Genomic DNA, 72089 nt, shown 5'->3' with positions numbered 1-72089 from the left:
GCCGGCCCGGGGCCCCTGACCTGCGGGGCCCGGTCGCAATGGCGACCGCTGCGACCGCGGTCGTTACGCCCCTGGAAATAGCCCTGGTAGAGTGGGCCGTAACACCAGGTGGAGGGACCTGTCCCGAAGAGGAATAGGAAAGTGATATAGCCATACGGAGCCAACGTGCAATAGTCGATTTTGTGGCCTTTTTTCCCCTGTTTGCCCCCTGAAAGGAGACAAAAAGGGCTGAAGACTGTCGCCATGGTTTTGTCACTTCTATATATTGAAGAAGGCAACGTCTGACGTCCAAGCAATGGAAGGTTTCTTCTCCCTGGGATTTTGGATTGGCACAGAATGAAGGCAAGATTATCTCCTGGTCCCTGTGAAATTTCGAGTTGACCTTAGGTAAAAAGGCCGGATCAGATTTTATAATTACCCTATCCTCCAGAATTTCCGTATACGGAGGGTCAATAGATATAGCCTGAAGCTCACTAATGCGTCTGGCTGAGGTAAGGGCAATCAGGAGAACTGTTTTTAGAGTTAGCGCTTTTTCCAATATGGAGGAAAGAGGCTCAAAGGGAGAGGAGGTCAAGGCGTTTAAAACTAAATTTAAATCCCAGGGAGCGACCTTTGGACGAGGTTTGAATGGCCTGGCTGTAAAGGAGGCCCGAATGAACCTACACACCCAGGGGTGATCAGCCAATTTTTGGTCAAACAAGGCGCCAAGCGCCGAGACTTGCACTTTTAGAGTGCTGGTAGATAATCCCCTCTCCAGACCCTTTTGGAGAAACTCTAGGATTTCAGATATAGGGACCTTCTGAACGGTATCAGTTATCCCTCGGCCTGAGAATTCTAAAAATTTTCCCCATACCTTTTGGTATTTATCAGTTGTGACTTTTTTTCTACTGGACAGTAGAGTAGTAATTAACGGATCCGAGAATCCCTTTGCTAGCAGAAGTCCCCTCTCAAGTTCCAAGCAGTGAGGTGTAGGCTGTGAACCTGAGGATGTGTCACCGGACCCTGGTGCAGAAGGTCTGGGACCTCTGGAAGTATCCACGGGTCCGAGATGGACATACGTCTGAGCCAAGTGAACCAAGCTCTCTTTGGCCAGAAGGGTGCGATTAAGATTATGCGTGATTTCTCTTCTCGGATCTTCTTCAGGACTGTAGGGATCAATGGGATCGGGGGAAACGCATAGGCTAGTTGGAATTTCCATTGGTGTAGTAACGCATCTACACCTTCCGGGTTCTCTTTGGGGTTTAGAGAGTAGAACCTTTTTACTTTCCGATTTTGCCTTGTGGAAAAAAGATCCACTTGAGGAAGCCCCCAGACTGCACAGATTTCTCCAAATATTCTTTGATTTAGCGACCACTCGCCCTGATGCAGGACTCAGAAAATCTGCGACAAAGTTTTCCGACCCCTTTAAGTGTGTACTTGTGAGGGATAAAAGGTGGTTTTCGGCCCAAAGAAATAGTCTTCCTGCTTCTTCCATTAGGGAACTTGATCTGGTTCCTCCCTGTCGATTTATATACGACACCGTTGTGCTGTTGTCGGACAATACTACTAAATGTTTTCCTTTGAGATCTTCTTCTGATTGAAGAATTGCTTGCCTTACTGCTGTCAATTCCCTCAGGTTTGAGGAGGCTGATTGCATCTGTGGATTCCATAGACCCTGTAGGATCCGATCTGACAGGTGTGCTCCCCAACCTAATGGGCTCGCATCTGTGGTCAGTATCACCGGATTCTGGATTGACCATGGGACCCCTTTTTTTAGATTCCCGGAATCTAGCCACCAGCTTAGAGAGTCCCGGACATGTTGTGACAATACGATTTTTCGGTTTAGATTGTAGGGTATTCTTGTTTGTTCTGACAGGATCTCCCACTGTAGGTCCCTTGAATGAAGTTGTGCCCATTGGACCGCCGGAATTGTTGCAGTAAGCATGCCTAGGAGGGACATGGCTTCCCTCACCGAGACGTATTGGGCTACCTGTATTTGTGTTATTCTTTGTTTTATGACCTCGATTTTCCTGTCTGGAAGGATACAGATCTGTTTGATTGAATTTAATTGGATCCCCAGGAACTCCTGTATCTGGGCCGGAATCAATCTTGATTTTTTTAAGTTTATTATCCACCCTAGTTTGGTTAGTAGCTCTCGTACTGTTATAACTGCTTTTATGCAATCTTCTTGATTGTCTGCTATCAGGAGGAAATCGTCTAAATAGGGCACTAGCAGAATGTTTTCTCTCCTTACGAAGGATGCTACTTCCGAAATTATTTTTGTAAAAATACGAGGAGCTACCGATACCCCAAAGGGGAGACATTGGTATTGTAGATGGGTGTAGACCTGTCCCAGCTGCACAACCAACCTCAGGAATTGTTGATGCTCTCTGCTGATTGGCACATGATAATAGGCATCGGTAAGGTCTATCACTGCCATATAACATCCTGGATACAGCAGTTTTACCGCCGTTCTCAGAGTTTCCATTTTGAATTTTTCTACTCGGATGAATTTGTTTAATTCTTTTAGATTGAAAATAGTTCTTAAAGATCCATCCGGTTTTGGAGTGAGGAAAAGGGTGCTGTAAAATCCCCTTCCAATTTCCTGTGAAGGTACTCTTACCAGGACTTTTTTGTCTAAAAGAAGACGAACTTCTTTTTCGAGAACCAACTGGTTCTTTTTGGCCACACGAGTAACTTTTATTCGGTGGGGAGGAAGGGAGATGAAATTTAACCGCAGACCGTCTGATAACAAGTTGATTATCCATTGGGACGGCTGTAAGGTTACCCACTGATGGACAAAAAACCGTAACCTTCCTCCCACCTGGAATATGGCGTCATTGTTTAGGATCTGGTTTTGGGGGTTTATTGAAAAGAAACCCTCTTTCTCTTTTCTCACCCCAGGGTTTCCCCCGTGTGGTTTTATCCGTTGGGCGGCCTCGGCCCCTACCTGATCCTCGAAAGGACCGACGATTGTCGTACCAACGTCGTCTAAAGAAGGGAGGTGGAGGGAAGTGTTTTTTCTTGTCCGCCGCGTTTTCTAAAATCTCATCTAAAGCGCTGCCGAATAAATATTGGCCCTCACAGGGGACTGCACAGAGCTTTACTTTGGATTGGAAATCAGCATTCCAGTTCTTTAACCATAGCGCCCTTCTTCCTGAATTTGAAAGGGCACTAGCCCGGGCAGCAAACCGCACAGAATCAATGGCCGCGTCCGCCAGGAATCCCGCTGCATTTTGAAGTGGAGGGATGACTTCTAGAAGTCTGTCTCTTGGACATTTGTTTTTTATTTGGTCGCTAAGTTCCTCCAGCCATTTAACCATGGCACGGGCAGTACAAGTAGCCGCTACCCCAGGTTTAAACGCCCAAGTTGAGGCCTCCCAGGTTGATTTTAGAAAGGCATCTGCCTTTTTATCTAGGGGGTCTTTTAGGGCCCCCATGTCCTCGAAGGGAAGTGCTATGCCCCTGGAGGTACTTGCGATCGCCGCGTCCAACCTAGGCGCCTTTTCCCATTTCTCGCAAACTTCCTCACTAAAGGGATATTTACGTTTTAAGGCCTGGGGAACTGAAATCTTTTTATTCGGTTTTTTCCATTCTTTTTTGATGAGATTTAGAATGTTATCATGAAACGGGAAAACTTTTCGTTTCTTATCCTCCAAATTACTGAACATAGAGTCCTGAACCGTTTGCTTCTCTTTTGGCGTCTCAACCCCCAGGGTGGACCTGACCAGTTTTAGCAACTTCCCCACATCTTCTGATAACACATAAGGCCGGCCACACTCTTCATCTGAAGAGTCCAGGTCCGAACCCTCGTCGGGCGGAAGCTCACCCAGTTCACCCTCGGATTCTACATCAGATGCCTGGGCAGACATAGAGGGCGGGTTTACGGAGCTCTGCAACCCATGTTGTTTTAACTGCTCCTTTACAGTGCTTTGTACTTCGCTTCTAACAATATCTTTTATATTCTGAAGCAAAGATGATGACTCTTCAGACACAGTTTTTTCTATGCATGAGCGGCACATACGCTTTTCATACGTTTTGGGGAGGCTTCTATCACAGAGTGCACATACTTTATGCTTTTGTTTAGAGGTGACTTTTCTTCCCTGCATATACACAAAAACACAGTGTCACTGATATGTTTTTTGCCTTACAAAGGCACTCACCCACCGGACCCTTAGTACCACGACAGGCTGTGGGATTTCAGCTGGGATCGTCGATTCCTTCGGATCTGCCATCCTGCAGGAGACTGTTTCCCAGCGCCAGCTTGCCGCCTTGCCGTTTTAAATATGGCGGCCCCGGAAGCGGTGTGTGCGTCTCTGAACTTTCTCCCCCCCGGGGAGTGTCAGCACACCGCTTCCTCAGCGTGTAGCGTCACTTCCAGTTCAATCCCGGAAGTTCCCCCATTCTGTCGGCGCCAGCGTCGTGATGGGTACGCTCACTTTTTCTCCCTCGGCCCAGCCTCCGGCCAGGAGCGGACGCCGGGGAGTCCCCAGTGGGAAAGACGCATCTGCAGCTTTTTCCAGGTATGGAGGCGACGCGCACACGCCGCCACCGCTGCTCCCACCGTGGACCTCGGTCAGAGACCGGCAAAGCAAGGGAGACCTCTCCCCATGCAGCACCGCAGGTTCCCCGCAAGAACAGGAAACCAAACTGAGGAGAGAGGTGCCGCCCCCATCTTTTATCTCCTATGCAGGTTTCCTGTTCTTGGGGGCGGGACCATCTCTCATGTACCGGTGCTGTCATGGGGAAGGGAAAAATGAAGGGAAATGAAGATCATCTTAACATACTGTAGTTGCACCACAACAATTAACATACCAAGTGCAAAAACAACATAAAATAAAGTATAGTTTAAAAGTATTCTGGCAAAGTAATAAGACATCAAATAAAGAGGCTTTTCTTGCTTGGAGAAAAAAAATAGGTTCCAAGAGGACATTTGGAATTATATTTAGGTGGAGAGTTATTCCTTAAAGCTAAGGACATTTCAAAGGATTCATGAGAGAACATAATATCAATTATGTCAGAAATAGAGGGAGTATCCATCGATTTCCACTTTGATGCAATACAAGTTTTCATGACAGAAAAAATATGTAAAGAAACTTGTCTAATTTTTTGAGGGAGGTCATCAGCTTCCAGAGGAAGGAGAGCCAATTGGGGAGTAATTTTGACGGGAGACTCATTTATTTTATTCAATAGTAAAGACACATCTTTCCTAAGTATAAAAAGTTTGGGACATTCCCAGAATATGTGAAGAAGATTACCCCTTTGACCACAATTCCTCCAGCATAAATCGGATTGATCGGGAAATGTGTTTCTAAGTCTAGCGGGAGTGTAGAACCACCTAGATAAAATTTTAAAGTGATTTTCATGTAAGTTTGTGCTAATAGAAGATTTTCCTTTTCAAGACAATTGCTGAAGTCAGTATCTAGTAGAGATAACAGCCCATAGTCTGCTTTTCTGCACCAAAAGCGTGTTTCTTGGCAGAAAAAATGCTTGGCAGGAGGGAAATTTATATTCTACATTATGTCAATTCAGTTTTGTCTGTTGATGATAAAGTGCCGTTTACAGCAATTTTTATTTTAAAAATGTGACATACCAAATCAGCCAATACCCCGAAGTGCATAAAAATATTTCACACACGCCGGGTAGGCCTGTGTGATCTCAAATGCCAAGACTGATTATCAGTTCCAGTCTAGCCTTGGTAATATGTGGTCTGGTCATAACGTAGTGGTATTTGTTCCTTGTATGTGTTATTATTCGGTCACTATGTGGTGGTAATATGTGGTCTGGTCATGGTGTTGTGGTATTTGTTCCTTGCATGTGGTATTATTCAGTCATTATGTGGTGGTAATATGTGGTCTGGCTGAGGGTATTTGTTCCTTGTATGTTGTATTAATGGTCATTTTAAAAAATGTATGTGACACATTCCCTTAAAGAAAAATAAAAAATATATATCTAAAAGCAGTATTGGATATTTTAAGAAATTTTATAAAAGATTAGAGTAGAATTTATGGCACTGCTGAAAGAGTCTACCTTGTTTTGGTGGCGGCTTAAAAAATCTTTTGGCCAAAACAAAAGCTGATGGCTATTTGTGTGATTTAGTGTTCAATGGGAGCTGTTAATGTGTGAGTGGTGAGGATGTGGTACAGAAGTAGAGTTTTTCCAAGAGTGGGCAGTGAGACTGTGGAAGGTTCGAGGGGTGGAGGCGGAACTGGGGTGGAACCTGGGTGGACTCTCAAGGGGGCCCAAAAATTTTACCAGTATTGGGCCTTGAAATTCCTTGTGGCAGCCCTGTCTCCTTGTGCTCATGTTACATTGTTACATCACACGAGCCCTGCACCCAATTATTGTCAATGTACTGTCCTCTCCTTCAGACATATTAAACATCAACAAGAAGTCAGGGCTGCGGCTGCTCTCCGACTTCCTCTTGATGCTCGTTTTGTCCGAAGGTGGGGACAGTGACACCAGTGCTGATTGTGCACAGGGTTCCTGTGACATAACCTCACCGTGAGCACTGGGAACATGAGTGCTGACAACCACTTTAATTGCCAATTTATCATTTCTGCAGGAAAGCACAACATTTTAAATTATACAGCAATACAGACTATATTTTCTCATAGAAGCAATACAGATCCATAATATATGTAGACATAAATTTTAAGGATTGAGATTCATCCTTTGGCCCAAAATATACCTATAACTATGAAATGAAACTTTCTTATGAATACATGACCTGTAAATGCCCAATACCAGATGTCTGCACCACTACATGCTGACAGGGAGCAGCTGGCTGGGCATTGCAGCTTTGTTCTGGCCACCCCTAAACGAGTCCTCTGCAATATTGTAAAGCTTTTCAGGAAGAGCAGAGATATAAAAGTCCTAATTTATAGCTCTGCAGAGAACAGTTTTACACTGCGCTGCAATCTTTAGCACTGTTATTAATACTTCTCTTGTGTTTTCTAAAAAATGATCTACACAGAACGTACTTTTGCAGATAAAGCAGGTTTTACAGAACTAAAGGGCATTGGGCCATAGGTTTTACCCATATTATTGTATTGCAGTAAATGCCTGTTTTACGACTGGGCTTATGTGACCAAATGAGAGCTCTTCATCTATCTAGGATCTATTACAATACAGTACATTGCCGTGCAAAAGAATTGAGCAGGTGTGGAACAAATGATCCAAAGTGAGAATACATAAAAAAATAGAACTGATAATTTATTGTTATGACTTCACAAAATGCAAAGTGAAAAAAAAAGAGAAATCTGGGCAGGGAGGTTGTTCCAAACATCTTGGAGAACTAACCACAGAATCAATGATTTTGAGAACCAGGAGACTCCTTGTTCTTTCATCTCACAAGTCCAAGGTTGTGCTGACTCACTGGGAAACTGGAGAGTCCTCTGTGGGCCCCTGAGCAACTTAAGGTGCCCGCAGGGAACAGTGCTGGTTGCAGCTGAATGTGTGTCTTCAGAAATGTATTGCGATGGAGGACATTATTTAATGAAGGGGCCAGAGTGTGGGACATTATTAAATAAAAGAGCTAGGATGGGTGGGCATTATTAAATAATGGTCTCAAGATGGAGGACATGTATGGGGAACATTATTCGAGAAAGGGGCCTAGGATGGGGTACCTTATTCTAGAAAGGTTCCCATGAATGGGGATATTATTATAGTAAGGGGCCCAGGACAGATAACTTTATTACAGGATTGTTCACATAGTTACTGTATGTGGGCCAGAATGAGGAACATAAATCTTTAGATTATGGTGGCAAGTAGGAGAAACAATTATTATAGGAGACCGATTATTATAATATGCATGGATAAAGAAAATGTTTAAGGGGGAGGGAGAAAAAAGGCACATGGATTGAATCAGACAGTTGTTGGAGTGACTTCGATGTGAGAAGATCTTAGCTGGGATGGATGGGCTATGGAGTTTTGGAGATGGATTATTGGCTGGAGAGGTATCCATGAGCTTCGGTCGTGATATCCATCATCTGGAGGAACATAGGCTGTGACTGCACACTATACCGGCTGGAGATACCAAAAGCTGTGGGCCAACCAGAAGTTGGGAGACAGTGGGTATCGCCTGGTACAGAGCCAGTGGAACTACTGATCTCAGATTGGGAACATGTGGACTGAGGACAATGTATTTTGGCCATCTACCTGGATTTGTTGTACAACCATGGATGTATGGAATAAAAAATAGTTGCATTGTTAAAAAAAAAAGAAAAGAATCAAAAAACAACAATTGCAATGAGGTCATAAGAATTTCCATTATAAATGTACTTCGTGGTATTGTTAGCATTTATATATTTTACAACCAATATGTACTACAGACAAAACCGCAATCAATAGAAAAAAATGCCCAAAATGTTTTTTCTTTTTTTCCCCTTTTCTTCCTCCTTTACTTTTTAAAATTAAAAATATATGCACTAATCTACAAATGGCACCCATAACGTTGGTTCCTATGAAAAACATTAGGATACATTACAAAATTTAAATAAAAACAAAAAACACATCAGTACTTACAAGCACCACGCTAACAGTTTGAGATTTTAGATCCAAAATAGGTGCAAAACTGATGAAATTCAAGCAGAGAGAAATTCATCCACCAATATTCAATCCAATGAGCTTACAAAAAAGGACGTGACTAATTGATCTGCAAAAAATAATTCATAATTAAATACATATGGAGTGGATAACATATACTGCAGTAATAGATCTTGCCTTTTATTTAGACCAACTGGATCTCTGGTATTCATCTTTAATATCCAGTATGATTCTCTGTTATAGGCTATGTGCACACGTTGCAGATTTTGATGCGTTTCCGCGGTGTTTTTGGCCTCACGGATTACCGTCAAATCGTGGCTTTTTTTCCGCAGCATGTCAATTCTTTTGGCAGATCTGCAACGTTCCTGCACCCATTGTCAGATGTAAAAAAGATCTGCGGTTTACCTGCGGATGAACCGCTGCAGATCGGGAGGAGTGAGTGTGTGGGTGCGGGGGTCTGCGTGTATGTGTCTGTGTGTGTCCCTGTGTGTGTGCAGGTCTGTGTAAGCAGCCATTGTCTGATAGGATTACTGCTCCCATCAGGCAATGAATGCTCACAATGACAGCACTGCCGATGATGGGAAAGTAGTCCCATCAGACAATGGCTGTGCGTTTAGTAGTAAAAAAAACCAAACATACAGAACATACAACATAACATACAGTACATACCCATAACATACATACAACACATAACATAGAGTACATACTTACCAAACACCTAGTCCCCGAAGTCCTCGATTCTCCTGTAATAAAAATAACATAATAAACCAATCTATACTTACCTTTCTGCCATAGTCCAGTTAATAACGAGTGTCCCACGACGATCTCTCGTATAGAACAGTGACATCGGGCGATGTCAGTGCTCTACAGGGCCTCTGCGATGAACTGACAGCGGGGGTAATCCTCCATGATGTATCCCTCCGCCGCTGCCTGGAGATAGATCACTTAAGTTCATTTTCTCGCCGGCAATGCTGTGTGAGAAAATTCCCACCCAGCATTGCCATAAAGTGAGAGAATGAACTCAGGTAACCTCTTCAGCGATGCACTGCAGGAACCATTATCTCCTGTCAGTGTGTCACTGGAGGCCCTATAGAGCAGTGACTTCACCTGATGTCACTGTTCTATAGGGGAGATCGTCATGGGACACTCATTATTGGACTACGTCGGACAGGGAGTATACGGTTGGTTTATTATTTTTTATTTTTTGCAGGTGATCAATGGCTTCGGGGAATTAGGCGTGGCTGTAAGTATGGTGAAATTAAAAATATTAAAATACTTTTTTCTGGCTGTGTCTTTTTTTTAACTCTATCACTACTATAGGATTAGTAATGGATAGGTGTCTTATTGACGCCTCTCCATTACTAACCGGGCTTAATGTCACCTTACAATCAAAGGTGACATTAACCCCTTATTCCCCATATGCTATGCTACATGGCAGTGGGAAGAGAGAGTCTAAGTGCCAGAACTGGCGCATCTTAGATTTCTGGGGTGGCTGGGAGCTGATATTTGTAGCCAGGGAAGGGCAATTTCCATGGCCCCTTCCTAGGCTATGAATAACAGCCTGCAGCTGTCTGCATAGCCTTTTTGGCTATAATCTCTTCAGGGGCCGCCAGTAGGGTCAGATCAGGGTTCGTTCAGCCCCGGTGTCCTTGAGGCCTGTAGCGACATGGCCCCCCATGGTGACGTGCTGCACATTGTCACACCCTCCCAAATGCCCCACCCACCAAAAGAACTGCTGCATTAGGCCCTGGGGCCTTGGCTGGGGTGTTCTTCTGCTTCTCTGGACAGTGGGCGCATAAATGCTACTTATTATTATGCATAGTAACACAGAGAAAAGGGAGTATAACGGGTATAAATTATTTATTATTTTATCAAAGAAAAGAAGATCATGCATAGTAACAAAGAATAACATTACACATATAGATACCAATAAGGTGCACAAGGATGGTAAAAGGGAAACAGGTAACCACCGGTGTGTAGTATGTCCCTAATAAAATAGCCAGTCTGACATAGTCAGAATACTGGTAATCACAAAACGGCAAGTCACCGCCATAATAAGAGATGAAAAATATCTGCATATATTGTTTGCGCAGGACTTACCACAAATTGCAGGGCAATAAAACACACCGAGCTGGAACCAAACTGGAATAAAACGCCCCCGACGCGCGTTTCGCTTGGAAATGTGCTGCTTTCTCAAGGGGAACAATGCAATTGTGCCAAAAAGGACCTTAAATGGAAGCATGTGACCCATCACATGCTGCGTAGCAGCCAATAGAAAGCAGCAGTAACGGCGCATGCGCCGGTCGAGCCGCAGGTCCTGCACCAGAGACAGGCGTCAGGCATCCCAACACGTGGGCGGGGAAAAAACCCGGGTCACGTGTGGGAGGCCAGAAGACGCTGCTCCGGAGGAAGAGACCGCAGACCCGACCAACGGATGCGCACAGCCACAGATGCAAGGACAATTAACCCCATGTAGAAAAAAACAGAATAAGTGAGGGTATACACACGGGGAGACCACCAATGCACGAAGAGCCAAATACAAAAACAGGGACACAAATACCCCGAATGAACATGACATAAAAATCAAACAATAGGCACAGATCAACATAATGCCACAATATGGTCCATCTTTTCAGCCAATATGGCGAATTTTCGTTGGATTATGAGATGCGTCTTCCAAATCCTTTTCACTAGGCTCATGTGCAGTTTTGTTGGTGGGTAGATGTGAAGATATACGTCCTCCCAAACACACAAAGAAATTAAAAAAAACTAAAAAGAGGCAAAAGATTAGAGACAAAGATTATGTTAGAAAAATTTAAAGCAATATAAAAATGGGACCAGCATGTGGTACCTATTCCTACAGGAGGGGGGCTGGTAGGGGGATGGGCAAAGACCAAACAAGAAACAGACAGATAACAGACTAAATATGGTATAAAAACCTCCAAATGATGCGGCCTACAAAAATGAGGAAAAACTAAGTGACTCGTTCAAGCCGTGAGGCGTAACAGTATTAAGTCGAACAATCCAACTCGCCTCACGCTGTGCAAGCATCTTTTTATAGTCACCCCCCCGGGCGCCCAGGTGAACACAGTCGATGCCCCTGACCCGCAAGGATCCCGCGTCACAATCGTAATATAATTTAAAGTGACGGGGTAACGTTTTTAACTCAGAGGCATCGACTGCGGTCCTAGCCGCCCGGATGTCTCGCACATGCTTCCTTGTGCGGATCCGAAGCTCTCTAGAGGTGAGACCAACATAGATCAATGGGCACCCACATATAGCGTAGTAGATGATGTTTTTGGTGCCACATGAAATATGTTGTCTGATGGAAAAGGTCCTGGATCCGTCAGAGGATGAGAATGAGGTAGTCCGTATGATATTAGCACAGGCCACACAGTGTCCGCACAAAGTGTCCTTTTCGGCACAATTGCATTGTTCCCCATGAGAAAGCAGCACATTTCCAAGCGAAACGCGCGTCGGGGGCGTTTTATTCCAGTTTGGTTCCAGCTCGATGTGTTTTATTGCCCTGCAATTTGTGGTAAGTCCTGCGCAAACAATATATGCAGATATTTTTCATCTCTTATTATGGCGGTGACTTGCCGTTTTGTGATTACCAGTATTCTGACTATGTCAGACTGGCTATTTTATTAGGGACATACTACACACCGGTGGTTACCTGTTTCCCTTTTACCATCCTTGTGCACCTTATTGGTATCTATATGTGTAATGTTATTCTTTGTTACTATGCATGATCTTCTTTTCTTTGATAAAATAATAAATAATTTATACCCGTTATACTCCCTTTTCTCCGTGTTACTTAGCTTTGATATGGAGTGGGTTGCCTTGTTTCCAGGCTTTGGGCTTTTTTTCACTATTTAGTGCTAACAGCCCAATCTTTCTCTTTAGTAATATGTGGTCTGGTTTTGCTATAGTTATTATTATGCATGACTATTTTTTATTTTTAAATATTATTAAATGCATAAATGCTATGTTTATTATTAAACAAAAATGCAACTTAATAATAGCATTATTATTATTATATGATAGTACAATCAATAGGATGATCAATAGCACTATATTAACATTATTACTACGTTATGGTCAGTATCAGTTCAGATACAACTTTACAAACTAAACTTTGTCACCTTGGAAGGAGCCAACTTCTGCAACTCTGCATATGGCACACGGGGGCTCTCCAAATGCGACATGGTGTCCACTATCGATTGGAGCTAATTTTCTATTCAAAAAGTCAAATGGCGCTCCTTCCCTTCCGAGCTCTGCCGTGCACCCAAACAGTGGTTCCCCCCATATGGGGTATCGGCGTACTCAGGACAAATTGGACAACTTTTGCAGTCCACTTTCTCTTTTTACCCTTGGGAAAATAAAAAAAATTGTTGCTAAAAGATCATTTTTGTGACTAAAAAGTTAAATGTTCATTTTTTCCTTCCAGGTTGCTTCTGCTGCTGTGAAACACCTGAAGGGTTAATAAACTTCTTGAATGTGGTTTTGAGCACCTTGAGGGGTGCAGTTTTTAGAACGGGGTCACTTTTGGGTATTTTCAGCCATATAGACCCCTAGAACTGACTTCAAATGTGAGGTGGTCCCTAAAAAAAAATAGTTTTGAAAATTTTGTTGTAAAAATGAGAATCACTGGTCAACTTTTAACCCTTATAACTTCCTAACAAGAAAAAATTTGTTTCCAAAATTGTGCTGATGTAAAGTAGACATGTGGAAAATGTTATTTATTAACTATTTTGGGTCGCATAACTCTCTGGTTTAACAGAATAAAAATTCAAAATTTGAAAATTGTGAAATTTTAAAATTTTTTGCCAAATTTCCTATTTTTTTCACAAATAAACGCAAAAATTATTGACCTAAATTTACCACTAACATGAAGCCCAATATGTCACGAAAAAACAATCTCAGAATCGCTAGGATCCATTGAAGCGTTCCTGAGTTATTACCTCATAAAGGGACACTGGTCAGAATTGCAAAAAATGGCCAGGTCATTAAGGTCAAAATAGGCTGGGTCATGAAGGGGTTAAAGGAAATGTTGCAGGATTATAAGCAGCAGATGACAGCAAGCAGAGATTGTACCATAGAAACCTTCAAAAAGAACCTGAAGACTCACCTCTTCCGACAAGCCTACAGCCGGCAGTGATCCTCAACCTACTGAACCGCCGTATGACCAGCTCTACCCTCTCTTAGTGTATCCTCACCCATCCCCTGCAGACTGTGAGCCCTCGCGGGCAGGGTCCTCCCTCCTTCTGTACCTGTAAGTGCCTTGTTTATTGCTCATGTTTAATGTATTTGTCTATATTTGCCCCCTTTTCACATGTAAAGCGCCATGGAATAAATGACGCTATAAAAATGTATTATAATAATAATAGTAATAAAAAATTATAGGGGGACCCCACATCATTTTTTTGGAGTCCCCCTATTTTAATATCCAGTAAAGGCTAAATATACAGCTGTGGGATGATATTCATAGCCTGGGAAGCTCCATGGATATTATCCCCTTCCCAGGCTATAAACATCGGCCCCCAGTTGCTGGCTTTCCTACTCTGGACTTGAAAATTGCGTGGGAGCCCACACACAATTTGTTTTTTCTATTTTTTTTTTTTTTAATTAAACAGATATTGTATTTAAGGCTGGGGTCACACTTGTGAGAAACTCGCACCTCAATACCCGGCCGTAGGTAGGTGCTTTTCTATCTGTGAATCTTATATTTCCTTCATTGACGATATGATCTAATTTAGGATCCTGTTTAAGAATTCAGACATATTTTCTGACAATTTCTCTTATTTTATGATATTGTGAGCTGAAAGGGATGTGAAGGTTATATGATTTTCATTACCTTTGCCATTGTTTTTTTGAATATTTTTATTTTCCAATAGTTTTTTCTGTCTTATTCGCTATCTTTCGAGCCCCATTCAGACACCAGGTGGGATAACCAAGTTTTTTTTAGGTTCTCACTATTTTAAGTTCTTCTTCCAATTTCACCGGGTCACTACAATTCTTCTTGGTTCTAATCATCTCACCAATTGGAAAATTATTGATTTCATGACGAGCATGACAAGATGAAGCTTGTAAGATACTATTTACCTCCGTGAATGTTGTATATGGTGTTGCAGATACCAATTCATCTGCATTTTTTCAGATTCTGAAAAAATGTACAGTTCTTCTTCTTTTGGTCAATATGGCCATGTGAGGGCTTAGTTTTTGTGGGACGAGTTGTACTTTTGAACAAAACCATTAGTTTTACCGTGTCGTGTAATCGAAAACGGGAAAAAAATTCCAAGTGTGGTGAAAGTGCAAATAAAGTGCAATCCCACACTTGTTTTTTTTTTTATATTTTTTATATGGCGGTTTTGCTAGGTTCACTAAATGCTAAAACTGACCTGCCATTATCTTCAACACATAAATGAAGGATTTTGAATTCATTATTAGATTGCCATTAGAGTTAGTAAATTAGAAGAAAAAAAAACGTGAAGTCTGAATAAGCGGTGTATAAGGCAACAGCGCCACCTAGTAGTGCACTTGTACACTGCAGCATCAATCCTTGTCCTGAGAATTCTCTCTAGTCACAAACCTGAAGTTGTATTCTGAAATTGGTTCTGTGATTAATGGACAATATATTATGGACAATCCAATATGTTCCATTTTCTTCCAATGGAATTCTCTTTTTTTCATTCAGCTAAGAAGCTCGTACAGTTATTTCCACACCAGGCAATGCAAGGTGAACAAATATCTACTCAATAGATACAGCAAAAGGAAATAAAAGTTCAGCTTAATTCAGAAAACGCATTACATACAAGCATTAACCCCTTTTCCACATAGGATGTAAGGGGATGTGCACAAGTTAAGTATTTGCTACCTTTTCATCCTGTTTTTCTGCTCAGATTTGTCACAAAAACTGATGCATTTCCTAGTACCAGTTAACCCCTTCATGACCTTGGGATTTTCCGTTTTTCCGTGTTCCTTTTTTGCTCCCCTTCTTCCCATATGGCCATGTGAGGGCTTATTTTTTTGCAAAACAAGTTGAACTTTTGAACAACATCATTGGTTTTAGCATGTCGTGTACTAGAAAAATTCCAAGTGCGGTAAAATTACAAAAAAAGTGCAATCCCACACTTGTTTTTTGTTTGGCATTTTTGCTAGGTTCACTAAATGCTAAAACTGACCTGCCATTATGATTCTCCAGGTCATTACAAGTTCATAGACACCAAACATGTCTAGGTTCTTTTTTATCTAAGTGGTGAAAAAAAATTCCAAACTTTGCTAAAAAAAAAAAAAAAATTGCGCCATTTTCCAATACCCGTAGCATCTCCATTTTTCATGATCTGGGGTCAGGTGAGGGCTTATTTTTTGCGTGCCGAGCTGACGTTTTTAGTGATACCATTTTGGTGCAGATACGTTCTTTTGATCGCCCGTTATTGCATTTTAATGCAATGTCGCGGCGACCAAAAAAACGTAATTCTGGCGTTTCAAATTTTTTTCTCGCTATGCCGTTTAGCGATCAGGTTAATCCTATTTTTTATTGATAGATCGGGCAATTCTGAATGCAGCGATAACAAATATGTGTAGGTTTGATTTTTTTTTTATTGATTTATTTTGAATGGGGCGAAAGGGGGGTGATTTAAACTTTTATTTTTTATATTTTTTTCACTTTTTTTAACTTTCTTTTACTTTTGCCATGCTTCAATAGCCTCCATAGGAGGCTAGAAGCTGGCACAATGCGATCAGCTCTGCTACATAGCAGCGATCATCAGATCGCTGCTATGCAGCAGAAATGCAGGTGTGCTATGAGCGCCGACCACAGGGGGGCGCTCACAGCAGGCCGGCATCAGCAACCATAGAGGTCTCAAGGACCTCTATGGTTACAATGCAGAAGCATTGCTGGCCCCCGATCATGTGCACTTTTCCGGACGCCCGGCCGGAAGCGCCGGTTAAATGCCGCTGTCAGCGTTTGACAGCGGCATTTAACTAGTTAATAGCGGCGGGTGAATCGCGATTTCACCCGCCGCTATTGCGGGCACATGTCAGCTGTACAAAACAGGGAGAGTTGTGATAGGATGGAGAGCTTCTTTTAGAGAAGGCATAGTAACCTACAGACATTGTTAGGTCGGGTCCGTTATACTGATTACACTGATAACTTGGTTGATGAAATCTGTCTTATGGCTGTTTCTTAATATTTATTTTTAGTTTTGTGTTAATGATATGCTCGTGTCTTAAGGCAGGGTTGGTGTATGTGGTGCTCTCATTATATATTCATAATGCAACCTGCTGACAGGTCACTTATCCCTAACTGACTCACCCCCTAGTTTGCATGGAGTCTGTTTCTGACAGTTTGAACAGATACATGGATATTAGTGGCCTGCTGGAGCTCAATTTGCAGGGCTCTGGCACTGCTCCTCCTGTTCCTTCTTGCACAAAGAAGGAGGTAGCGGTCCTGCTACTGGGTTGTTGCCCTCCTTTGGCCCCATTCATGTCGCCTAGTGTACTGGTCTCTGTCCTGGTATCTGCACCATACTCTGGACACTGTGCCGACAGACACAACTACCTTTCTTGTCCAAACTCACATTGATGTGCCATCCTGGATGAGCTGCAGTACCTGAGCAACTTCTGTGGGTTGTACTGTAGACACCACCTAATGCTACTGTACAGTACCTCTTAGGGTGAGAGCAATGACAAAATGAAAACGTGACGAAAACAACAGCCAAAAAGGATGAGAACTTAAAAAAGGTCTGTGGTCGCCCCCAGCAGAACCACTCCTTTATAGGGGTTGTCTTGCTAATTGCCTGAAATTTCTACCTGTTTTCTGTTCCATTTGCACAACAGCAGGAGAAATTCAATCACAATCACTGTTGCTTCATAACTGGACAGGTTGATTTCACAGAAGTGTGACTGACTTGGAGTTACATTGTGTTGTTTAAGAGATCCCTTTATTTTTTTGAGAAGTGTATATATGTACACCACCAGGGGTGAATGTTTTTCAGCCTTTTCACTTAGTACATAGGCTTTTCCAATCTAGGAATTAATCTTCTTAATCCCTTAACCCCCAGAGGTATTTTCGTTTTTGGATTTTCATTTTTTGCTCCCCTTCTCCCACGACTTTTTTATTTTTAGGTCAATATGGCTATGCAAGGTTTTGTTTTTTGTGGGACGAGTTGTAATTTTGAATGACACAATTGGTTTTAACATATCGTGTACTGGAAAACGGGAAAAAAATTCCAAGTACGGTGAAATTGCAAAAAAAGTGCAACCCCACAGTTTTTCTTAATTTTTTTTTACAATGTTCACTAAATGCTAAAACTGACAGGCCATTTTGATTCTCCAGGTCATTACGAGTTCATAGACACCAAACATGTATAGGTTCTTTTTTATCTAAGTGGTGAAAAAAATTCCAAAGTCCAATTCCAAAATTCCAAAAATACTCATGGCATCTCCATTTATTGTTATCTCGGGTTGGGTGAGAGGTTACTTTTTACGCACCGAGCTGATGTTTTTAATGATACCATTTTGGTGCAGATATTCTGGCGTTTTGATTTTTTTTTTCGTTACGTCATTTAGCGATCGGGTTAATTCTTTTACTATTTACTTAATTCTTGTACTATTACGTCCGATGTCAAAAAGGGGTTCAAAGTATCTTGCCTACAATACGCAAAAAAGCACAGAGACAAGCCTCAAAACTTCTCGAACAAGGTAATTTGGAGTGATCAGACCAAAATTTAACTTTTTGCTCACAACCATAAACGTTACATTTGGAGAGAGAGGTCAACAAGGCCTATGATGAAAGGAACACCATTCCTACTGTAAAGCATGGAGGTGGATCGCTGATGTTTTGGGGATGCGTGAGCTACAAAGGCACAGGAAACTTGGTTAAAGTTTCAGCAAATTATCAGCGCGTTATCAGCACATTATCAGCAAATACTGGATGCAAATTTGCACTCATCAGCCCAGAAGCTACGCATGGGATGTACTTGGATGTTCCAACATGACAACGATCCAAAACACAAGGCTAAGTTGACCTGTCATTGGCTATAGTAGAAAAAAGTGAAGGTTTTGGAGTGGCCATCTCAGTCTCCTGACCTCAATGTCATTGAGCCACTCTGGAGTTCATTTTCTCCTGTTATTCTTGTGAAAAAGGAACAAAATGGGGCTAAAACAACATTTTTGTGGGAAAAATATATATTTTTTCATTTTCACAGTTCAATCTTGTAAAATTCTTTCAAGCACCCGTGGGTTCAAGGTGCTTACCACACATCTAGATAATTCCTTGAAGGGTCTAGTTTCCAAAATGGGGTCACTAGTGGGGGTTTCCCACTGTTTAGGCACATCAGGGGCTCTCCAAGTGCAACATGACACCCACAGACCGTTCTAAAACATCACTCCTTTTCTGAGCCCTGCTATGCACCAAAACAGTAGTTTCCTCCCACATATGGAGTATCGCTGTGCTCAGGAGAAATTGCACAACAAATTGTGTGGGGCAATTTCTCATGTTATAATTGCGAAAATGCAAAATTTGGGGCTAAAAACATTTTTTATGGGAAAAATGTGATCTTTTATTTTCACAGCTCAACATTATAAACATCTGTGAAGCACTTTGGGGTTCAAATTTCTCACCACACATCTAGATAAGTTCCCTGAGGGGTCTAGTTTCCAAAATTATGTCACTTGCGGGAGGTTTCCACTGAATAGGCACATCAGAGGCTCTCCTAACGTGACATGGCGTCCGCTAATAATACCAGACAATTTTACGTTCAAAAAATCAAATGTCACTCCTTCCTTTCCATTCTCTGCCGTGCGTCCAAACAGTAGTTTTCCTCCACTTATTAGGTATTGGCGTGCCAAGGAAAGATTGCACAACAAATTGTATTGCTACATTTTTCCTGTTACACTTTTGAAAATGCAAAATTTGGGGCTAAAAATAATTTTTGTGGAAAAAATGAGATATTTTTATTTTCACGGTTTAACATTATAAAGTTTTGTGAAGCAACTGGGGGTTCAAAGTGCTCACTACATATCTAGATAAGTTCCCTGAGGGGTCTAGTTTTCAGAATGGTGTCACTTGTGTTTTTTTTTTTCAATTTTTAGGCACATTAGGGGCTCTCCAAACACAACATGGTGCCCGCCATTTTTTCCAGCAAATTTTGCATTAAAAAAGTCCCTTCCAATCCCTACCGTGCACCTAAACAGTAGTTTTCCCACACATATGGGATATCAGGATGCTCATAAGATATTGCACAACAAATTTTGGGGTCCATTTTCTCCTGTTACCCTTTTTTTTGCGAAAAAAGTGAAATGTTCATTTTTTTCCTTCCACTCTCCATTAATTCCCGTGAAGCACCTGAAGGGTTAATAAACTTCTTGAATGTGGTTTTCAGCACCTTGAGGGGTGCAGTTTTTATGATTGTGTCACTTTTGGTTATTTACTGTCATCTAGACTCCTCAAAGTCACTTCAAATGTGAGGTGGTCCCTAAAAAAAAGTTTTTTGTAAATTTTGTTGGAAAAATGTGAAATACCTGGTCAACTTTTAACCCTTATAACTTCCCTAACAAAAAAATTATGTTTCAAAAATTGTGCTGATGTAAAATAAACACGTGGGAAATTTTATTTATTAACTATTTTGTGTGACATAGCTCTCTGATTTAAGGGCATAAAAGTTAAAACTTTGAAAATGGCTACATTTTTGACAAATTTCAGTTTTTTTCCCAAATAGACACAAGCCATATCGAAGAAATGTTACCACTGTTATGAAGTACAATATGTAACAAAAAAACAGTCTCAGAATCAGTGGGATCCGTTGAATCGTTCCAGAGTTATTACCTCATAAAGTGACCGTGGTCAAAATTGTAAAATTTTAACTGGTCATGAAGGTGAAAACAGGCTTGGGGCTTGCCAGGATTCACCAATTTTTTTTTAGATTCATATGTCTTTTAATACATTTTGATCGTTTTAATCCAGTGGGCTTCTGTTTAAAAGTGGCATATGAAATTTCCTATGTGCTTTGTTCGGCATTTATGATGTGTGGGTTTAACCCCAGAACCATATGTCTTCTATAGCCGCTGAGTCATTCTTCTGATACTGGCTGTGGAATGAGTCATCTAATAATTTGAGCATCTCAGCTGATTTATGATCACATCAATGGATCTGTGGTCATAAATCAGTTGAGATAAGATCAGAAAAATACAGAGAAAAGAGTTAAAATACCTTGTCAGAACGAGCTTGACAGAAAGATTCTAAGTTAAAGTGGTTATCTGGGATTTGTTTATTTTTCCATATGGGGCTAAGAACTAATAGGCAGGTAGCTAGGACTTACCTGCTTGTTCTGCCGGTGCCAATCTCTGCCAGCTCCGAGCACTCACGGACCGCTCTTTCCAGAGATTCTGCTACTTCATTTAACCTCAGGTCAACAGAGCAGCCCTTCCTCTTCCAGTCTGTTTTGTCAATGGGGCGTTACTGCTGACATCATGCTGATTGACAGCTGGCAGTTAGGTGAGTTGGCTGTCAATCAGCATGACATTGGCAGCAACTCCTCGTCGACATAGCAGAGTGGAAGAAAAGAAGCTACTCAGTTGTCAAGACATCACCGTAAGCCACAGAATCGCCAGCAAGGGCGGTCCATGACTACTCTGAGCCAGGAGAGATCATCACAGGGCAGGTGTTAGCAACTACTCGTCTGTAAGTTTTTAGTCCTATAGAGAAAAAAAAGCGCTGTCCCAGATAAGCACTTCAAATCATTCCGCAGCCAGCAATAGACAGTGCAACACAGAACCTATAACAGTGCTGCCAGAGGTTTAGTGAAACCAGTTACAAAAAGGATTTTAGCGCAAAATACATGCATTGAAGAAAAAAAAGATGCCCCCACAGGTGTCCAAATCCATTACATGTCTTTAGATGTGGCATCATTTGGCGATCGGATGAATAAATTGGATCTGATGTTCAGGAGGGTACATTGAGAAGTTCTACTTTAAGCTCTGAAAGTGTAGTACGCCATTTCTCTGACATTCAGAATTATCCTGAATTTTAAGTACCAGTTTAGTAGTCATGAAGGAGTAGAGGTGGAATTAAATTCATTAACAGTGTCTGCACATAATGATCATGGCCACATCTCCATTTCCTAATGCTGCATTGACTGCGGTCTCTGCTAATCTCTCCGAAAATTGGTATTTATTATTTACCTCCTTTCTTAATCAGGTTGTAAATGTTTGAAGCAGGCTAGCCATTTTCCAGTGTGTTAATTTTAAGGACTGTAAATAAATTAATGAAAATGCTGCTCATTTCCCTTGCTAATAACACATACTTGAATTACAGACAAGTACACGCAATTTGTGCACTTAATTATATTCTTCAGGCGAAAATAGTAAAATTCCAATTCACTCACACAGAGGCCCCTTGGCGACAAGACGGTCTAGGTTGATATGATGTTTTGGGATTTTATCATAATTATTCTGCATACTAGGTAAAAAATAAAACATCTACTCTAAGTGACACTTTGATCTCACTTTGTTAGAATCTATGACTTTTATGTTTTATAGTATTTAAAAAGTCTAATGTTCAGGAGAACTTCCAACTAAGGGTACTTTCACACTAGCGTTTTTGTGCATACGTCGCAATGCGTCGTTTTGGCGAAAAAACGCATCCTGCAAAAGTGCTTGCAGGATGCGTTTTTTCTCCATAAGCTAACATTAGCGACGTATTGCATTGCGACGCATTGACACACGTCGCAACCGTCGTGCGACGGTTGCGTCGTGTTGTGGCGGACCATAGGCAGCAAAAAACGTTGCTTGCAACGTTTTTTGCTGCGTCGAGAACGTCTTTTCCGACCGCGCATGCGCGGCCGGAACTCCGCCCCCTCCTCCCCGCACCTCACAATGGGGCAGCGGATGCGCAGAAAAACAGCATCCGCTGCACCCGTTGTGCAGCGCAAACAACGCTAGCGTCGGTACATCGGCCCGACACACTGCGACGGGCCGAGTACGACGCTAGTGTGAAAGTAGCCTAAGTGGCCATATCTGCCTCAGGTTCCTTACATCCCTTCCCCCATAGAATGATATTGTTAGAATCTGTTTAGTTTGTGACTATCCGCCATTTTCTTGTGGAGTTCTGGCTGCTGGTCTTTTTCCTCTGGTGCTCGGTTTGTCTTGGGTCAGGTGTTTGTATCACTCTTTATTAACCAGCACCTGCCTCCCAGTTCTTGCTGGACAACAGTGTTAATCTGCTTGAGCTCTAGCTTGGTGCTTTGCTTTGTGTTCTGTGTGTGTTATTTGTGCAGTGCTGGTACCTCTGGTTCTGCTAGCCTTAGTTTCTGTTTTCTATTGGTTTCTGCAGCCTTCTCTGTGTTTTTCTATTAGGAGGTGACCTGTTTTTGTACCCAGTCCTTAGTTCTTTTAGGGAACCCCTTCCCCTTATCTATAGGTCTTCGCTTGAGATTAACCTAGGATCGTCGGTGGGTCTATTCGCAAGGAATGGGTCGCCCACGCCATCGTAGGGTTTCAGCCAAGTCATAGTGCAGGGTCAGTTTTCCCACTTCTACCTTAGTCCTGTGTTGCAGATCCGTAACAGATATAAGCACCAACGGCTATCTCCTATCTCAGTAATGTTTAACCCCTTTCCGACATTGGGCATAATAATACGCCGATGTCGGAACCCCTTCCTTTGATGTGGTCTCTGGCACTGAGCCCACATCTTTCCTGGCACATGTCAGCTGTTTTGAACAGCTGACATGTGCCTCTAACATTCGCGGGTGGAATTGCGATTCACACGCGGCTGGTAACTAGTTAAATGCTGCTGTCAATCTCTGACATGACAGCAGCATTTAACATGCGTTTCCGGTAAGCACAGAGGAAACCCCACCCATCGGTGTCAAAAGTCAAAATGCCAGAATTGCGTTTTTTTTGGTCGCTGCAACATTGCATTAAAATGCAATAACAGGTGATCAAAAGATTGTATCTACACCAATATGGTATCATTAAAAACATCAGCTCAGCACGCAAAAAATAAGCCCTTACCTAATCCGAGATCACGAAAAATGGAGACGCTACGGGTATCGGAAAATTGCGCTTTTCTTTTTAGCAAACTGGATTTTTTTGTCACCGCTTAAATAAAAAAGAACCTAGACATGTTTGTTTCTATGAACTTGTAATGATCTGGAGAATCATAATGGCAGGTCAGTTTTAGCAAAAACACAACTGTGGGATTGCACTTTATTTGCTATTTCACCACACTTGGAATTTTTTCCTATTTTCCAGTACCCGATATGTTAAAACCAATGGTGCCATTGAAAAGTACAACTCGTCCCGCAAAAAACAAGCCCTCACATGGCCATATTGACTAAAAAGTAAAAAAGTTATGGCTCTGGGAAGAAGGGGAGAAAAAAATGCAAATGCAAAAACAAAAATACCTCTGGTTTTTAAGGGGTTAAAGAGTTTCTGTAGTTTTATCTTTATTTTATTCAGTGAACACAGACTTTCCTATTACTCTTGGTACTCCTAAAGTTCTATGAAGAAATGTATCTGTTCGTTCAGGACAACTTGCAGTGAAATGTCTGTATCTGCCTCTAGCTTCTTCCACCTACTCTCTCCCTTCCATAGAATTTTAAGGCTAAAATCTGTCTTCAATGAAAACAGATTTTACCATGATTTGAGAATTAAAGATCAGTACAGAAGGAAATAGAAGCAGATTTCTCTGATAAGATAAATTACAAAGTTGTTTATCTTCAGGAGTGCGATTGAGTCATAAAATAAAAATGAAAATGATTGTTACTTTTTAACCCCTTTACCTCCAAGGGTGGTTTGCACGTTAATGACCGGGCCAATTTTTACAATTCTGACCACTGTCCCTTTATGAGGTTATAACTCTGGAACGCTTCAACGGATCCCGGTGATTCTGACAATATTTTCTCGTAACATATTGTAGTTCATGATAATGGTAAAATTTCTTTAATATTACCTGCATTTATTTGTAAAAAAAAAATGGAAATTTGGCGAAAATTTTGAAAATTTTGCAATTTTCCAACTTTGAATTTTTAAGCAATTAAATCACAGAGATATGTCACACAAAATACTTAATAAGTAACATTTCTCACATGTCTACTTTACATCAGCGCAATTTTGGAACAAAATTTTTTTTTGTTAGGGAGTATAAGGATTAAAAGTTCACCAGCAATTTCTCATTTTTACAACACCATTTTTTTAGGGACCACATCTCATTTGAAGTCATTTTGAGGGGTCTATATGATAGAAAATAACCAAGTGTGACACCATTCTAAAAACTGCACCCCTCAAGGTGCTCAAAACCACATTCAAGAAGTGTATTTACCCTTCAGGTGTTTCACAGGATTTTTTGGAATGTTTAAATAAAAATTAACATTTAACTATTTTTCACAAAAAATTTATTTCAGCTCCAATTTGTTTTATTTTACCAAGGGTAACAGGAGAACATGGACCACAAAAGTTGTTGTACAATTTGTCTTGAGTACGCCGATACCCCATATGTGGGGGTAAACCACTGTTTGGGCGCATGGCAGAGCTCGGAAGCGAAGGTGCGCCATCTGACTTTTCAATACAAAATTGACTGGAATTGAGATGGGATGCCATGTTGTGTTTGGGGAGCCCCTGATGTGCCTAAACATTGAAACCCCCCCCACAAGTGACACCATTTTGGAAAGTAGACCCCCTAAGGAACTTATCTAGATATGTGGTGAGCACTTTGACCCATTAAATGATTCACAGAAGTTTATAATGCAGAGCCGTAAAAATAAAAAATCATATTTTTTCACAAAAATGATCTTTTCGCCCCCAATTTTTTATTTTCCCAAGGGTAAGAGAAGATATTGGACCCCAAAAGTTGTTGTGCAATTTGTCCTGAGTACGCTGATACCCCATATGTGGAGGTAAACCAATGTTTGGGCGCATGGGAGAGCTCGGAAGGGAAGCCGTTTGACTTTTCAATGCAAAATTGACTGGAATTGAGATGGGACACCATGTTGCGTTTGGAGAGCCACTGATGTGCCTAAACATTGAAACCCCCCACAAGTGACAAAAGTTTGGAAAGTAGACCCCCTAAGGAACACATCTAGATGTGTTGTGAGAGCTTTGAACCCCCAAGTGTTTCACTACAGTTTATAACGCAGAGCCGTGAAAATAAAAATTCTTTTTTTTTCCACAAAACTTATTTTTTAGCCCCCAGTTTTGTATTTTTCCAAGGGTAACAGTTGAAATTGGACCCCAAAAGTTGTTGTCCAATTTGTCCTGAGTACGCTGATACCCTATATGTGGGGAGAGACCACCGTTTGAGCGCATGGCAGAGCTCAGAAGGGAAGGAGCATCATTTGGAATGCAGACTTAGGTAGATTTTTCTGCAGGCGTCACATTGCGTTTGCAGAGCTTCTACTGTACCTAAACAGTAGAAACCCCCCACAAGTGACCCCATATTGGAAACTAGTCCCCCCAAGGAACTTATCTAGATGTGTTGTGAGAACTTTGAACCCCAAGTGTTTCACTACAGTTTATAACGCAGAGCCGTAAAAATAAAAAATCCTTTTTTCCCATAAAAATTATTTTTTAGCCCCCAGTTTTGTATTTTTCCAAGGGTAACAGTTGAAATTGGACCCCAAAAGTTGTTGTCCAATTTTTCCTGAGTACTGATACCCCATATGTGGGGGGAACCACCGTTTGAGCGCATGGCAGAGCTCAGAAGGGAAGGAGCGTCATTTGGAATGCAGACTTAGATGGATTGGTCTGCAGGCGTAACATTGCGTTTGCAGGGCCCCTAATGTACCTAAACAGTAGAAACCCCCCACAAGTGACCCCATATTGGAAACTAGACACCCCAAGGAACTTATCTAGATGTGTTGTGAGAACTTTGAACCCCCAAGTGTTTCACTACAGTTTATAACGCAGAGCCGTGAAAATAAAAAATTCTTTTTTTTCCCACAAAAATTATTTTTTAGCCCCCAGTTTTGTATTTTCCCAAGGGTAACAGGAGAAATTGGACCCAAAAAGTTGTTGTCCAATGTGTCCTGAGTACACTGATACCCCATATGTTGGGGTAAACCCCTGTTTGGGCGCATGGGAGAGCTCGGAAGGGAAGGAGCACTGTTTTACTTTTTCAACGCAGAATTGGCTGGAATTGAGATCGGACGCCATGTCGCGTTTGGAGAGCCCCTGATGTGCCTAAACAGTGGAAACCTCCCAATTGTAACTGAAACCCTAATCCAAACACATCCCTAACCCTAATCCCAACAGTAACCCTAACCACACCCCTAACCCTGACACACCCCTAACCCTAATCCCAACCCTATTCCCAACCGTAAATGTAATCCAAACCCGAACCCTAACTTTAGCCCCAACCCTAACCCTAACTTTAGCCCCAATCCTTACTGTAGCCTTAACCCTAGCCCCAACCCTAACCCTAGCCCTGGCCCTAACCCAGCCCTAACCCTAGCCCTAACCCTAATGGGAAAATGGAAATAAATACATTTTTTTAATTTTTTGCTAACTAAGGGGGTGATGAAGGGGGGTTTGATTTACTTTTATAGCGGATTTTTATGATTGGCAGCCGTCACACACTGAAAGATACTTTTTATTGCAAAAAATATTTTTTGCGTTACATTTTGAAAGCTATAATTTTTCCATATTTTGGTCCACAGAGTCATGTGATGTCTTGTTTTTTGCGGGACGAGTTGACGTTTTTATTGGTAACATTTTCGGGCACGTGACATTTTTTCATCGCTTTTTATTCCGATTTTTGTGAGGCAGAATGACCAAAAACCAGCTATTCATGAATTTCTTTTGGGGGGGGCGTTTATACCGTTCCGTATTTGGTAAAATGGATAAAGCAGTTTTATTCTTCGGGTCAGTCCAATTACAGTGATACCTCATTTATATATTTTTTTATGTTTTGGCGCTTTTATACGATAAAAACTATTTTATAGAAAAATAATTATTTTTGCATCGCTTTATTCTGAGGACTATAACTTGTTTATTTTTTCTTTGATGACGCTGTATTGTGGCTTGTTTTTTGCAGGACAAGATGTCGTTTTCAGCGGTACCATGGTTATTTATATCCGTCTTTTTGATCGCGTGTTATTCCACTTTTTGTTTGGCTATATGATAATAAAGCGTTGCTTTTTGCCTCGTTTGTTTTTTTCTTTTTTACGGTGTTCACTGAAGGGGTTAACTAGTGGGACAGTTTTATAGAACGGGTTGCTACGGATGCGGCGATACTAAAAATGTGTACTTTTATAGTTTTTTTTTATTTAGATAAAGAAATGTATTTATAGGAACGATATACTGTATATATATATATATATATATTTTTTTTAATTTATTTATTTATTTTTTTACGCATGTGAATATTTTTTTTTTACACTATAACATTGCCCCGGGGGGGCATCATGTTATAGTTTAAGATCGCTGATCTGACACTTTGCTGTGCACTGTGTCAGATCAGCGATCTGACGTGCACAGCTCCAGGCTTCCCGGCGCCTGCTCTGAGCAGGCGTTGTGAAGCCACCTCCCTGCAGGACCCGGATGCAATGGCCATTTTGGCTTCGGGCCTGCTGCAGCGAGGAGGAGGTAAGAGACCCTCAGAGCTACGCGATCACATCGGAAGCCCCTCCCTGCGCGATGCTTCCTTATACCGCCGGCACACTGCGATCATGTTTAATTGCAGTGTGCCGAGGGGTTAATGTGCCGGGGGCGGTCCGTCACCACTCCTGGCAAATAGTGCCGGATGTCAGCTGCGATAGTCAGCTGACACCCAACCACAATCGGCCGCGCTCCCCCCGTGAGCGCGGCCGATCGCATATGACGTACTATCCCGTCGGTGGTCATACGGCCCACCCCACCTCGACGGGATAGTACGTCTAATGTCAGAAAGGGGTTATATCTGTCAACAGGATTTCCCCCCCCAAAGTATTTATATGAGCATGTAGCTCTTTCAAAGAAAATTTCAGCAATACCTTTACATGGCCAGTCCTTTCCTGTTACTGAGAAATCAATCAGCGTTTGAATTCATATGCAAATGAGGCTGAAGCACTATAGTAGATCTGAAGCCTCTGTCACTCCAGCTCTATTCCCCATCTAACCTTACCTCTTTCTGGTTTATTCGCTGCTCCTTTGCTTGAAGTCACACAGCATAGATGCTGTCAGTCAAGTGGGGGGGAAGGGGCAGAGCTGGGTGTAGAATAGAGCTTGAGTGACAGAATGGACATGCACATATAAACAGTTTGGGGGTGATAGTTTGCTGACAAATTCCCTTTAACCCCCAAGGGTGGTTTGCACGTTAATGACCGGGCCAATTTTTACAATTCTGACCACTGTCCCTTTATGAGGTTATAACTCTGGAACATTTTCTCATGACATATTGTTCTTCACGACAGTGGTGAAATTTCTTTGATATTACCTGCGTTTATTTGTGAAAAAAATGGAAGTTTGGCGAAAATTTTTAAAATTTTGCAATTTTCCAACTTTGAATTTTTATGCCCTTAAATCACAGAGATATGTCGCACAAAATACTTAATAAATAACATTTCCCACATGTCTACTTTACATCAGCACCATTTTGGAACCAACATTTTTTTTTGTTAGGAGTTATAAGGGTTAAAAGTTGACCAGCAATTTCTCATTTTTACAACACCATTTTTTTTAGGGACCACATCACATTTGAAGTCACTTTGAGGGGTCTATATGATAGAAAATACCCAAGTGTGATACCATTCTAAAAACTGCACCCCTGAAGGCGCTCAAAACCACATTCAAGATGTTTATTAACCCTTCAGGTATTTCACAGTACGCTGATACCCCATATGTTGGGGTAAACCCCTGTTTTGGGGCACGGAGAGCTCGGAAGGGAAGGAGCACTGTTTTACTTTTTCAACACAGAATTGGCTGGAATTGAGATCGGACGCCATATCGCGTTTGGAGTGGAAACCCCCCAATTCTAACTGAAACCCTAATCCAAACACACCCCTAACCCTAATCCCAAACCTAACCATAACCCTAACCACACCCCTAACCCGAACATGCCCCTAACCCTAATCCCAACTACACCCCTAACCCCAACACACCCCTAACCCCAACACACCCCTAACCCTAATCCCAACCCTAACCACACCCCTAACTCAAACACACACACCCCTAATCCCAACCCTAACTCCAACACACCCCTAACCTTAATCCCAACCCTAGCCACACTCCTAACTCCAACACACCCCTAACCTTAATTTCAACCCTAATGCCAACTGTAAATGTAATCCTAACCCTAACTTTAACCCCAACCCTAACTTTAGCCCCAACCCTAACTGTAGCCCAAACCCTAACTGTAGCCCCAACCCTAACTGTAGCCCAAACCCTAAACTTTAGCCCCAACCCTAACCCTAAATTTAGCCCCAACCCTAACCCTGACGTTAGCCCCAACCCTAACCCTAATGGGAAAATGGAAATAAATAAATTTTTTTAATTTTATTATTTTTCCCTCACTAAGGGGATGATGAAGGGAGTTTAATTTACTTTTATAGCAGGTTTTTTAGTGGATTTTTATGATTGGCAGCTGTCACACACTAAAAGTCGCTTTTTATTGCAAAAAATAGTTTTTGCGTCTCCATATTTTGAGAGCTATAATTTTTCCATATTTTGGACCACAGAGTCATGTGAGGTCTTGATTTTTTGGGGGACGAGTTAACATTTTTATTGGTACCATTTTCGGGCACATGATTTTTTTTTTATCACTTTTTATTCCGATTTTTGTGAGGCAGAATGACCAAAAACCAGCAATTCATGAATTTCTTTGGAGGGGGGCGTTTATACCGTTCCACGTTTGATAAAATTAATAAAGCAGTTTTTTTTTCGGGTCAGTACAATTACAGCGGTACCTCATTTATATCATTTTCTTATGTTTTGGCGCTTTTATATGATAAAAACTATTTTATAAAAAATAATTATTTTTGCATCGCTTTATTCTGAGGACTATAACTTTTTTATTTTTTCACTAATAATGCTGTATGGTGGCTCGTTTTTTGCGAGACAAGATGACGTTTTCAGTGGTACCATGGTTATTTATATCCGACTTTTTGATCACGTATTATTCCACTTTTTGTTTGGCGGTATGATAATAAAGCGTTGTTTTCTGCCTCGTTTTTTTTTTTTTTCGGTGTTCACTGAAGGGGTTAATTAGTGGGACAGTTTTATAGGTCCGGTCGTTATGGATGCGGCGATACTAAATATATGTACTTTTATTGTTTTTTTTTTATTTAGATAAAGAAATGTATTTATTGGAACAAAATATATATTTTTTTTCATTATTTAGGAATTTTTTTTTATTTTTTTTTTTACACATGTATTTTTTTTTTTTTAACTTTGTCCCAGTGTGGGACATCATATTATAGTGTCAGATCGCTGATCTGACACTTTGCACAGCACTGTGTCAGATCAGCGATCTGACAGGCAGTGCTGCAGGCTTGCCGGCGCCTGCTCTGAGCAGACGCTTGCAAGCCACCTCCCTGCAGGACCCAGAAGGAGCCCCGCCGCCATTTAGGATCTGGGGCCTGCAGGGAGGAGGACGTAGGAGACCCTCTGAACAATGCAAACACATTGCGTTGTTCTGAGGGTCTCAGGGAAGCACGCAGGGATAATCAGCTGACACCTGGCGGCGATCGGGGCTGATCGCCTATGACGTACTATCCTGTCCCTGGGAATTAAGTCCCAGGTCACCTCGATGGGATAGTACATCATATGGGATTAAGGGGTTAAAGTCTAGGAAATCATTAACTAACTCATAATAGATTAATAAATTGCTCAGAGGATGGAGCACCCGGCTGCTCACGGCTGCTGATTAGTGCCAAATTATCCGTGGCTGCTCACGCTTTGCTTTTTAAGCTGCCCCTCCTACCCGGGTCATGAGGTTGGTCCGGCTCCTCATTTCTTCCCCCCCCAGGCAATAAGGGAGGCAGCCTCAACAGTTCTGGACTCGGCTCGGTACAGGTACCCGCTGTCTGGTCTTCCTCCTTACAAAGAGCCAGCAAAAGATACACTGAGAAGTAAGAGTAGAAGATGAAAACCAAAAGAGAGTGGCATCTGAAGGGTTCGTCTCTGCTTCACCTTCACTCCACTAGAACCTGTTATCGCTGCTATGTTTAGTCTTGTGCTTTACTCCACCCAGAACTTGCATTTACTGAGTCTTAGACTCTGACTAACTATCTAAAAATGTTTTGACTCGCAGAAGCACTGGGATAGGCGCGAAACGGCTGATGTCCTCCTTTACTTCCTTGCTCCCCCTGCTTTCCTAAGGATTGTCCCACCTCAAGGAAAAAAGGACAGTAATTTTTATAGCAATAGTGAGTGCTGCCTTCCCTTCATATTTAAAAATAATATTTTAAGCTGCATTAAAATATAGAATCAGCTATCAAATAAATATTTCCCTAAATCATCTGACTCCTTTGAATTTACTGTAGCATTGGGCTTTAAGAAACTGCATCATAAGCTTACACAAAAACTGCTTGTATGCTTGCAGTCTTTATGAAATTGTATTGTAAGAACCTGATTGTGTCTCACCTTTTAGGGTTTTCTTATATGGCTGTATTAAATCATTATGCATGGGTTATACATTTTTATTTCCAAAGCCAGGATTGAATGCTGTCCTGCAAAATCCGAAAAAAGGCCCTGGATATCATATATCTGGACTTTTCAAAGGTTTTAATACAGTGCCACCTATAAGGCTGGCTCATAAAATTAGAGCAATTGGACTAAGAGAAATATGTGTAACTCTGCTAACAACTGGTTCAGTAATAAGAAACAGAGGGTAACTATTAATGAAACATACTCTGATTAGATCACCGTTTCAATGTGGTACCGCATGAGTCAGTATTGGGCCCTCTTAACATATTTATTAATGATGTTGTAGAGGGCATATAGAGTAAAATTTCAATATTTGCATCTTATAATCCCGTTGTAGTGAGAAAAGAGCTGGGTTTAATTATCTCATGCAGTAGTGCTTGCAGAGCAATTACAAGTTGCCATTAGAACAAAACACTGATGTGTGACTCATCTCCATACAGGAAGTGTCGGGGAGGTGCAGTACAGCAGAGCTGACAGTGCTGTGAGAGGAGAGAGCTGATAGAAACGTTTGTAATGTTAACTCAGCTGCACTTTCTAATCATGGGTAAGGTTAGCCCTGGATATCAGAGCTGTACCATTATACATGATTTACACCTGTTAGCCAGCATAATCACATTTGAGGGTTGCCTGGTTGCTAGGGAATCCCCACATGTACTTATGCTGGCGAACAGATGTAAATCATTCAGCTGCGGCACTAAAAACTATATCTCCGAGCACTAAAAAATACTTGGAGGACACCTGAGCGTGCTCGGGAAATCTGGAGTAATGAGTATATTCGCTCATCACTAATAAAATCCCATTAAAATATATTTGTTTGTGGGTATAACATGAAAATATGTGGAAACGGTCATGGGGTAGAATACTTTTTTAAGGCACTGTATATGTGTATTTTGCAATTTATGTACAATCTTTAGCTTTTCATTCTTAATAATTGATTGCATTTGGAAACATATTAATGGGTTGATTAACTATTAATGCCCTGCATAGCCAGTGTGTTGTACCTGGGAGAATAAATGAAGAAGTGGCTTTGACTAATTATTGATTCCTCAATATTTTTCTTCATCAGCATTTTCTACTGAACTTTCAGTTTTGTCCCATGTGACATACATGTTGTTTAGTTTGCAAAAAAAAAAATGTTGATGCTGCATAGAGGAATCAATTGAAATCCATAAAACTGACAGTGTTCTGATTCCTGAGGTAGGACCTGTCCGGCAGCCGGCAGCTGATTAATCAATCATATGTTGTCTTTGTTGTGGAATGTGTTTTTAACTAAATGTTAATTCAGCCATAGCAGTTATAGAGCTCTCCATAATTATGTGCCCCCAGGGGCGTAACTACCGCGGTTGCAGCGGTCGCAGCTGCGACGGGGCCGAGACTACTTAGGGGCCCCATGGACAGTAGTGAAGGAGAATGAAATGACCCATGATGACCCACCATTTGTGAGTGACCCGTAGCAGGGAGCCGTCACCGCAGGTCCTCCAGTTACATGGGGGAAGATGGATTCAATGCGGTCACGTGATCCAACCTTGTGACCTGGAGAGGCCTTCAGACCTTCAGCCACAAATGAAAGGAGAGGACTGGTAAGGCAGCTGCCGCAGCTGCTTGGGTGAGTGGCCGAGTGCCGCAGCTTGCACTTTTTAAACCTAAAAAGCTGCAACTTGCTGTTGCTGCGTCCTCCTCCTCCTGCTGCTGAAGGGTCCCTCAAGCTGATCTTTATTTATCCTGTTATTTGCAGCTGCCCGGAGGTGTGCAGACATAATTTGTATGTGAGTAGTGGCGGGAAGCAGGGGAGGGGTGGCGGGGGCTCTCTAATTATACTTACCTACTCCCGGCGCGGTCCCTGGACGTCCCTGCTTCTTCCAGCACTGCAGATTCTTCCTGCACTGAGCGGTCACATGGTCCCGCTCATTACAGAAATGAATATGCGGCTCCACCTCCCATAGAGGTGGAGCCGCATATTCATTTCTGTAATGAACGGTAACTGTGACAGCTCAATACAGGAAGAAGATGCAGCGGTGGAAGAAGCAGGGACGCAGCGCCAGGAGCAGGTGAGTATACAGCGCTGCGCAGCGCTGCGCGATATTTACCGCTCTGTTGTGAATTTGGATTCTGGGCTCCCCCGGTGGCTACTGGTGGAATTGAACTGGTGTCTTCATCTTCTCTGTTCACCTGTTCCCATCAAGATGTGGGAGTCGCTATATAACCTTGCTGCTCTGTTAGTTGCTTGCCGGTCAACAATGTTATCAGAAGCCTCTCTGTGCTTGTTCCTGCTCCTAGACAACTACTAGATAAGTTGGACTCTTGTCCATGTTTGTTTTTGCATTTTTGTTCCAGTTCACAGCTGTAGTTTCGTTACTGTGTCTGGAAAGCTCTTGTGAACAGGAATTGCCACTCTGGTGTTATGAGTTAATGCCAGAGTTTTAAAGTAATTTCTGGATGGTGTTTTGATAGGGTTTTCAGCTGACCATGAAAGTGTCCTTTCTGTCTTCTGCTATGTAGTAAGTGGACCTCAAATTTGCTAAACCTATTTTCATACTACGTTTGTTATTTCATCTTAACTCACCGCCAATACATGTGGGGGGCCTCTGTCTCCTTTTGGGGTATTTCTCTAGAGGTGAGCTAGGACTAATATTTTCCTCTGCTAGCATTATTTAGTCCTCCGGCTGGTGCTGGGCATCTAGAATCAACGTAGGCATGCTACCCGGCCACTGCTAGTTGTGCGTTAGGTTTAGTTCATGGTCAGCTCAGTTCCCATCTTCCAAGAGCTAGTTCCTATATATGCTGATGCTATGTTCTCTTGCCATTGAGAACATGACAGTTTGACCGGCCCACTAAAGGGTTAAAATCCTTGGCTGAGAAAGGAGAGAAATAAGAAGTCTGCTGAGATTTTTTATTTATTTATTTTTTTTTTCTCCTTCTAATCTTTGAATGGCTCTGTGTCCACCTGTTTGTAATGGATCTTCAGAGTGTAACTGCAGGTTTGAATAATCTCGCCACGAAGGTACAAATTTTGCAAGACTTTGTTTGTCATGCACCTGTATCTGAGCCGAGAATTCCTTTGCCGGAATTTTTCTCGGGGAATAGATCTGGGTTTCAGAATTTTCGAAATAATTGCAAATTATTTTTGTCCCTGAAATTTCGCTCTGCCGGAGACCCTGCACAGCAGGTCAGGATTGTGATTTCCTTGCTCCGGGGCGACCCTCAAGACTGGGCTTTCTCATTGACACCAGGGGATCCTGCGTTGCTCAATGTGGATGCGTTTTTTCTGGCCTTGGGGTTGCTTTATGACGAACCTCATTTGGAGCTTCAGGCAGAAAAAACTTTACTGCCAAAGATTCCGTAAATGGTCTGTGCTTACTCAGTGGAATGAGTGCGCCCTGGCGGCGACTTTCAGAGAGGGTCTCTCTGATGCCATTAAGGATGTTATGGTGGGGTTCCCTGTGCCTGCGGGTCTGAATGAGTCCATGACAATGGCTATTCAGATCGATAGGCGTTTGCGGGAGCGCAAACCAGTGCACCATCTGGCGGTGTCCACTGAGAAGTCGCCAGAGAGTATGCAGTGATAGAATTCTGTCCCGAAGCGAGCGGCAGAATTTTAGACGGAAAAATGGGTTGTGTTTCTATTGTGGTGATTCTACTCATGTTATATCAGCATGCTCTAAGCGCACTAAAAAGCTTGATAAATCTGTTTCCATTTGCACCTTACCGTCTAAGTTTATTCTATCTGTGACCCTGATTTGCTCTTTGTCATCTATTACCACGGACGCCTATGTCGACTCTGGCGCCGCTTTGAGTCTTATGGATTGGTCCTTTGCCAAACGCTGTGGGTATGATTTAGAGCCTTTGGAGACTCCTATTCCTCTGAAGGGGATTGACTCCACCCCATTGGCTAATAATAAACCACAATACTGGACACAAGTAACTATGCGTATTAATCCGGATCACCAGGAGATTATTCGCTTTCTGGTGCTGTATAATCTACATGATGATTTGGTGCTAGGATTGCCTTGGCTGCAATCTCACAACCCAGTCCTCGACTGGAGAGCTATGTCTGTGTTGAGCTGGGGATGTAAGGGGGCTCATGGGGATGTACCTGTGGTTTCCATTTCATCATCTATTCCCTCTGAAATTCCTGAGTTCCTGTCTGACTATCGTGACGTCTTTGAAGAATCCAAGCTTGGTTCGTTACCTCCGCACCGAGAGTGCGATTGTGTCATAGATTTAATCCCGGGTAGTAAATACCCAAAGGGTCGTTTGTTTAATCTGTCTGTGCCTGAACATGCTGCTATGCGAGAATATATAAAGGAGTCCTTGGAAAAGGGACATATTCGTCCATCGTCATCTCCCTTAGGAGCCGGTTTTTTCTTTGTGTCAAAAAAAGACGGCTCTTTGAGACCATGTATCGATTATCGGCTTTTGAACAAAATCACTGTTAAATATCAATACCCATTGCCGTTGCTGACTGATTTGTTTGCTCGCATAAAGGGGGCCAAGTGGTTCTCTAAGATTGACCTTCGTGGGGCGTATAATTTGGTGCGAATCAGGCAGGGGGATGAGTGGAAGACCGCATTTAATACGCCCGAGGGCCACTTTGAGTATTTAGTGATGCCTTTTGGTCTTTCAAATGCTCCGTCAGTTTTCCAGTCCTTTATGCATGATATTTTTCGCGATTATTTGGATAAATTTATGATTGTGTATCTGGATGATATTCTGATTTTTTCGGATGACTGGGACTCTCATGTCCAGCAAGTCAGGAGGGTTTTCCAGGTTTTGCGGTCTAATTCTTTGTGTGTGAAGGGTTCTAAGTGTGTTTTTGGGGTACAGAGGATTTCCTTTTTGGGATATATTTTTTCTCCCTCTTCCATTGAAATGGATCCTGTCAAGGTTCAAGCTATTTGTGATTGGACGCAGCCCTCTTCTCTTAAGAGTCTTCAGAAATTTTTGGGCTTTGCTAACTTTTATCGTCGATTTATTGCTGGTTTTTCGGATATTGCTAAGCCATTGACCGATTTGACTAAGAAGGGTGCTGATGTTGCTGATTGGTCCCCTGACGCTGTGGAGGCCTTTCGGGAGCTTAAGCGCCGTTTTTCCTCTGCCCCTGTGTTGCGTCAGCCTGATGTTGACTCAGCTTTTTGCCAACCGCCACCGTCGTGTTGGTCCTCGGCTTTTGTTGGGGATTTGGTGTGGTTGTCTTCTCGTTTTGTCCCTATGAGGGTCTCTTCTCCTAAGTTTAAGCCTCGGTTCATCGGCCCGTATAAGATATTGGAGATTCTTAACCCTGTTTCCTTCCGTTTGGACCTCCCTGCATCCTTTTCTATTCATAACGTTTTTCATTGGTCATTATTGCGCAGGTATGAGGTGCCGGTTGTGCCTTCCGTTGAGCCTCCTGCTCCGGTGTTGGTTGAGGGTGAGTTGGAGTACGTTGTGGAGAAAATCTTAGACTCTCGTGTTTCCAGACGGAGACTCCAGTATCTGGTCAAGTGGAAGGGATACGGCCAGGAGGATAATTCTTGGGTGAATGCATCTGATGTTCATGCCTCTGATTTGGTTCGTGCCTTTCATAGGGCCCATCCTGATCGCCCTGGTGGTTCTGGTGAGGGTTCGGTGCCCCCTCCTTGAGGGGGGGGTACTGTTGTGAATTTGGATTCTGGGCTCCCCCGGTGGCTACTGGTGGAATTGAACTGGTGTCTTCATCTTCTCTGTTCACCTGTTCCCATCAAGATGTGGGAGTCGCTATATAACCTTGCTGCTCTGTTAGTTGCTTGCCGGTCAACAATGTTATCAGAAGCCTCTCTGTGCTTGTTCCTGCTCCTAGACAACTACTAGATAAGTTGGACTCTTGTCCATGTTTGTTTTTGCATTTTTGTTCCAGTTCACAGCTGTAGTTTCGTTACTGTGTCTGGAAAGCTCTTGTGAACAGGAATTGCCACTCTGGTGTTATGAGTTAATGCCAGAGTTTTAAAGTAATTTCTGGATGGTGTTTTGATAGGGTTTTCAGCTGACCATGAAAGTGTCCTTTCTGTCTTCTGCTATGTAGTAAGTGGACCTCAAATTTGCTAAACCTATTTTCATACTACGTTTGTTATTTCATCTTAACTCACCGCCAATACATGTGGGGGGCCTCTGTCTCCTTTTGGGGTATTTCTCTAGAGGTGAGCTAGGACTAATATTTTCCTCTGCTAGCATTATTTAGTCCTCCGGCTGGTGCTGGGCATCTAGAATCAACGTAGGCATGCTACCCGGCCACTGCTAGTTGTGCGTTAGGTTTAGTTCATGGTCAGCTCAGTTCCCATCTTCCAAGAGCTAGTTCCTATATATGCTGATGCTATGTTCTCTTGCCATTGAGAACATGACACCGCTCCTCGTTCCGGTGCGGCTCTGTCATCAGCGTCCTCTGGCAGTGACGCTCAGGTCAGAGGGCGCGGTGACTAGTCAGTGCGCGCCCTCTGCTGAACGTCAGTGCCGAAGACGGAGCCGCACAAGGAGCAGCCAGGTAAATATTGAAAGTGCCGGGGTCCTGAGCGAAGAGAGGTGAGTATGTGATTTATTTTTTTATGGCAGCAAAAGCATAAGGGGCAAGTGGCTGTGCGGAGCATCTGTATGGGGCCATAAAACTTGTGCAGCACTATAAGGGGCAAGTAGCTGTGCAGAGCATCTGTATGGGGCCATAACACTTGTGCAGCACTATAAGGGGCAAGTGGCTGTGCGGAGCATCTTATGGGGCCATAACACTTGTGCAGCACTATAAGGGGCAGTGGCTGTGCAGAGCATCTGTATGGGGCCATAACACTTGTGCAGCACTATAAGGGGCAAGTGGCTGTGCGGAGCATCTTATGGGGCCATAACTCTTGTGCAGCACTATATGGGGCAAGTGGCTATACGGAGCATCTTATGGGGCCATAACACTTGTGCAGCACTATAAAGGGCAGTGGCTATACGGAGCATCTTATGGGGCCATAACTCTTGTGCAGCACTATAAGGGGCAGTGACTGTGCGGAGCATCTTATGGGGCCATAACTCTTGTGCAGCACTATAAGGGGCAGTGACTGTGCGGAGCATCTTATGGGGCCATAACTCTTGTGCAGCACTATAAGGGGCAAGTGGCTGTGCGGAGCATCTTATGGGGCCATAACTCTTGTGCAGCACTATATGGGGCAAGTGGCTATACGGAGCATCTTATGGGGCCATAACTATTGTGCAGCACTATAAGGGGCAGTGACTGTGCGGAGCATCTTATGGGGCCATAACTCTTGTGCAGCACTATAAGGGGCAAGTGGCTGTGCGGAGCATCTTATGGGGCCATGACACTTGTGCAGCACTATAAGGGGCAAGTGGCTGTGCGGAGCATCTTATGGGGCCATAACACTTGTGCAGCACTATAAGGGTCAAGTGGCTGTGCGGAGCATCTTATGGGGCCATAACACTTGTGCAGCACTATAAGGGGCAGTGGCTATACGGAGCATCTTATGGGGCCATAACTCTTGTGCAGCACTATAAGGGGCAAGTGGCTGTGCGGAGCATCTTATGGGGCCATAACACTTGTGCAGCACTATAAGGGGCAGTGGCTATACGGAGCATCTTATGGGGCCATAACTCTTGTGCAGCACTATAAGGGGCAAGTGGCTGTGCGGAGCATCTTATGGGGCCATAACTCTTGTGCAGCACTATAAGGGGCAGTGGCTGTGCGGGGCATCTTATGGGGCCATAACTCTTGTGCAGCACTATAAGGGGCAGTGGCTGTGCGGAGCATCTTATGGGGCCATAACACTTGTGCAGCATTTGAATATCTTTTGCTTTAAATACTGTATTTAAATATGCCTATATTTATTAAATATTGCAACAAAACTATAGTGTGCAAAATGAATAGAAAACATGTGAATTTGGGTGGAAAATATTTTGGCATGGGGGGGCCCCATTTGAAAATTCGCACCATCCTTCCAATGCCCTCTGATTTACCGCACCTCTTACACTGATGTGCGAGTAGCCTAAGGCATGATAACATCTAGCATCCTTAGTTTAGTTTTTCTTTAGTTAGTTCTTAGTTTACTTAAATATCTCTGTAGTTTAGTTGCCACTAAATGAAATGACGTTTTATGTAGAACAGCATGGGGCCGCAAATCAGTGTCTGGGTCACTTGCTAGCACCTTTTTTTGCACTTTATGGCCCTGATTCATCAAAGTGTTTAATCCAATAATCTGGCGTAAAATACTTTGAAAAGTTGGAAAACTTTTGTGCCATGCAAGGTTGCATTACAATTTTACAGCTTTTGCCAGTTTCATGCGATGCAGAAATACTTGGCATTCATATAGGTGTATTCAAGAACATGTTTATTGAGTGAAGAAATTCCAGAAAATTAAGAGACGTTTCGGTCAATACCTGACCTTCATCAGTCATCTGGATAGAGGAGATCTGTGTGGCAGCGCGCTGTGTGAGGGTCTGCAGTGTTCACTGCTAAGACAGGAAGCACTTCCTGTCAGCAGCTTTATCGTTGAGCCACTGACTGGACTGCCGGTATGGTATAATTTTCTCTGCCTGAATATATGAATGGTATTCTTCTTCTATATACTGGTTCACCGCTATATACCTTTATGTTAGGGGTACAAAGTCAGTCATATCTTTACCCATAATTTGCTAAAAAATTAGAGAGGAAGAGGACTAGAACTCTAGTGCCACTTACTGGAAGTAGCAATCATAAAAATCAATATCGACCCTTTATCGAGCCTTGCCATATAACTCAGGATAAAAGCCAAACCAAGATCTCAATTTGCAGACATGGTGTTTTGGAGAATTGCCCCTTGCCAGTGTATAACATGAGAACTGATTTACAGGTGCATCTCATAAAATTAGAATATCATCAAAAAGTTAATTTATTTCAGTTCTTCAATCCAAAAAGTGAAACTCATATTAGATAGAGTTATTACAAACAGAGTGATGTATTTCAAGTGTTTATTTCTGTTAATGCTGATTATCATGGCTTATATAATATATACGTTTCACTTTTTGTATTGAAGAACGGAAATAAATTAACTTTTTGATGATATTCTAATTTTGTGAGATGCACCTGTAGTTAGGTGAGAGGCCTAAAGTGGTTGTCCACTACTTTTACTTTGATGACCTATCCTTAAGATAGTAAGAAAATGTAAAGCTGCACTCTGAATTGTTTAGAATGCTACATCTAGAAAATTGGAACTGCATTGCTACCATAGAACATTAGTTAATTGCTATATTACGTACATGTGAAATTTAGAAAAATAGGAAATGCTAAATTTGCTATAGGAAAATTTACAGTAAAAAGATGGTACTTAGCACATAGATTGGCCAATGTATATCAGCCCAACTGCAACGTCAATGTGTACCTTATAGTTGGGTCCCTGACCTGATAAGACACCTCCCCTAGACTAAAAAGCATACGATATATGGGGCAGGAAGGAACCAGCTAGTTAAAACCACCTGAATCTGCTGGAATTGGGCGTGAGAGTGCACATGTCACATGAGTTTGCTACAAACAGAAAAAGACTAACCAGCACATCCCTACTGGTGTGAATAGGTGCCAGCTAAGGCTGGTTTCACATTTGCGTTTGTGGCCGCAGCGTTTGTACCGCATATAAAGGCATGCGTCGTGTTTTCCTATATTTAACATTGAAAACGCATGCGGTTTTTTTTGTTCGCGTTTTGCCGCGTTTGACGACGCATGCGTCGTCTCATCGTTTGCGGCTTGGCGCGGAAATGCAACATGTAGTAATTTCTAGAGGCGTCTATTTGCCGCCAAGAAATGCATGCGTTCGATCGCGCAAGGATTGCGACAAAAAAACGCATTGCTGTCAATGTAAACGCATGCATTTTTTTAGCACATGCGTTTTGTTGCTTTTTTGAACGCATGCGATGTACAGTAAAATCACACTGACAGGTTACAATAGAGTAGATATATACACATAGAATAGGTATATATACATATATATATGTCAGTGAGACACCTATGTATATATATTTATATTTAAGGCAGCGCTAGATAGCATAAAAGCCGCTAATTCAATTACCGGCTTCTGCTATCTCCTTCACAAACCCGACAGGATATGAGACATGGTTTACATACAGTAAACCATCTCATATCCCTTCTGTTATTACATATTCCTCTTCAGTAATGTAAGAAGTGTCTGTGTGTCAAATTTGGGGGCTCTAGCTATTAAATTAAAGGGTTAAATGGCGGAAAAAATTGGCGTGGGCTCCCGCGCAATTTTCTCCGCCAGAGTGGTAAAGCCAGTGACTGAGGGCAGATATTAATAGCCTAGAGAGGGCCCATGGTTATTGGCCCCCCTGGCTACAAACCTCTTCCCCCAGCCACCCCAGAAAAGGCACATCTTGAAGATGCGCCTATTCTGGCACTTGGCCACTCTATTCCCACTCCCGTGTAGCGGTGGGATATGGGGTAATGAAGGGTTAATGTCACCTTGATATTGTAAGGTGACATTAAGCCAGATTAATAATGGAGAGGCGTCAATTATGACACCTATCCATTATTAATCCAATAGTATGAAATGGTTAAAAAAAACACACACACATTGTTACAAAGTATTTTAATTAAATAAAGACACAGGGTGTTGTAATATTTTATTATACTGGTAATCCACCTGAAGACCCTCGTTCTGTAACAAAGGAAAAATAAAAAAAACAACAATATCCATACCTTCCGATGATCAGTCTCGTCCCACGATGTAAATCCATCTGAAGGGGTTAACTAATTTGACAAGCAGAAGCCCTGCTAATGCAGCTGTGCTCCTGCCTGCCCTGGAAATGAATGGAATGTAGGTCAATGACCTGTATTTACCTTCAGTCGCGGTGATGCGCCCTCTGCTGGATGTCCTCATATGAACTCCAGCGTGGGAACTTTTCCCTGGCTCGAGTTCATATGAGGACATCCAGCAGGGGGCGCATCACCGCGACTCAAGGTAACTACAGGTCACCCTGCTTCCCATTCATTCCCCGGGTTTTTACAGGCTGAGGCGGCTGCATTAACAGGCTTGTAAAACTAGTTAACCCTTTCAGATGGATTTACAACGTGGGACAGAACGACGGAAGGTATGGAATATTGTTGTTTGTTTTTTTTAAACTTCGTTTCAGGTGACAAAGGGTCTTCAGGTGGATTGAGAGTCTAATAAAATATTACAACAACATGTGTCTTTATTTCATTAAAATACTTTGAAATAGTGTGTGTGTGTTTTAGTAACCATTTCGTACGATTGGATTAATAATGGATAGGTGTCATAATTGACGCCTCTCCATTATTAATCTGGCTTAATGTCACCTTACAATACCAAGGTGACATTAACCCTTCATTACCCCATATCCCACCGCTACACGGGAGTGGGAAGATAGTGGCCAAGTGCCAGAATAGGCGCATCTTCAAGATGTGCCTTTTCTGGGGTGGCTGGGGGCAGATGTTTGTAGCCAGGGGGGGCCAATAACCATGGACCCTCTCTAGGCTATTATTATCTACCCTCAGTCACTAGCTTTACAACTCTGGCGGAGAAAATTGCGCGGGAGCCCAAGGACAATTTTTTCCGCCATTTAACCCTTTAATTCAATAGCTAGAGCCCCCAAATTTGACACACAGACACTTCTTACATTACTGAAGAGGAATATGTAATAACAGAAGGGATATGAGATGGTTTACTGTATGTAAACCATGTCTCATATCCTGTCGGGTTTGTGAAGGAGAGAGCAAAAGCCGGTATTTGAATTAGCGGCTTTTATGCTATCTAGCGCTGCATTAAATATAAATATACATATTTAGGTGTCTCACTGACATATATATATATATGTATATATATATATATATATATATATACCTATTCTATGTGTATATATCTATTCTATTCTAGATCCATAACAAGAAAGAACAATGGAGTACATGTCCATAGATAAATAAATCACGATTTTATTAGATCACAAGGTCACAAAATTCAAATATATACAGTTAGGTCCATATATATTTGGACAGAGACATCATTTTTCTAATTTTGGTCATAGACATTACCACAATGAATTTTAAACAAAACAATTCAGATGCAGTTGAAGTTCAGACTTTCAGCTTTCATTTGAGGGTATCCACATTAAAATTGGATGAAGGGTTTAGGAGTTTCAGCTCCTTAACATGTGCCACCCTGTTTTTAAAGGGACCAGAAGTAATTGGACAGATTCAATAATTTTAAATAAAATGTTCATTTTTAGTACTTGGTTGAAAACCCTTTGTTGGCAATGACTGCCTGATGTCTAGAACTCATGGACATCACCAGACGCTGTGTTTCCTCCTTTTTGATGCTCTGCCAGGCCTTCACTGCGGTGGTTTTCAGTTGCTGTTTGTTTGTGGGCCTTTCTGTCTGAAGTTTAGTCTTTAACAAGTGAAACGCATGCTCAATTGGGTTGAGATCAGGTGACTGACTTGGCCTTTCAAGAATATTCCACTTATTTGCTTTAATAAACTCCTGGGTTGCTTTGGCTTTATGTTTTGGGTCATTGTCCATCCGTAGTATGAAACGACGACCAATCAGTTTTGCTGCATTTGGCTGGATCTGAGCACACAGTATGGCTCTGAATACCTCAGAATTCATTCGGCTGCTTCTGTCCTGTGTCACATCATCAATAAACACTAGTGACCCAGTGCCACTGGCAGCCATGCATGCCCAAGCCATCACACTGCCTCCGCCGTGTTTTACAGATGATGTGGTATGCTTTGGATCATGAGCTGTACCACACCTTCGCCATACATTTCTCTTTCCATCATTCTGGTAGAGGTTGATCTTGGTTTCATCTGTCCAAAGAATGTTCTTCCAGAACTGTTCTGGCTTTTTTAGATGTTTTTTTAGCATAGTCCAGTCTAGCCTTTTTATTCTTGATTCTTATGAGCGTCTTGCACCGTGCAGTGAACCCTCTGTAGTTACTTTCATGCAGTCTTCTCTTTATGGTAGATTTGGATATTGATGCGCCGACCTCCTGGAGAGTGTTGGTCACTTGGTTGGCTGTTGTGAAGGGGTTTCTCTTCACCATGGAGATTATTCTGCGATCATCCACCACTGTTGTCTTCCATGGGCGCTCAGGTCTTTTTGCATTGATGAGTTCACCAGTGCTTTCTTTCTTTCTCAGGATGTACAAAACTGTAGATTTTGCCACTCCTAATATTGTAGCAATTTCTCGGATGGGTTTTTTTCTGTTTTCACAGCTTAAGGATGGCTTGTTTCACCTGCATGGAGAGCTCCTTTGACTGCATGTTTACTTCACAGCAAAACCTTCCAAATGCAAGCACCACACCTCAAATCATCTCCAGGCCTTTTATCTGCTTAATTGAGAATGACATAATGAAGGGATTGCCCACACCTGTCCATGAAATAGCCTTGGAGTCAATTGTCCAATTACTTTTGGTCCCTTTAAAAACAGGGTGGCATATGTTAAGGAGCTGAAACTCCTAAACCTTTCATCCAATTTTAATGTGGATACCCTCAAATGAAAGCTGAAAGTCTGAACTTCAACTGCATCTGAATGGTTTTGTATCAAATTCATTGTGGTAATGTCTATAACCAAAATTAGAAAAATGTTGTGTCTGTCCAAATATATATGGACCAAACTGTATAAGTCAATAAATGCACAAATACAACTCATTCAGATAGAGAAAAACCGGGTAGCACAGACCAAGAACTAGTGTGGATCACAAAAGACGTCATATACCGCCATAAAGTGCACAGTGGAGATGTAAGAGGGTATTAAACCGGGGGTATAGTAAAAAAGTAAGGGACAGTTGGCGCGAAACGCGCGTTGGGGCAACGGTGTGGATCCCTTTCTGACGCCAATATATGGGTAAGAACTTGGAGGGTAATTTGTGACGTTTATGACACTTTTGAGCCTGTGTACAGGGCTCACCAACTGTCTCTTACTTTTTTACTATACCCCCGGTTTAATGCCCTCTTACATCTGCACTGTGCACTTTATGGCGGTATATGACGTCTTTTGTGATCCACACTAGTCCTTGGTCTGTGCTACCCGGTTTCTCTCTATCTGAATGAGTTGTATTTGTGTATTTATTGACTTATATATATTTGAATTTTGTGACCTTGTGATCTAATAAAATCGTGATTTATTTATCTATGGACATGTACTCCATTGTTCTTTCTTGTTATGGATCCAGCTTGCTAGGAGTGTCCTAAGTATATTTTGTTGATACATTTCTCCCCTGTAAGCTCTCCCCACTGTGGTGCAGAGCATGGTGGAGAAATTTAGAGATTTACCCTCCATCTTCGGCTTATTTATCTATTCTATTCTAACCTGTCAGTGTGATTTTACTGTACACCGTGCTGAATTACCGGCTTGATTTTTCTCTTGTGAAATTTCTCATCATGCGCACCAAAAACACAATTGAAACGAAGGAAAAAAACGCATGTAAACGCATACAAACGCGGCGTTTTTTAACAGCATGCGTCAACGCATGCGTAAAAAAACGCCGCGTTTGTATGCGTTTATATGCGTTTTTTCCACCACTTGCGGATGCGTTTTAAACGCTGCGGATTTAAACGCAAATGTGAAACTAGCCTAACATAACAATTCTAGGAAAATATAAAGCTGCACTCTCCTTAGGATAGGTCATTAATGTCTGATTGGCAGGGGGCCAACACTTGGCACCCCCGATGATCAGCTGTTATTGGTGTCAGCGGCTGCTGGCCAGAAGGACTCACTTGCCAAGCTGCTCCGTCTACTTGTAGCGGCCGAGGCATGATCCTGAACATCTGCCTCCTATTGAAATCAATAAGAGGCGGATATGTAGTACCCTGTGGCAGGCAATACAAGTAGACAGAGCAGATTGCAAAATGAGTGCTTCTGGACAGCAGCCGCCGACACCGATAATAGCTGATCGGCGGGGGTGCCAGGTGTCAGACCCTGAACGATCAGACATTGATGACCTATCCTAAGGATAGAAATAACAAAAGACTGACTGACACATCCAAGCTAGTGAGAATATAGGTGCAAACTAGGAGCAGCCACCTCCATATACAAAAAAAGTTGCACTCTATCGTGCTAAAGCATGTCAATGTGAAATATATGAAATCTGAATAGCAATACAGCTTCTGAATACTAGAAAAAAATGAGACGTTTTCCACATAATTTGGCCAAGTCATGCCTGCCCATCAACCAACGTCAAGGTGGTCTCAAAAACTGATCGGTCCCTATCAATGTGAATACCTCTCTTAGGCTGATGTCTGAATTCCTGGGTGAATGTGGACACCTCTCTCAGTAATGCCTGCATCTATGGGTAGGTAGGAGCCTGCTGTAATTAAAATAACCACATCATGAAGGGCGGAGTGCTCGGTCAGTAAGCTAACATACAAATAACAAAAAACTGACTGGCACATCCAAGCTAGTGTCAATAGGTGCAAACTATACAAACTATACAATATACAAAAAAGTTGCACTCTATAGTGCTAAAGCATGTCAATGTGAAATAGTTTGAACCTATTCACACTAGTTTAGAGGTGCCAATCAGTTTTTTGTTATTTCTGTGTTAGCTCTCTGACCGAGCACTCCGCCCTTCAACATGTGGTGGTTTTAATTACAGCAGGTTAGTCATCTGTTGTCCCCTAGAGAAGACAGAAGTGTCAGCACTAATGTTGGTTCAGTCATCATGAGTTGTTGAGCTCAGTGATTGGCTGCATTGGTCACATGCACTACAGACATGACATCACCACTGCAGCCTATAAAAAAAGACAAAGTCAGCACTGAAGCCAGGGAAAGTGAGTAATGCTGATTGTATTATTATTAACAGTGTGTAATCTTTAAAGAAGCACTCCTCCCATCAAACTTCCTACTCCTACATAGAGCTTAGAAGGAAGCAGCTGGTCAGCTTTTAATCATGTGATATCATAGACATAATGGAAAAGAGAAAAATTAACTGGGTAGAAGGGCAAAATGAGCAATTGCAAGTACACAGTGCTATATAATATGATTATTGCTACATATTAAGAGGATAAAAAATTTGATGAGAGGATGAGTGCTTCTTTAAGAAAATAACTATGAGACAGCCCCTTTTAAGATTCTCCTCACTGCCATTGTTCCAAGGTACATCATGATGTTCAAAGTTGCAACGTGCCTTGGAGTGAGGGCAGAGAAGAACTCTGAGAAGCAGTGGCATAACTTGAAGCTTGTAGGCCCCAGTGCAAAATTTCCAACGGGGCCCCCAACTAACACAGGTGTTTAATGGTAATAGTCTTCATGTGAGGCAAGGGGACCTTTGTGGTCTCCCTAGTCTTGAGGGCCCACGTGCGCTTGCAACCCCTGCACCTGTTATACTGTAGTTACGCCCCTACTGAGTAGATGGCTTGAGCTTGAACTTGTAAGAACAAGAACTTATGTGTAAAATATGATGGAAATCTTGGGGCGTGCAATATTATTCAGCCCCTTTACTTTCAGTGCAGCAAACTCACTCCACAGGTTCATTGTGGATCTCTGAATGATCCAATGTTGTCCTAAATGCCTAATGATGATAAATATAATCCACCTGTGTGTAATCAAGTCTCCGTATAAATGTACCTGCTCTGTGATAATCTCAGGTTTCTGTTTGAAGCACAGAGAACTTCATGAAGACCAAGGATCACAACAGGCAGGTTCGTGATACTGTTGTGGAGAAGTTTAAAGCCGGATTTGGATACAAAATGATTTCCAAAACTTTAAACATCCCAAGGAGCACTGTACAAGCGATCATATTGAAATGGAAGGAGTATCATACCACTGCAAATCTACCAAGACCCGGCCTGTTGTGAATTCTATTTTTGGGCTCCCTCTAGTGGTCACAAGCGGTACTGTGTAGTGTTGTCTTTCTGCAGGTTGGCTGCATCAGCTGGTTCGTTATCCTTGGTTGGTTTCCTATTTAGTCCACCTGGAGACTCAGTTCCTTGCCTGCTATCAATGTATTCAGTGCTCTTCAGATTCCTTGTGTCTACCTTGCTCCCAGTCTCTCCAAGACAAGCTAAGTTTTTGTTTGATCATTTTTTGATTATCAGTGTTCATTATGTTTTTAGTCCAGCTTGCTAAAATGTGATTTCCTCGCTTGCTGGTTGCTCTAGGGGACTGAGTTTCTCCCGCCACACCGTTAGTTGGTGTGGGGGTTCTTGAAATCTCAGAGTGGATATTTTGTAAGGGTTTTTTACTGACCGCATAAATTCCCTTTTCTATTTTCTGCTATCTAGTATTAGTGGGCCTCATTTGCTGAATCTGCTTTCACCCCTGTGTATGTGCCTTCCTCTTACCTCACCGTTATTATCTGTTGGGGGCTTCTATATCTTTGGGGATTATTTCTCTGGAGGCAAGAGAGGTCTTTTCTTTCTCTCTAGGGGTAGTTAGTTCCTCAGGCTGGCTCGAGACGTCTAGGATTTTTATGCACGTTCACCGGCTACTTCTACTGTGTTTGGATAGGTTCAGATTTGCGGTCAGTCCAGTTTGCCACCTCCCTAGAGCTTGTCCTATGTTTGTTACTTAGCTGGAGTAATTTGTGATCCTCAACCACTAAGGATCATAACAGTATAGCAGGCCAAAAAGGTGTTTAATGCATCACAGAAGTGGGATAGAAAAAAGACCTGAGTACATTTTTTTTTTTTTTTCCTCCCGCTTTTCCTTTGCTGCAGTCTGTTTAGCTTCTTTCATCCCCTTGAACTCTGGGTGGTTTTTCAGCTGCAGACATGAATGTTCAAACTCTGACTTCTAGTGTGGATCATCTTACTGCACGGGTGCAAAGTATTCAGGATTTTGTTATTCATAGCCCTATGTCAGAACAAAAGATACCCATTCCTGAGTTGTTTTCTGGAGATAGATCTAGGTTTCTAAATTTTAAGAATAATTGTAAGTTATTTCTAACTCTGAGACCTCGTTCCTCTGGTGATTCCGCTCAGCAAGTTAAAATTGTTATCTCCTTGTTGCGTGGCGACCCTCAAGATTGGGCTTTCTCTCTGGCGCCAGGAGATCCTGCATTGCTTAATGTAGATGCATTTTTTCTGGCTCTTGGACTGCTTTATGAGGAGCCTAATCTTGAGAATCAGGCAGAAAAAGCGTTGCTGGCTATCTCTCAGGGTCAGGATGAAGCAGAGGTGTATTGTCAAAAATTTCGGAAATGGTCGGTGCTTACTCAATGGAATGACTGTGCCCTGGCTGCAAATTTCAGAGAAGGTCTTTCTGAGGCCGTTAAGAATGTTATGGTGGGGTTTCCCACCCCTGCAAGTCTGAGTGATTCTATGGCTTTAGCCATTCAGGTTGATCGGCGTTTGCGGGAGCGCAAATCTGCTCATCCTTTGGCAGTATTTTCCGAACAGAGACCTGAGTCTATGCAATGTGACCGAACTCTGACCAGAATTGAGCGACAAAGTCATAAACGTCAAAGTGGGTTGTGCTTTTACTGTGGTGATTCTACTCATGTTATCTCAGCATGCTCTAAACGCTTAAGAAAAAAATCTAAACCTGTCACCATTGGTACTATACAGCCTAAATTTATTTTGTCTGTTACTTTGATTTGTTCTTTGTCGTCCTACCCGGTTATGGCTTTTGTGGATTCGGGTGCTGCCCTGAATCTGATGGATTTGTCGTTTGCCAGGCGCTGTGGTTTTGTCCTGGAGCCTTTGGAATTTCCTATTCCTCTGAGGGGAATTGATGCTACGCCATTGGCTGAGAATAAGCCTCAGTATTGGACGCAAATGACCATGTGCATGACTCCCGTACACCAGGAGGTGATTCACTTTCTTGTTCTGCATAACTTGCATGATAGATACAATTACCCATGTATAAGTAAACTGGGAAAACGAGGCTGAAGGCAATAATATAAAATAAAATAATTTTTAATGAAAATATTTAAAAAAATACATATACAACAGGGAACATTCATATAAAACAATGTGTGCTGAGAACAAACTATTGGCAGGACAGAAAATCATGCACAGATATCTAAAGATATACCATGATATCTATAGCTAAGGAATGCACCAAAATAAGAATGCTCAATAAATATTGAATAGTAGCAGCATCAAAACAAGGAAACGTGAAAACCAATTTCCTACGTCCCTGTGCGGCACATACCACATAAGAGTTTAGAAAAATGCTATAACTGCCTCCATATACCACTAATTAGCTGTGGAAATAATCACATTATAAAGCAACTAATAAATGTCTCTGAGTGCTGCTATCCTGTCAAAGTAATGTGGAATAACAGGTGTACGCACAGACAGCAAAAACATGGAAACTAATTTCCTATGCGCACTCAAATCACTTCTAAAGTGAATACTCAAGTACCTACCTGAATACCTACGCCCCCTATTTGAGGAAGCCGGTCAGGCGAAAAGGCGCTGTCGGGGTCGCTGTGGAACATTCTTGGCATTGGACACTTATCTATGTGAGTTTACATATCCCTATGCACGGTTCACTTTACCACTGCACCGTGCATATTCACATCAAATGCTAGGGTTATTATTGGCACTTTGTGTTTTTTTATTTTGTGCCCCTCAAACCACATCCGCTTTAGCAGGTTTGCTTTATGATACTTGAGTATTCACTTTAGAAGTGATTTGAGTGCGCATAGGAAATTAGTTTCCATGTTTTTGCTGTCTGTGCGTACACCTGTTATTCCACATTACTTTGACAGGATAGCAGCACTCAGAGACATTTATTAGTTGCTTTATAATGTGATTATTTCCACAGCTAATTAGTGGTATATGGAGGCAGTTATAGCATTTTTCTAAACTCTTATGTGGTATGTGCCGCACAGGGACGTAGGAAATTGGTTTTCACGTTTCCTTGTTTTGATGCTGCTACTATTCAATATTTATTGAGCATTCTTATTTTGGTGCATTCCTTAGCTATAGATATCATGGTATATCTTTAGATATCTGTGCATGATTTTCTGTCCTGCCAATAGTTTGTTCTCAGCACACATTGTTTTATATGAATGTTCCCTGTTGTATATGTATTTTTTTAAATATTTTCATTAAAAATTATTTTATTTTATATTATTGCCTTCAGCCTCGTTTTCCCAGTTTACTTATACATGGGTAATTGTATCTAATATGTATTCATTGAGGTGTGCACAACATTTTCTATTGACATATGATAAAACCATAACTTGCATGATGTTGTCGTTTTGGGTCTGCCATGGCTGCAAGCTCATAATCCAGTTTTAGATTGGAAAGCTACGTCTGTGTCAAGTTGGGGTTGTCAGGGAATTCATGGCGATACTCCGTTGGTGTCTATTGCTTCTTCCACTCCTTCTGAGGTCCCTGAGTTTTTGTCTGACTACCAGGATGTATTTGATGAGCCCAGGTCCTGTGCCCTACCTCCTCATAGGGATTGTGACTGTGCTATAAATTTAATTCCTGGTAGTAAATTCCCTAAGGGACGACTTTTTATTTTGTCTATACCAGAGCATGCCGCGATGCGGAGTTATATAAAGGAGTCTCTGGAGAAGGGACATATTCGCCCATCCTCTTCCCCTCTTGGTGCAGGTTTTTTTTTTTGTGGCCAAGAAGGACGGTTCTTTGAGACCTTGTATAGATTATCGTCTTCTGAATAAAATCACAGTCAAATTTCAGTATCCTTTGCCACTATTGTCTGATTTGTTTGCTCGGATTAAGGGTGCCAGTTGGTTCACCAAGATAGATCTCCGTGGTGCGTATAACCTTGTGCGCATTAAGCAGGGAGATGAATGGAAAACAGCATTTAATACGCCCGAAGGCCATTTTGAGTACTTAGTGATGCCTTTTGGACTCTCTAATGCTCCTTCTGTGTTTCAGTCCTTCATGCATGACATCTTCCGAGAATATCTGGATACATTTATGATTGTTTATCTGGATGACATTTTGGTCTTTTCTGATGATTGGGAGTCCCATGTGAAGCAGGTCAGGATGGTGTTTCAGGTCCTGCGTGCTAATGCTTTATTTGTGAAGGGCTCAAAATGCCTCTTCGGAGTACAGAAGGTCTCCTTTTTGGGTTTTATTTTTTCTCCTTCTACTGTGGAGATGGACCCAGTCAAGGTCCAGGCTATTCATGACTGGACTCAGCCCACGTCTGTTAAGAGTCTTCAGAAGTTCTTGGGTTTTGCTAATTTTTACCGTCGTTTCATCGCTAATTTTTCTAGCGTGGTTAAACCTTTGACGGATTTGACCAAGAAGGGTTCTGATGTGACTAATTGGTCTCCTGCGGCCGTGGAGGCCTTTCGGGAGCTGAAGCACCGGTTTTCTTCAGCTCCAGTCTTATGTCAGCCAGATGTCTCTCTCCCCTTCCAGGTCGAGGTTGATGCTTCTGAGATTGGAGCAGGGGCTGTTTTGTCGCAGAGAAGCTCTGATGGCTCTGTGATGAAGCCATGTGCTTTCTTTTCAAGAAAGTTTTCGCCTGCCGAGCGGAATTATGATGTTGGTAATCGGGAGTTGTTGGCTATGAAGTGGGCATTTGAGGAGTGGCGACATTGGCTCGAAGGAGCTAAACATCGTGTGGTGGTCTTGACTGATCACAAAAATCTGATTTACCTTGAATCTGCCAAGCGCCTGAATCCTAGACAGGCTCGTTGGTCGTTGTTTTTCTCCCGTTTCAACTTCGTGGTCTCATACCTGCCTGGTTCGAAGAACGTGAAAGCTGATGCACTTTCTAGGAGTTTTGTGCCTGACTCTCTGGGAGTTTCTGAGCCGGCTGGTATTCTCAGAGAGGGAGTGATTTTGTCTGCCATTTCCCCAGATTTGCGACGAGTGCTGCTGAAATATCAGGCGGATAGACCTGACCGTTGTCCACCAGAGAGACTGTTTGTCCCGGATAGATGGACCAGCAGAGTTATTTCCGAGGTTCATTCTTCAGTGTTGGCGGGTCATCCTGGGATTTTTGGTACCAGAGATTTGGTGGCTAGGTCCTTCTGGTGGCCTTCCTTGTCGCAGGATGTGCGTTCCTTTGTGCAGTCTTGTGGGATTTGTGCTCGGGCTAAGCCTTGCTGTTCTCATGCCAGCGGTTTGCTTTTGCCTTTGCCTGTTCCGAAAAGGCCTTGGACGCACATTTCCATGGATTTTATTTCGGATCTTCCAGTATCTCAGAAAATGTCTGTCATCTGGGTGGTGTGTGATCGTTTTTCCAAGATGGTCCATTTGGTGCCCTTGCCTAAGTTGCCTTCTTCCTCCGATTTGGTTCCTCTATTTTTTCAGAATGTGGTTCGCCTGCACGGCATTCCTGAAAATATTGTGTCTGATAGAGGATCCCAGTTTGTGTCCAGGTTTTGGCGGACTTTTTGTGCTAAGATGGGCATTGATTTGTCTTTTTCGTCGGCCTTCCATCCTCAGACTAATGGCCAAACCGAGCGAACTAATCAGACGTTGGAAACTTATTTGAGATGTTTTGTTTCTGCTGATCAGGATGATTGGGTGACTTTTTTGCCATTGGCCGAGTTTGCCCTTAATAATCGGGCTAGTTCTGCTACTTTGGTTTCGCCTTTTTTCTGCAATTCTGGTTTCCATCCTCGTTTTTCCTCGGGTCAGGTTGAGCCTTCTGACTGTCCTGGGGTGGATTCTGTGGTGGATAGGTTGCAGCAGATTTGGAACCATGTGGTGGACAATTTGAGGTTGTCACAGGAGAAGGCTCAGCGCTTTGCCAACCGCCGCCGCGGTGTGGGTCCCCGACTTCGTGTTGGGGATTTGGTGTGGCTGTCTTCTCGGTATGTTCCTATGAAGGTCTCCTCTCCTAAATTTAAGCCTCGCTTCATCGGTCCTTATAAGATCTTGGAAATCCTTAACCCGGTGTCTTTTCGTTTGGATCTCCCAGCATCGTTTGCCATAGGTCTTTGTTGCGGAGGTATGTGGTACACGTGGTTCCTTCTGTTGAGCCTCCTGCTCCGGTGCTCGTCGAGGGCGAATTGGAGTACGTGGTGGAGAAGATTTTGGATTCTCTTATCTCTAGACGGAGGCTTCAGTATTTGGTTAAGTGGAAAGGCTATGGTCAGGAGGATAATTCCTGGGTTGTCGCCTCTGATGTTCATGCGGCCGATTTGGTTCGTGCCTTCCACGCGGCTCATCCTGATCGCCCTGGGGGTCTTGATGAGGGTTCGGTGACCCCTCCTCAAGGGGGGGGTACTGTTGTGAATTCTATTTTTGGGCTCCCTCTAGTGGTCACAAGCGGTACTGTGTAGTGTTGTCTTTCTGCAGGTTGGCTGCATCAGCTGGTTCGTTATCCTTGGTTGGTTTCCTATTTAGCTCACCTGGAGACTCAGTTCCTTGCCTGCTATCAATGTATTCAGTGCTCTTCAGATTCCTTGTGTCTACCTTGCTCCCAGTCTCTCCAAGACAAGCTAAGTTTTTGTTTGATCATTTTTTGATTATCAGTGTTCATTATGTTTTTAGTCCAGCTCGCTAAAATGTGATTTCCTCGCTTGCTGGTTGCTCTAGGGGACTGAGTTTCTCCCCCCACACCGTTAGTTGGTGTGGGGGTTCTTGAAATCTCAGAGTGGATATTTTGTAAGGGTTTTTTACTAACCGCATAGATTCCCTTTTCTATTTTCTGCTATCTAGTATTAGTGGGCCTCATTTGCTGAATCTGCTTTCACCCCTGTGTATGTGCATTCCTCTTACCTCACCGTTATTATCTGTTGGGGGCTTCTATATCTTTGGGGATTATTTCTCTGGAGGCAAGAGAGGTCTTTTCTTTCTCTCTAGGGGTAGTTAGTTCCTCAGGCTGGCTCGAGACGTCTAGGATTTTTAGGCACGTTCACCGGCTACTTCTAGTGTGTTTGGATAGGTTCAGATTTGCGGTCAGTCCAGTTTGCCACCTCCCTAGAGCTTGTCCTATGTTTGTTTCTTAGCTGGAGTAATTTGTGATCCTCAACCACTAAGGATCATAACACCGGCCGTCCCTCTAAACTTTCATCTCAAACAAAGAGAAGACTGATTAGAGATGCAGCCAAGAGGCCCATGATCACTCTGGATGAACTGCAGAGATCTACAGCTGAGGTGGGACCGTCTGTCCATAGGACAACAATCAGTCATACACTGCACAAATCTGGCCTTTATAGAAGAGTGGCAAGAAGAAAGCCATTTCTCAAAGATATCCATAAAAAGTGTTGTTAAAAGTTTGCAACAAGCCACCTGGGGGACACACCAAACATGTGAAAGAAGGTGCTCTGGTCAGATGAAACCAAAATCGAACTTTTTGGCAACAATGCCAACGATATGTTTGGCCTAAAGGCAACACAGCTCATCACCCTGAACACACCATCCCCACTGTCAAAAATGGGGGTTGCAGCATCATGGTTTGGGCCTGCTTTTCTTCAGCAGGGACAGGGAAGATTGTTAAAATTGATGGGAAGGTGGATGGAGCTAAATACAGGACGATTCTTGAAGAAAACCTGTTGGAGTCTGCAAAAGACCCGAGACTGGGACGGAGTTTTGGCTTCCAACAAGACAATGATCCCAAACATAAAGCAAAATCTACAATAGAATGGTTCACAAATAAACGTATTCAGGTGTTAGAATGGCCAAGTCAAAGTCCAGACCTCAATCCAAATCGAGAATCTGTGGAAAGAGCTGAAAACTGCTGTTCACAAACGATCTCCATCAAACCTCACTGAGCTCGAACTGTTTGCCAAGGAAGAAGGACAAGAATTTCAGTCTCTCAATGTACAAAACTGATAGAGACATAACCCAAGCGACTTGCAGCTGTAATCACAGCAAAAGGTGGTCAACAAAGTATTAAATTAAAGGGGCCGAATAATATTGCACGCTCCACTTTTCAGTTTTTAAATTTCCACAAAAATTTAAAATAACCAATACATTTTGTTCAACTTCACAATTGTGTTCCACTTGTTGTTGATTCTTCACCAAAAATCTACATTTGGTATCTTTATGTTTGAAGATGTTTGAAGCATGATATGTGGGAAAAGGTTGAAAAGTTCCAGGGGGCCAAATACTTTCGCAAGACACTGTATATACACACACGTGGTCAAAATTGTTGGTACCCCTTGGTTAATAGCAAAAAAACCCACATTGGTCACAGAAATAACTTGAATCTGACAAACGTATTAATAAATAAAAGATCTATGAAAATGAACAACTGAAAGTCAGACACTGCTTTTCAAGCATGCTTCCACAGAATTAAAAAATAAAAAAAAAATGAACTCATGAACTAGGCCTAGAGAGAAATGATGATACCCATGTTAAATCAAGGTGTGCCCACTAACTAGCATCACAGGTGTCTACAATCTTGGAATCAGTGAGTGGGCCTATATATAGGGCTACAGATATTCACTGTGCTGTTTGGTGACATGGAATGTATCACACTCAACATGGACCAGAGGAAGTGAAGAAAAGAGTTATCTCAGGAGATTAGAAAGAAAATTATAGACAAACATGTTAAAGGTAAAAGTTATAAGACCATCTCCAAGCAGCTTGATGTTCCTGTGACTAAAGTTGCACATATTTTTCAGAAATTTAAGATCCATGGGACTGTAGCCAACCTCCCTGGTCGTGGCCGCATGAGGAAAATTGATGACAAATCAAAGAGACTGTGTCAGGACTCTGAACATTTTTTACCTTTTGTGCATTACTGCCCTTTTCCAACATGGCGTCTTTGGTCTCATGTGCACTTGTCTTCCTGCTATAAAACTCCACCCCAGCCTTCAGTCTGTGCTAGATTATTCTGCTTTGCATCCAGCTCCTGATTACTTCCTGGCCTTGCACCTGCACCTGCTCCTGTGAACCTGTGTTGGAGATCCTGCCACTCTGCTCTGAGTTCCTGCTGCATACACCAGTGTTCAGTAATCCTCCTTCATCTGCTGCTCGTGTTACTTCCATCTGCATTTGCTGGACATGTAAGCTGTTTCTGCTCTGCAAAACCTGAGACTATTAACCAGGCCTCCCTGGTTGAGCTAAGATATGATTTGAACTGGTTAATAGCATATCTATCTGTGTCTGGACTAAGTCAAGGATCTATTCGTGTCAAGTTTCCTCAAGTATAACTGTGCTTCATAGACTTTCTGTTTGTTTGCATCTACCTCTGAAGTTTCCTATTGACTGCTAAGCTGCGTTTATTATTTGCACCAAGTGTTGTGGACTTGAGTTTCTCTCTGCACCTGCTTGAATCACCGTGTGATAATATAAACTTTACCACTTATAAAACTGTGTCCTGTTGTCTTGTTCCACGCAAAGAGTCTCCTGAATTATCCCCTATAATTATTACAGACTGATAATACGAATGGTAACAAAAGAGCCCAGAAAAACTTCTAAACAGATTAAAGGTGAACTTCAGGCTCAAGGAACATCAGTGTAAGATTGCACCATCCGTTGTTGTATGGGCCAAAGTGGACTTCATGGGAGATGACCAAGGAGGACACCATTGTTGAAAAAAATCATAAAAAAGCCAGACTGGAATTTGCCAAACTACATGTTGACAAACCACAAAGCTTCTGGGAGACTATCCTATGGACAGATGAGACAAAAATGGAACTTTTTGGCAAGGCACATCAACTCTATATTCACAGATGGAAAAATGAAGAATAGCAAGAAAAGAACACAGTCCCTACTATGAAACATGGAGGAGGCTCTGTTATGTTTTGGGGCTGCTTTGCGGCATCTGGCACAGGGTGTCTAGAATCTGTGCAGGGTACAATGAAATCTCAAGGCTGTCAAGGGATTTTAGAGAGAATGTGCTGATCAGTGTCAGAAAGCTTGGTCTCAGTCACAGGTCATGGGTCTTGCAACAAGATAACCACCCAAAACGCACAGCTAAAAACACACAAGAATGGCTAATAGGAAATCATTGGACTATTCTGAAGTGGCCATCTATGAGCTCTGACCCAAATCCTATTGAGCATCTTTGGAAAGAGCTGAAACATGCTGTCTGGAAAAGGCAACCTTCAAAACATGAGACAACTGGAGCAGTTTGCTCTTGAGGAGTGGGCCAAAACACCTGTCGAGAGGTGCAGAAGTCTCATTGACAGTTATAGGAATCATTTGATTGCAGTGATTGCCTCAAATGGTTGTGTAACAAAATATTAAGTTAAGGGTACCATAATTTCTCTCCAGGCCTATTTCTTGTGTTTTATTTTTCTTTTATTCTGTGGAAGCATGGTTGAATAGCAATGTCTGACTTTCATTTGTTCATTTTCATTGATTTTTTATTTATTACTTTTGTCAGATTCAAGCTATTTCTGTGACCATTGTGGGTTTTTCTGCCATTAAACGAGGGGTACCAACAATTTTGACCACGTGTATATACACTGCTCAAAAAAATAAAGGAAACACTAAAATATCACATCCTAGATATCTCTGAATGAAATATTCCCGTTGCAAATTTGTATTCATTGCATAGTGGAATGTGTTCAGGACAATAAAACATAACAATTATCAATGCAAATCAAACTGAATATCCCATGGAGTTCTGGATTTGGAATGATACTTAAAATCAAGATGGAAAATCAAATTACAGGCTGATCCAACTTCAGTGGAAATGCCTCATGACGAGGAAAAGATGCTCAGTATTGTGTGTGGCCTCCACGTGCCTGTATGACCTCCCTACTGTACAACGCCTGGGCATGCTCCTGATGAGGTGGCGGATGGTCTCCTGAGGGATCTTCTCCCAGACCTGGACTAAAGCATCCGCCAACTCCTGGACAGTCTGTGGTGCAGCGTGACATTGGTAGATGAAGCGAGACATGATGTCCCAGATGTGTTCAATCGGATTAAGGTCTGGGGAAGGGGTGGGCAAGTCCATAGCTTCAATGCTTTCATCTTGCAGGAACTGCTGACACACTCCAGCCACATGAGGTCTGGCATTGTCTTGCATTAGAAGAAACCCAGGGCCCACCGCACCAACATATGGTCTCACAAGGGGTCTGAGGATCTCATCTCAGCACCTAATGGCAGTCAGGCTACCTCTGTGGGGCCCTCCAAAGAAATGCCACCCCATACCATTACTAACCCACTGCCAAACCGGTCATGCTGAAGGATGTTGCAGTCAACAGATCTCTCTTCATGGCATCTCCTGTTGTGAATTCTGCTTTTGGGTTCCCTCCGGTGGTAGTAGGTGGTAATGCAGTTATCCCTGGGTTGCAGTCCTGGTCAGGTGTGTCTGCTGATTGCAGTTCTGACTGGGGTATTTAGGTGTGCAGGATTCATTAGTCCTTGCCAGTTGTCAATTGTTGTTGGGAGGTGTTGGACCTCTGCCTGGTTCCTCCTGCCTTTCTGCCAAATCAGCAAAGATAAGTGTCTGTTTTTTTTTTCCTGTGGCACACATGTTGTGTGCTTCACAATTCAGTGCTATTCTTTGTGTTTTCTTGTCCAGCTTAGATTGTGTCAGTATTTTCTCAGTCTTGTTGGATTCTCTGGAGTGGCAGATATACATTCCATGTCTTTAGTTAGATTGTGGAACTTTTTGTATTATCTGCTGTGGATATTTTTGGAAGGGTTTTAATACTGACCGCCTAGTAATCTGTCCTATCCTTTCCTATTTAGCTAGAGTGGCCTCTTTTGCTAAATTCTGTTTTCTACCTGCGTGTGTCTATTCTTCTCCTACTCACAGTCATTATTCGTGGGGGCTGCCTATCCTTTGGGGGTCTGCTCTGAGGCAAGATAGCATTCCTATTTCCATCTATAGGGGTATTTAGTCCTCCGACTGTGTCGAGGTGTCTAGGGTTTGTTAGGCACACCCCACGGCTACTTCTAGTTGCGGTGTTAGTTCAGGATTTGCGGTCAGTACAGGTTCCACCGACTCCAGAGAAAGTTTTCATGCGGCTCCAAGGTCACCAGATCATAACAGTACAACTGGCCCATAATGAGTTAAATGCATCTCAGAAGAAGGGAAGAAAGGTGTTGAGCCATTTTTTTTCTGCAGTCTGTTTTGTCTTTTCTTCCCTCTTTATTTATGGGTGGCTGAGGAGTTTTGTGCCAGCATGGATGTTCAGGAATTAGCTTCTCGTGTAGACCAGCTTGCTGCTAGGGTACAGGGTATTTCTGATTATATTGTTCAGACTCCTGCTTTAGAGCCGAAGATTCCTACTCCTGATTTGTTTTTTGGTGATAGGTCCAAATTTTTGGGTTTTAAAAACAATTGTAAACTGTTTTTGCTCTGAGACCGCGATCCTCCGGTGATTCCATTCAGCAGGTTAAAATTGTCATCTCCCTGCTGCGTGGCGATCCACAGGATTGGGCATTTTCCCTGGAATCCGGGAATCCGGCCTTGCTTAATGTAGATTCCTTTTTTCAGGCTTTAGGATTATTATATGATGAACCGAATTCTGTGGATCAAGCGGAGAAAACCTTGTTGGCCCTGTCTCAGGGTCAAGAGGCGGCAGAATTGTATTGTCAGAAATTCAGAAAATGGTCTGTGTTGACTAAATGGAATGATGATGCTTTGGCGGCAATTTTCAGAAAGGGTCTTTCTGAATCCGTTAAAGATGTTATGGTGGGGTTTCCCACGCCTTCCGGTCTGAGTGATTCTATGTCTCTGGCCATTCAGATTGATCGGCGCTTGCGGGAGCGTCAAACTGTGCGCGCTGTGGCATCGTCCTTAGAGCACAGTCCTGAGCCATTGCAGTGTGATAGGATTTTGTCTAGAACAGAACGACAAGGATTCAGACGTCAGAATAGGTTGTGTTATTATTGTGGCGACGCTTCTCATGTCATTTCAGTCTGCCCCAAGTGGACAAAAAGGATCGCCAGTTCATTTACTATCAGTACTGTACAACCTAAATTTCTGTTATCGGTGTCCTTGATCTGCTCATTGTCATCATTTTCTGTCATGGCGTTTGTGGATTCAGGCGCCGCCTTGAACTTAATGGATTTTTAGTTTGCCAGGCGTTGTGGTTTTCCCTTGCAGCCTTTGCAGAACCCTATTCCTTTAAGGGGGATTGATGCTACACCTTTGGCTAAAAATAAGCCCCAGTTTTGGACACAGGTGACCATGCACATGGCGCCAGCCCATCAGGAAGATTGTCGATTTCTGGTGTTGCATAATTTGCATGATGTTATTGTGCTAGATTTTCCGTGGTTGCAGGTACATAATCCTGTGTTGGATTGGAAATCTATGTCTGTGACTAGTTGGGGTTGTCAGGGGGTTCATAATCATGTTCCTTTGATGTCAATCTCCTCTTCTTCCTCTTCTGAAATTCCAGAGTTTTTGTCTGATTTTCAGGGTGTATTCGATGAGCCCAAGTCCAGTTCCCTTCCACCGCACAGGGACTGTGATTGTGCTATTGACTTGATTCCAGGCAGTAAGTTTCCTAAGGGCCGACTTTTCAACCTGTCTGTGCCTGAACATACCGCCATGCGGAGTTATGTTAAGGAGTCTTTGGAGAAAGGGCATATTCGGCCATCTTCTTCACCGTTGGGAGCAGGTTTTTTTTTTGTTGCTAAGAAGGATGGCTCCTTGGGATCTTGTATTGATTATCGCCTCTTGAATAAGATCACGGTCAAGTTTCAATACCCTTTACCTTTGCTTTCCAATTTGTTTGCTAGGATTAAGGGGGCTAGTTGGTTTACGAAGATTGATCTTCGGGGGGCATATAATTTGGTTCGTATTAAGCAGGGTGATGAATGGAAAACTGCGTTTAATACGCCCGAAGGCTATTTTGAATACCTTGTGATGCCATTCGGGCTCACTAACGCTCCATCTGTTTTTCAATCCTTCATGCATGATATCTTCCGGACTTACAGTTAGGTCCATATATATTTGGACAGAGACAACATTTTTCTCATTTTGGTTATAGACATTACCACAATTTAATTTTAAACAAAACAATTCAGATGCAGTTGAAGTTCAGACTTTTAGCTTTCATTTGAGGGTATCCATATTAAAATTGGATGAAAGGTTTAGGAGTTTAAGCTCCTTAACCTGTGCCACCCTGTTTTTTAAAGGGACCAAAAGTAATTGGACAATTGACTCCAAGGCTATTTCATGGACAGGTGTGGGCAATCCCTTCATTATGTCATTCTCAACTAAGCAGATAAAAGGCCTGGAGTTGATTTGAGGTGTGGTGCTTGCATTTGGAAGGTTTTCCTATGAAGTAAACATGCGGTCAAAAGTGCTCTCCATGAAGGTGAAACAAGCCATTCTTAAGCTGTGAAAACAGAGAAAAAACCCATCCGAGAAATTGCTACAATATTAGGAGTGGCAAAATGTACAGTTTGGTACATCCTGAGAAGGAAAGAAAGCACTGGTGATCTCATCAATGCAAAAAGACCTGGGCGCCCACGGAAGACAACAGTGGTGGGTGATCGCAGAATAATCTCCATGGTGAAGAGAAACCCCTTCACAACAGCCAACCAAGTGACCAACACTCTCCCGGAGGTCGGCGTATCAATATCCAAATCTATCATAAAGAGAAGACTGCATGAAAGTAAATACAGAGGGTTCACTGCACAGCGCAAGCCACTCATAAGTGTCAAGAATAAAAAGGCTAGACTGGACTTTGCTAAAAAACATCTAAAAAAGCCAGCACAGTTCAGGAAGAACATTCTTTGGACAGATGAAACCAAGATCAACCTCTACCAGAATGATGGAAAGAGAAAAGTATGGCGAAGGCTTGGTACAGCTCATGATCCAAAGCATACCACATCATCTGTAAAACACGGCGGAGGCAGTGTGATGGCTTGGGCATGCGTGGCTGCCAGTGGCACTGGGTCACTAGTGTTTATGGATGATGTGACACAGGACAGAAGCAGCCAAATGAATTCTGAGGTATTCAGAGCCATACTGTGTGCTCAGATCCAGCCAAATGCAGCAAAACTGATTGGTCGTCGTTTCATACTACAGATGGACAATGACCCAAAACATGAAGCCAAAGCAACCCAGGAGTCTATTAAAGCAAAGAAGTGGAATATTCTTGAATGGCCAAGTCAGTCACCTGATCTCAACCCAATTGAGCATGCATTTCACTTGTTAAAGACTAAACTTCAGACAGAAAGGCCCACAAACAAACAGCAACTGAAAACCACCGCAGTGAAGGCCTGGCAGAGCATCAAAAAGGAGGAAACACAGCGTCTGGTGATGTCCATGAGTTCAAGACTTCAGGCAGTCATTGCCAACAAAGGGTTTTCAACCAAGTACTAAAAATGAACATTTTATTTAAAATTATTGAATCTGTCCAATTACTTTTGGTCCCTTTAAAAACAGGGTGGCACATGTTAAGGAGCTGAAACTCCTAAACCCTTCATCCAATTTTAAAGTGGATACCCTCAAATGAAAGCTGAAAGTCTGAACTTCAACTGCATCTGAATTGTTTTGTTTAAAATTCATTGTGGTAATGTCTATAACCAAAATGAGAAAAATGTTGTCTCTGTCCAAATATATATGGACCTAACTGTATATTGATAAATTCTTGATTGTATATTTGGACGATATTTTGATTTTTTCCGATGATTGGAAGTCTCATGTGGAACAGGTCAGGATGGTATGTCAGATCCTTCGTGACAATGCTTTGTTTGTGAAGGGGTCTAAGTGTCTCTTTGGGGTGCAGAAGGTTTCTTTTTTGGGCTTTATTTTTTCTCCCTCATCTATGGAGATGGATCCGGTTAAGGTTCAGGCCATTCATGATTGGATTCAACCCACATCCGTGAAGAGCCTTCAGAAATTTTGGGGTTTTGCAAATTTTTATCACCGGTTCATTGCTAACTTCTCCAGCGTGGTTAAACCCTTGACTGATTTGGCGAAAAAAGGCGCTGATGTGGCGAATTGGTCCTCTGCGGCTGTCTCTGCCTTTCAAGAGCTTAAACGCCGATTTACTTCTGCTCCGGTATTGCGCCAACCAGATGTTTCTCTTCCGTTTCAGGTTGAGATTGATGCTTCTGAGATTGGAGCAGGGGCCGTTTTGTCTCAGAGGGATTCTGCTGGTTCTTTGATGAAACCGTGTGCCTTCTTCTCCCGCAAGTTTTCGCCTGCTGAACGTAATTATGATGTCGGCAATCGGGAGTTGTTGGCTATGAAGTGGGCGTTTGAGGAGTGGCGACATTGGCTTGAGGGAGCTAAGCACCGTATTGTGGTCCTGACCGATCATAAGAATTTGATTTACCTCGAGTCTGCCAAACGGCTGAGTCCTAGACAGGCTTGATGGTCCTTGTTTTTTTCCCCTTTTGATTTTGTGGTTTCGTATCTTCCGGGTTCTAAGAATATTAAGGCTGATGCCCTTTCTAGGAGTTTTTTGCCTGATTCTCCTGAGGTCCTTGAACCAGTCGGCATTCTGAAAGAAGGGGTGGTCCTTTCTGCCATTTCCCCTGATTTACGGCGGGTTCTTCAGGAATTTCAGGCTGATAGACCTGACCGCTGTCCTGTGGGGAAATTGTTTGTTCCTGACAGATGGACTAGTAGAGTGATTTCTGAGGTTCACTGTTCTGTGTTGGCTGGTCATCCTGGTATTTTTGGTACCAGAGATTTGGTTGGTAGGTCCTTTTGGTGGCCTTCGTTGTCACTTGATGTGTGTTCTTTTGTGCAGTCCTGTGGGACTTGTGCGCGGGCCAAGCCTTGTTGTTCCCGTGCTAGTGGGTTACTTTTGCCATTGCCGGTCCCTGAGAGGCCCTGGATGCATATTTCTATGGATTTTATTTCTGATCTTCCGGTTTCCCAGAGGATGTCGGTTATCTGGGTTGTTTGTAACCGGTTTTCTAAGATGGTTCATTTGGTGCCTTTGCCTAAATTGCCTTCCTCTTCAGAGTTGGTTCCGTTGTTTTTTCAGCATGTGGTTCGTTTGCATGGTATTCCGGAGAATATTGTGTCCGACAGAGGTTCCCAGTTTGTTTCTAGGTTTTGGCGGGCCTTTTGTGCTAGGCTGGGCATTGATTTGTCTTTTTCTTCTGCATTTCATCCTCAGACAAATGGCCAGACCGAGCGAACTAATCAGACTTTGGAGACTTATTTGAGATGCTTTGTGTCTGCCGATCAGGATGATTGGGTGGCCTTTTTGCCATTGGCCGAGTTTGCTCTTAATAATCGGGCTAGTTCGGCTACTTTGGTTTCGCCTTTTTTTTGTAATTTTGGTTTTCATCCTCGTTTTTCTTCTGGGCAGGTTGAGCCTTCTGACTGTCCTGGTGTGGATCTGTGGTTGACAGGTTGCAGCAGATTTGGGCTCATGTGGTGGACAATTTGGTGTTGTCTCAGGAGGAGGCTCAACGTTTTGCTAACCGTCGTCGGTGTGTTGGTTCCCGGCTTCGGGTTGGGGATTTGGTTTGGTTGTCTTCCCGTCATGTTCCTATGAAGGTCTCTTCCCCTAAGTTTAAGCCTTGGTTTATTGGTCCTTATAGGATTTCTGAGATTATTAATCCGGTGTCTTTTCGATTGGCGCTTCCGGCCTCTTTTGCTATCCATAATGTCTTCCATAGATCTTTATTGCGGAAATATGTGGTGCCCGTTGTTCCCTCTGTTGATCCTCCGGCCCCTGTTTTGGTTGATGGGGAGTTGGAGTATGTGGTTGAGAAGATTTTGGATTCTCGTTTTTCGAGGCGGAGGCTTCAGTACCTTGTCAAATGGAAGGGTTATGGCCAGGAGGATAATTCTTGGGTTTTTGCTTCTGATGTCCATGCTGCTGATCTGGTCCGTGCCTTTCATCTGGCTCGTCCTGATCGGCCCGGGGGCTCTGGTGAGGGTTCGGTGACCCCTCCTCAAGGGGAGGGTACTGTTGTGAATTCTGCTTTTGGGTTCCCTCCGGTGGTAGTAGGTGGTAATGCAGTTGTCCCTGGGTTGCAGTCCTGGTCAGGTGTGTCTGCTGATTGCAGTTCTGACTGGGGTATTTAGGTGTGCAGGATTCATTAGTCCTTGCCAGTTGTCAATTGTTGTTGGGAGATGTTGGACCTCTGCCTGGTTCCTCCTGCCTTTCTGCCAAATCAGCAAAGATAAGTGTCTGGTTTTTTTTTCCTGTAGCACACATGCTGTGTGCTTCACAATTCAGTGCTCTTCTTTGTGTTTTCTTGTCCAGCTTAGACTGTGTCAGTATTTTCTCAGTCTTGTTGGATTCTCTGGAGTGGCAGATATACATTCCATGTCTTTAGTTAGATTGTGGAACTTTTTGTATTATCTGCTGTGGATATTTTTGGAAGGGTTTTAATACTGACCGCCTAGTAATCTGTCCTATCCTTTCCTATTTAGCTAGAGTGGCCTCTTTTGCTAAATCCTGTTTTCTACCTGCGTGTGTCTATTCTTCTCCTACTCACAGTCATTATTCGTGGGGGGCTGCCTATCCTTTGGGGGTCTGCTCTGAGGCAAGATAACATTCCTATTTCCATCTATAGGGGTATTTAGTCCTCCGGCTGTGTCGAGGTGTCTAGGGTTTGTTAGGCACACCCCACGGCTACTTCTAGTTGCGGTGTTAGTTCAGGATTTGCGGTCAGTACAGGTTCCACCGACTCCAGAGAAAGTTTTCATGCGGCTCCAAGGTCACCAGATCATAGCAATCTCCCGACTCTGTCACGTCTGTCACATGTGCTCAGTGTGAACCTGCTTTCATCTGTGAAGAGCACAGGGCGCCAGTAACGAATTTGCCAATCCTGCTGTTCTGTGGCAAATGCCAAGCGTCCTGCACGGTGTTGGGCTGTGAGCACAACCCCCATCTGTGGATGTCCGGCACTCAGACCATCCTCATGGAGTTGGTTTCTAACCGTTTGTGCAGACACATGCACATTTGTGGCCTGCTGGAGGTCATTTTGCAGGGCTCTGGCAGTGCTCCTCCTGTTCCTCCTTGCACAAAGGCTGAGGTAGCGGTCCTGCTGCTGGGTTGTTGCCCTCCTGTGGCCCCCTCCACGACTCCTGATGTTCTGACCTGTCTCCTGGTAGCACCTCCAGCCTCTGGACACTACGCTGACAGACACAGCAAACCTTCTTGCCACAGATCGCATTGATGTGCCATCCTGGATGAGCTGCACTACCTGAGCCACTTGTTTGGGTTGTAGAGTCCATCTCATGCTACCACGAGTATGAAAGCACAACCAACATTCAAAAGTGACCAAAACATCAGCCAGAAATCATTGGCACTGAGATGTGGTCTGTGGTCCCCCCTGGAGAACCACTCCTTTATTGAGCGTGTCTTGATAATTGCCACTAATTTCCATCTGCTGTCTATCCCATTCGCACAACAGCATGTGAAATTGATTGTCAAACAGTGTTGCTTCCCAAGTCGACAGTTTGATTTCACATAAGTTTGATTTACTTGTAGTTATATTCCGTTAAGTGTTCCCTTTATTTTTTTTGAGCAGTGTATACTGTATATATACATACACACACATACATATATATATATATATATATATATATATATATATATATATATATATATACATACACAGTTCCTTGCAAAAGTATTCGGCCCCCTGGAACTTTTCAACCTTTTCCCACATATGCTTCGAACATAAAGATGCCAAATGTAAGTTTTTGGTGAAGAATCAACAGCAAGTGGAACACAATTGTGAAGTTGAACGAAATGTACTGGTTATTTAAAATTTTTGTGGAAATTCAAAAACTGAAAAGTAGATAATCTATTTATAGATAGATATAATATACAGTATATGAACATACATACATATAAAGAATTATATATAGCATGTGAAATAAGTATTGAAAATGTCACAAATTTTCTAAGTAAATATATTTCTAAAGGTGTAATTGACATGAAACTCTCACTAGATGTCGGTAACAACCCATCCAATCCACACAGGCAAAAAAAAATTAATACCATAAATTAATGTGTAATAATGATTTGGCTTTCCAGCAGCGCTACAGCAAGTGGGCCTGCAACACAGACTGGAGACCAGGAAGGTGGTTCATCAGGTGTTCCCCTGTCCCAGTCCTCTGCCTCTTTTTTGGGGGGCTCTTCCTGGCAGCGTCAGAGGGCCCCGGAAAGGTCACTCATGCCCGAGTTTTTGCACTTGAGCTCGGTCTTTCATGATGGACTCAAGGCGATGGGAGACAGACTGGATAGTGCCATAAACCTTATGAATACACTTATCCAGGATGTCACCAGAAACCTTGACCAAGTGAAAGCGGACCTCCAGAGGCCAGCACATAATTTTTTTTTAATCAAATAGAGAAGGGCATGTCGGAACACCTTACTCCTGATCTCCAGCTTAGTGTCATGCAGGCCTGCAATGCTGCTTACGTGCAGGCTATGCAGCAGAGTCGGTATTTTCAGCAGCCAGTGGTGGCATTTCCACCTGTGCCAACACTGTCACGCTTGACCTCAATGCCAAGCTCTGCTGCCTACCACTGCACAGCCACCACTATTCCAAGCACTTCCGGACACCACTACAGCACCACCACCATGCCGAGTGCTGTTGGACAGCCCACCGCCACCACCATGCCAACTGCTGCTCCTGCTTGGACATCCTCCACTGCCACCACCATGCAGCAGCATCCGGATCAGGACAGGTCGGCCACCATCACCAGGTCCCAGCTGCAGCAGCAGCACCAGATCCTGGCATGCTTTTCAGCACCACCGTGCAGCAGCAGCAGCAGCCGGACGCTGGCATGGCCATCTCCACCACCACCATGCAGCAGCAGGACCCTGGCATGGCCTTCCCCACCACATCCATGCAGCAGCAGCGGCACACGGACCCTGACAGGTCGGCCACAGGCAATGAGCCTACCGAGGCTCACCAGACCGCAGAGCCCAAAAAGGGAAAGGAAAACAAAAAAAACAGCGGATTATCGCTATTCCTCCCCCCTCACCTCCCAATGTGTCTGTGATGTCAGATTTGTCTCACCCTTCCTGTGTCTCTGCCTTCTTATGCGTCCACCAGCATCCCCGAACTCCCAGACCCCATTACTTTAATTGCCCCTTGTCCTTCAACCCCTGCGTCGTCTACAGTTAGTCAGGCCTCACAGCTACACACCCCCCAGTTCCGTCACTCTACCCCAAGCAGGCGCAGTTAATTTGTGTTTTTTTTTTTAAATAATTGTTAATGTTTTTTTGCCCCCAATAGTGTTTGGTTATTTGTGTATTTCGCCGCTGGCAACACACACTGTGCGCCGAATAAACATACTGTGCCGTACGCTTTGTTTTTTTGCCACCTCATAGCTCCAGTAGTTATTAAGTACAACATTGCAGCTTTGTGTGTTTGGTATGGAGCTATGAGTTGTCAAAAAATAGTATTACTTGTATTTTCTCCATAATCTCTTCAGTCTGCTTAATCTGTGTCGCAGACTGAAGAGACAGTGGCGGTAATACAAAGCAGAACTGTACTCAACAGGTCTTGTGTCAAAAAACTCATTATTTATGACACCTGACCTGGTGAGTAGAGAACTGCCTTGTATAACCTCCATTTTCTCTTTAGTCTACGTAATCTATTTCACACAAACTGAAGAGACGATGGAGGTCATACAAGGCATATCTATACTCACCTGGACAGGTGTCAGAATTAGTGAATTCATTATTTCTCACACATGACTTGGTGAGTATAGATCTGCTTTGTATTATACCTTCATCGTCACTTCAGTCTGCTTCCAATAGATACTGCAGAACAGAATCAGGATGTAATGACGGCAACTACCTTACCACTAGCAACCTAAGTGGTTTTTAGAGGAAATACATAGGAGACTCGGTACAGATATCAAAACACGTTGTTTATTAACAAAAAATACTAATAACATTTAAAACAACTGGTACAGACCCAAACCCAACAGCACATTTTACACAATATTATCTTGCCATGCCACACGTCCAATATCAGAAACAAAATAGGCAGCAAATTGATACCGCATGTGGCCAACTTCAACAGTTGTCCGCAGCGGGTGATGCTGGTAATCTGGCATTGGGTTTGCAACTGGTTCATCCAGTTCAATGTTGGGTATCCTTAGCCATTATGTAATTGTGGAGAACCACACAGGCTTTGACAACCTCATCGACAGTCTCCATTTTTAGATTAATGCTGTCCCAAGAATGCGCCATTTTGAGACAAGAATCCCAAAGGTACACTCAACTGTTCTTCGGGCCCTGGTCAGTCTGTAGTTATAAATCCTTTTAGTGTGGTTCAACTCCCGACTAGAATGTAGCTTCAGTAGGTTTTCACACATTTGAAAGGCCTCATCCCCAACCATAACAAATCGCATTGGTGGGCCTTGAATGTTGGGGAGAGGTCGTGGCTGGGGAAAATTAAATTTTTTGCCATACAAACGTGTTGTGAATTCCGCTCTTGGGCTCCCTCCGGTGGTTGTAAGTGGCATTTTTGCGAGCTCTGCTCTTGGGCTCCCTCCGGTGGTTTTAAGTGGTACTGCTGCTCCTTGGATTTAGTAGTCAGCAGCTGCTTCCACTGAATGTCTTTCTGGCTCGACTATTTAGCCTGGTTCTATCCTTCAGCCTGTGCCAGTTGTCAATGGTTCCTGGTTGGATTCACATCTCTGCTTGGATTTCCCTGATATTCTGACCAGTTCAGCAAAGATAAGTCCTTGCTTTGTTCTTTTGCAGTCCACTTGTTGTGGACTTAATCTTTCTGCACTTTCTATGTTTTTTCTAGTCCAGCTTGTCAGTATGGATTTATTCAGTTAAGCTGGAAGCTCTGGGAAGCAGATTTACCCTCCACACCTTTAGTCAGGTGTGGAGATTTTTGTAAACTCTGTGGTGGATTTTTCTAGTTTTTAATACTGACCGCACAGTATTCTTTCCTGTTCTATTTATCTATTTAGACTGGCCTCCTTTGCTACATCCTGGTTTCATTTTGCGTATGTCATTTCCCTCTCCACTCACAGTCAATATTTGTGGGTGGCTGTCCTATCCTTTGGGGATTTTCTCTGAGGCAAGATAGCTTTCCTGTTTCTATCTTTAGGGGTAGTTAGTCCTCCGGCTGTGACGAGGTGTCTAGGGAGTGACAGGAACATCCCACGGCTACTTCTAGTGTTGTGTTAAGCTCAGGAACTGCGGTCAGTACAGGTACCACCTCCTCCAGAGCACGTCCCATGTTGCTCCTAAACCACCAGCTCATAACACAAACGTCGGC

The sequence above is a fragment of the Ranitomeya variabilis genome, chromosome 2, assembly GCF_051348905.1.
Source record: "Ranitomeya variabilis isolate aRanVar5 chromosome 2, aRanVar5.hap1, whole genome shotgun sequence".
Classification (NCBI taxonomy): domain Eukaryota; kingdom Metazoa; phylum Chordata; class Amphibia; order Anura; family Dendrobatidae; genus Ranitomeya; species Ranitomeya variabilis.
Note: the sequence above shows the minus strand (reverse complement) of the source record.